This window comes from Setaria viridis, chromosome 2 (assembly GCF_005286985.2).
Source record: "Setaria viridis chromosome 2, Setaria_viridis_v4.0, whole genome shotgun sequence".
Classification (NCBI taxonomy): Eukaryota; Viridiplantae; Streptophyta; class Magnoliopsida; order Poales; family Poaceae; genus Setaria; species Setaria viridis.
In genome coordinates, this window is record NC_048264.2 from 39111177 (window position 1) to 39180396 (window position 69220).

The 69220-nt window shown below is 44.5% G+C and overlaps 7 protein-coding genes and 1 pseudogene across 9 annotated transcripts; 3 read left to right on the forward strand and 5 right to left on the reverse strand.

Moving 5' to 3' along the window:
- Positions 1-23081: 23081 nt before the first annotated feature.
- Positions 23082-26513, reverse strand: LOC140221942 (uncharacterized; annotated as a pseudogene).
- A 2144-nt stretch (positions 26514-28657) lies between these two features.
- LOC117843643 (NEP1-interacting protein-like 1) lies at positions 28658-31774 on the forward strand. The gene is made up of 5 exons (XM_034724294.2): positions 28658-29134; positions 29721-29899; positions 30165-30248; positions 31148-31315; positions 31413-31774. Exons 1-5 carry the CDS (start codon positions 28972-28974, stop codon positions 31554-31556), a joined length of 738 nt encoding a protein of 245 aa, XP_034580185.1. The 5' UTR covers positions 28658-28971; the 3' UTR covers positions 31557-31774.
- A 2299-nt stretch (positions 31775-34073) lies between these two features.
- LOC117843645 (mannose-P-dolichol utilization defect 1 protein homolog 2) lies at positions 34074-37726 on the forward strand. Its single transcript, XM_034724295.2, has 8 exons — positions 34074-34335; positions 35635-35788; positions 35915-35987; positions 36148-36214; positions 36306-36365; positions 36644-36704; positions 36882-36923; positions 37302-37726. Exons 1-8 carry the CDS (start codon positions 34174-34176, stop codon positions 37403-37405), a joined length of 723 nt encoding a protein of 240 aa, XP_034580186.1. The 5' UTR covers positions 34074-34173; the 3' UTR covers positions 37406-37726.
- A 470-nt stretch (positions 37727-38196) lies between these two features.
- On the reverse strand, positions 38197-41953 carry LOC117843640 (serine carboxypeptidase-like). The gene is made up of 9 exons (XM_034724291.2): positions 41515-41953; positions 41228-41396; positions 40963-41082; positions 40408-40551; positions 40161-40311; positions 39839-39927; positions 39503-39761; positions 38854-38987; positions 38197-38570 (listed from the first exon to the last, which is right to left on the reverse strand). The coding sequence occupies exons 1-9, from the start codon at positions 41886-41888 to the stop codon at positions 38448-38450; spliced, it is 1563 nt and encodes a 520-aa protein (XP_034580182.1). The 5' UTR covers positions 41889-41953; the 3' UTR covers positions 38197-38447.
- A 2058-nt stretch (positions 41954-44011) lies between these two features.
- On the reverse strand, positions 44012-47706 carry LOC117843646 (vacuolar protein sorting-associated protein 24 homolog 1). Its single transcript, XM_034724296.2, has 6 exons — positions 47439-47706; positions 47035-47111; positions 45689-45791; positions 44927-45048; positions 44602-44793; positions 44012-44338 (listed from the first exon to the last, which is right to left on the reverse strand). The coding sequence occupies exons 1-6, from the start codon at positions 47548-47550 to the stop codon at positions 44255-44257; spliced, it is 690 nt and encodes a 229-aa protein (XP_034580187.1). The 5' UTR covers positions 47551-47706; the 3' UTR covers positions 44012-44254.
- A 766-nt stretch (positions 47707-48472) lies between these two features.
- LOC117843647 (uncharacterized) lies at positions 48473-52052 on the reverse strand. 3 transcript variants are annotated; one of them, XM_072291542.1, is made up of 6 exons: positions 51862-52052; positions 50448-50570; positions 50103-50353; positions 49516-49603; positions 48962-49028; positions 48473-48886 (listed from the first exon to the last, which is right to left on the reverse strand). In XM_072291542.1, exons 2-6 carry the CDS (start codon positions 50450-50452, stop codon positions 48833-48835), a joined length of 465 nt encoding a protein of 154 aa, XP_072147643.1. In that variant the 5' UTR covers positions 50453-50570; positions 51862-52052; the 3' UTR covers positions 48473-48832. The 3 variants fall into 3 exon arrangements, with proteins under 3 accessions (XP_072147643.1, XP_034580188.1, XP_034580189.1); XM_034724297.2 differs by having other exon boundaries at positions 50103-50358; positions 51862-52050; XM_034724298.2 differs by lacking the exon at positions 51862-52052 and adding an exon at positions 51592-51774 and having other exon boundaries at positions 50103-50358.
- Positions 52053-53083: 1031 nt separating this feature from the next.
- LOC117843641 (probable amidase At4g34880) lies at positions 53084-55684 on the reverse strand. The gene is made up of 5 exons (XM_034724292.2): positions 55043-55684; positions 54720-54934; positions 54400-54636; positions 53734-53923; positions 53084-53615 (listed from the first exon to the last, which is right to left on the reverse strand). The coding sequence occupies exons 1-5, from the start codon at positions 55571-55573 to the stop codon at positions 53259-53261; spliced, it is 1530 nt and encodes a 509-aa protein (XP_034580183.1). The 5' UTR covers positions 55574-55684; the 3' UTR covers positions 53084-53258.
- A 4717-nt stretch (positions 55685-60401) lies between these two features.
- Positions 60402-63085, forward strand: LOC117843642 (probable amidase At4g34880). Its single transcript, XM_034724293.2, has 5 exons — positions 60402-61106; positions 61214-61428; positions 61509-61745; positions 62034-62223; positions 62400-63085. The coding sequence occupies exons 1-5, from the start codon at positions 60597-60599 to the stop codon at positions 62754-62756; spliced, it is 1509 nt and encodes a 502-aa protein (XP_034580184.1). The 5' UTR covers positions 60402-60596; the 3' UTR covers positions 62757-63085.
- The last annotated feature ends 6135 nt before the right edge of the window (positions 63086-69220 follow it).

Here is a 69220-nt window from a genome sequence, read left to right on the forward strand (position 1 = left end):
CCCTAGCCCCTCGTGTGTTGCCAGCGGCGGCTAGGACAGGGGGCAAGGGTCACGCGCGGCGCATGTGAGCAGTGGTGGCGGCGGCGGGCGGCGCACGAGGCGCAGGCGACCGGAGGCGGCGCGCAGGATGCAGCACAGAGCGGCAGTGCGTGCAGGCGGCAACAAGGCAGCGGCTCAGGCGGCAACGATAACGCGGATCAGGGGCGCGGGCCACGGTGATGGACGGCGTCCGGGCTAGGGGCACGGGCGGCGGTGGTGCGGTGCACGAGGCGCGAAGGGGTGGGCTGGCGGCGCGGCCAGGCGAGGGCGGCCGAGCGAGCAGAGAGCTCGGGCGGGCGGTGAGCCTGCCATGAACAGGAGAGAGAAAGAGAGGGGAAAAGAAGGGATGGAAAGGTTGATGCCGTGCTGCGGGCTGGCACGAGCATGGCGAGCCCATTAAGGCCCGCCTAAGAAGGCAGCGGGCTGTGCTTGGGCTGCTCCTTCGGCATGTGGATCGGCCCAGCCCGCACGATTACTGTGCGGGCCTAACCGTGCCGGGCCGAACTGTGCTCGTGCTAGGTCGGGCTGGGCCGCCTGTTTGGCCATTTATACCCCAATCTACTATGTGCTTAGGGTTTTGCATGTTGGATCCCCTGACCATGTGATAGATCTGCACAGAATTGTGCTGGCCCGTGCAGCTATAGCATCGATTTGTACTTTAATATGAGGTAGGATGGGGTTCTGACGCCGCCGGATGATTCTCGACAATGACGCTGAGTGAGCCTAACTAGCACCAGCGCGTGTGTGTGTGAAGCATGGAACACACACCGACACACAACAAGTTTTCATTAAATCAGGCAACCCACACAATGTCCGACACACAAAAAGTTTTCTCTAAATCATGCAACCTACACAATGTTTACTCTAAACCATGGAAAACAAAGTTTACTCTAAATCATTGAAGCTGGAAGGAAATTTGTCAATTTTTAGATGCACTCCTAATTTCCTACAAGTTGCAATAGCGGCAGAATATTTGAAATCCAGGATTTACAGTTCTGGTAAAAAAAATTTGTTGGACCTCACCGGTAAACACGAAATATAAAAAATTCTGAAATATCAGATCAACTTCGAACATTTTTGTTTTTTAGAAAAATTAGCATAATTTCACTAGAAATTATCTCGAAGCCATCATACATCACAATGGAGTATAACAACAAAGAAATAAGTCTGCATATCACAAGTTATAGCACCCATTAGATAGACCTTAATAGTGTCATCCTAAATTCAGAGTCCCAAATATTGCAAGTCCATAGTTTAGCAAAATAATAAACTATCCTAAACATTACATGTTTGAACCACATAGGAGTACTTGTAAAATTTGGGAAAACATAGGTGCCAAACGAACATCAAATACATTTCAAAGCATAGAAGTGCACTAGAAATCAACAAAATAGTGCAACAAGCACATGCACCAATAGAGTGCCACTCCACATCTTCTCCTTGGAGGCTTGCATAACTAGCAATAGGATGCCACTTCCACATTATTCAAGCAAAGCATCCATATGCTGCAAGTTCACAATTAATTCAAGAATTAGAATAACTGAAAAGGAATGCAATCAAAATTTTGTGTTAAATTGGCATATTCCGTGTGAAACCAACACCTATTTTGCATGTGCAACAGCTAAAATCTGAGCAACTATAGCAGCTAGGAGCAATGCAATTATATAATCTGAGCAAGTGCTCCTGAACATATTTTGCATGTAGAAGTACATCAAAATTAAAGCTAGGATTGTTTAAAACAGAAATTCGGACAGGAACTTAATAGCTCGTAAATGTAAACAATACCATGTTAAAGTGCATGAGCAAGTGCAACATCCAAATTTCGGGTTTAACTGGGAAATTTCACCAATTTTTCCTTCCCTATCACATGCAATATATCCAACATGACAAATGGGAATCTTAAAACTTTAGTTATCTAAACAAACATATATAGGAGCAGAAAAAACATTGCTAATGCAGTAACTGTATATAATATTATATAAAAATTCAAACCCACATGGTTTGAATTCTAATATATATAGGAGCAGAAAAAACATTGCTAATGCAAATAATGAGTTTCAGTACACCGCTACTGAGAATTAAGATAAACAATACGTCATACCTATAAGAATCACTTTTGTGGTGCTTGTCCATGAGGATCCTCCTCCACGTCCGCTGACACGGAGGGCAGAGGAGCATACAACCAGCACCTAAGGTTCGGCTGCTGCAAGGTAGCTTGGCTAGGGTTATCCTCTCTTTTTCTTTGAGAGCTTCGAAAACCATCTCGTAAAACATCCCTTTCTCACGTGGCTTGCTACTGGTAGCTCTTGGAGCCACCACGCTGGTTCTCGGTTTAAGGGTTATGCCACCTCCTTTGGAATCCATTGCATTGTTTTGCGGTTTGCCATCTTCTCCCGGGCCTCCTTCATGAGCAGTCTTTCCCCTCTTCTTTGCTTTCAGGCCATGAATTGGCAAAAGGTCTGTGCCTGATGGTAGGTTCTCCTGGTCCTGGCACACAACTGCAACCGCATGTAGTAGATTTTCTGGTGCATCGCTATCTCTTGTATTGGATACGGATTCCGATTCTGCAGCGAAGGACTCACCTCCTCGCAGCAGCTTCAGCTTTTGCAAGTACTGCTTCAGCGTGAGTGTGTCGTTAGGATCCACGTTTGTGCTGTCTGCCTTGATCTCCCCGTTCTTGCGCTTGATGCTTGCCTGATCGTCGTCACCTGAAACAGTGCGGTCGACGTCGCGCCAGCTGATGTCATCAGGATCCACATTAGCGCTGCTGTCCTCCTCGGATGCAGCCGCAGGTCCTTGTGATGCGCCGAGCTCAGGTCCAACCTCCCCAACAGCGCAGTCACGCCCGCTCGCATGGATAATTCATTATTTGTGTCGGCTCATTTTTGACTTGGTACGGATAACTTATTCGTACCGGCTCATTTGTGCCCGTCACATATGAGCTGATACGAATGAGGGTTTCTCTAGTAGTGTCACACACACGCACGCGAGCGCGCCCACAGAGAGAGATAGATTACTCTAAATCATGGAACATACACTAACACACAAAAAGTTCACTCTAAATCATGCAACACACACAAAGTTTACCCTAAACCATGGTAAAAACAAAGTTTACTCTAAATCATGGAACACACACAAAGTTTTTACTATCATGGAATACAGATACACAAAGTTTTCCCTAAATCATGGCTCACATTTAGACATGCTCCTATGGAGCTTGAAATGAGCCAATAGGGTCTGCAGCTAGCAGATATGTGAGCTGAGGTCAGGCTCACATGGGAGGGTGATGTCCGGAGCACTGCCGCTGGCTCGGATGCACAAGCTGTGGATGTGCAAGCCATGGCCATACGATCCAGAAGCCATGCTCTCGCAGTAGAGATCCGCACGGAGAGAAGCCTACTCGAACCCTAGTATGCAGGCAGTGAGTACGAGCATAGGGAATGGAGTCCGCTAGGGTCGAATGGCCGAACAGAATGGAAGACTGCGCTGGATTGGGATAGGGACCTAAGACCGAGCTAGGATTTTGTCTAGTGTGGCAGCCTAGGGGTTTGGGGCAGGTGCAGAAGCGCAAGAGCAGAAATTGAGGCAGCAAGTGAGAGATGTCGTGCTAAGTTTCATCTTTTTGCTACACCTTTCGACCTGTGCAAGGATTTGGGGAACCAAGAACATGATGGCAGCCATGGCACCCTCTCGTGGAGCATGAGCAGCATGGTGAGGAGGAGAAATGTTCGCGACTGGGGAGGCCCCTCATGGCCTAAATCCCCTGCCAAGGAGAGTCTAGAGCATCCCGACTCAGCAACCCGTAGCCAATGCTCGAACAACCTCATCGTGTCCCGGCAAGCATCGGGTAGCTCAGGGTACATCGGGTACCCGAGGAATAGCTCTAGCACTTGCTACGCCCTCCAATAAGGTGATCTAGGTTGGCAGAGAAGATGGATAGAGAAGAAATAGAAAGAATAAACCGAGACTAAATGGGGTTTCCATGTGTGCACTTCCTCATACACGACGCATCGAAAGTGCCTCATCTGTGTCGACCTATAGCACATCGGTGCCGAAGATCCATCCACGTCAACCTGATAGCCTACATGGGGATAGAATAGAAACACTAACATGAATGTGCAGTATCTGTGCTAGTCTTATTAAATGTCGGCACAAATCCTCTGCTTTTGTGCACGTCGGGAACATAGATGCCCCATTTTGCACAGAGCAAGCAACTTTTCTATGGAGAATACATAGAGCAGCAGATCATAGCTGGGAGGATTGATGTGAACCATGGCGCAAGCCTTGGACCTTGAAGCCAATTAGATTGTGCTCTCACAGCTTGACTTCTACAATGACAACCAGTACATAATATTGGCGGCCATTGTTATCGACTACCATGACTTGCATTAATTGCTGGTACACAACAGCGGACACCACAACTTCTGATCAGCAAGTGACAACATGTCTAGTTTTTCCTCTTGTTCCAACGATCGTCTCCATGGCCAAATATAGCGGTGGTGGAATGAGGATGTCACCTTTCGTCATGTGTTTTTCGTTCACCACTGAGGAGAACATGCTCCAACAGAAGGCCCTCAACAATCCCAGAGGATTTGGTAGCCCTTAATTTGATCATGATCTTTTGTAATACCTTGCATTGTCATCCTCCATCTTCATATGGATCATCGAAGAGTACCAAATATAGTAATACTTTGCACCTATTTTTAATTCAGTGATTTGGTTACAATATAGTGCTGTTTACTGTTAATGGTGGCAATTTATTCTTTTGTTCTGAATTTTTTTTTAATTTGGTTATTCTTGCCGGTGTGTTCCTGGCCGGCAAGAAATAGTGTCAATCCGTGCTGGTCTTTATTTGAGCTGGCACGAAAAGTTCTATATAAGAAAGGCCGGCCAGCCTTATCCTCGTACTACTTGTCGCACTCTCTAACCCTACCTCATCCACCGCTCCGCGATCTAAACAGTTTTACAGAATCCCTTCGCCTCCGATACCTATGGTACGAATGAACAAGCAACTCCCAGCCATGGATCGGAGAATTTCAGTGCCTTGAGATGCCACGGAACCGTTGCTGCTCAACACCTCCACTAAGATTAGAGTCGGCAATGAGAAGAAAGTGAAGCTTTGGCGCCATAGGTGGCTTGACAGTGAGCCTAGCAGCCACAACGTAGCACCGCTTCTCTACGAGCTTGCCCGCCAGAAGAACAAAACAGTAATATATGCAATATGTCATCCAGAAGGATTTTAAGCAACACCATCAACCATCTTTGCAAACGCATAAAAGGTAAATAAAAACAGAGTCATTACCATATTGCTTCTAAAACATAGATAACAAAATCCCACAGTGCCGGAGGACCCCGCAGACTAATTAGTTTCAAGAGCAGCAGGCTTACCACAAAGGTAAGTTGTAGTTTCTTTATTACTGTCAGGGGAAGCAGGAAATACCTTACTCCTAGTTTGTTCCAGCAACTTTCGAACAACAGTTGACGGCATCATGTTTCCCCACAGTTGCTAAGCAGTCCTTTTCAACAGTCCAGGACGATTACCATCCAAATAATTTTCCATCAACTGATCTGCCCAAAATTGAAGCAAACATTATCAAATGATTATAGACATCTAGTGCACATATAATACTGTATTACAATGACATTGGAAAAGACATCAATAATAGCTTAAACAAGTTTACATTTTCTACAAAAATGAACATTCATAATAGGAAAAGTAGCAACTGCAGATAATTCTTCTTAATATAAAGAGACGCATGCTAGTACTGCTTTGTACAATGCCATAAAGTTAATCATATATTTATGTGGGATTAGATGTCCTGATATACTTCTGGGTAAGTTGTAAGCTGCAGAAGGGAAATGCAATCATACACATGCAAATTGTTTGTTCACCTCATAGTTTACGACGTTAAATCCATTTCAGTCACTGGAAAAAAAAATGATATTACTGTATCCAGCCATGTCTTACTTTTATTTCTGCCAAGATCTCCACATGTTACACTGTGTATGCAGTAGTATTGCTACTAATTAAGGGTGTCAAAAATCTTCTCTTGATTCTCAGAGATAGACCCAATAAAATATGTCTAAGAAGGCAAAAATAATTTGTGGGAGTATTACCTACACATCAATATTAAATGTGTGTCAAAGAATTTATACTAATAATTTACGTGACAAGGAATATACAAAATAATGTCCGACAAAATACAATTTGATCACACAAATCCCTTTTACAGTTCATGGATATGACAGATTGCACTAATTCTATGATTTCCATTCTTCATAAAAGTCAAAAAAAAACATTTGGTTACCCCCAAAAAAAACATTTGGTTTAAATTCTAAATATATATGAGAAAAACAGTGCTGATGCAAATGGTTTGCTGTAAGCCACATCTGTGAACTAAACACAAACAATATGACATACCAACATTACCACTGTTGCGGTGCGCCCTTGACATCATCAGGACCCTCCTCCACGGCCACCGGCTCGATCTTCAGGCAGAGGCGCGTGCAGCCAGCACCTGAGGTTCGGCTGCGAGGCACTGGCAAGAGTTGCCTGCCTCTCTTTCTCCTTGAGCGCCTTGAAAACCATCTTGTAAATCATCCCCTTCTTCCGGAGTGACCCATTTCCGGCTATCTCAGTCATTTTGCTTTCTTCCCTTGCTTCAGGTTCAGGGACTACACCTCTACTTGCTTCCACGCCATCATCGTTCGGTGGCAGATCATTGCCTGGAGTCACAACAGCAAGGGCAACCGGGTTTTCAGGTTCATGTTCAAATCTCTCCGGCTCACCTCCCATTTTATCCTCAGGCTGGTCATGCTCACCAACTCCCTGCTTGGTTTCTGTTTCCTCCAGAGCATCTTGCAGGTCATACCCTCCAGGTATAATTGCAAGCGCATCTTCATCTTCCTCCCACGCCGGCCACGGATCTTCAGCTTCGCCTTCATCTGTGGTATCGGCTTCCGATTCCGGTACTGCATTTGAGCAACTACTACCTCCCCATGCCCACAGCTTGAGCTTCTTCAAGAGCTTGCCCGGAGACGAAGCCACGGCCTCCTTCCTCTTGCCGGAGGCAACCTGCAAAGGCGCCTCCTCTTCCTCCGCCTGTGTCTCCTCTTCTTCGTCGTCGGTGAGTGCGGAGTCAGCAGTCCACTTCAGCGACCACCGCGACGGAGGCGCGATGTCGCGGTGGTCGTGCCCGCCGGCGTAGGCCTGGAGGCGCGCCTCGGCCTCGGTGGCCCTGCGCTGCGACGCGCGGATCTCGGCCTGGAGCCGCTCCTCCGCCGCGGCGGCGAGGCGGCGGGTCAGGTCCTGCGCCTCGGCGGCGCGGCGCTCCCGCGCCGCCATCTCGCCCCGCAGGCGCGCCGCGGCCTCCTCGGCCGCGCGGGCCCGGGCCTCGGCCTCGGCGAGCCTGCGCTCGCGCGCGGTGAGCACGAGAGCCACGTCGACGAAGTCGGACGCGCGGCGGTTGCGGCGGATGAGGTAGCCCACGAGGTCCGCGGCCGGCAGGTTCGCGAGCCGGCGGGCGCCGTGGAAGGCTGCGTCCGGAGACGGAGCGGCGGCGCCGCCGGATGGGGCCCCGCCGTGGGCGCTCGAGCCGTGGCCGCTGGATCCGGAGGCCATGCTGCTCAGCTGCTCTCGCGCCGACGCGGCGAGGGGACGGAACGGAACCCTAGCTACGTACCCTGGGCGGCCGGCGGACAGAGACGGCGAGCACGTAGATCCAGGCGAACCACAGCTCTGACTCTGTCTGAGAACCTGGCGGCGTAGGGCTTGTTTGGTGGTGGTGGGCGGCTGGGGATTTGGGCCGGCGAGCGGTGGGAGCGCGGAATGGAGGCGGCGCGACAGGCCTGCGGCCGCGGTGACGTCAGGAGTGAACTGAAGGCAAAGGCAGTCTTGCTGTAAGCGTGATCGGTGGGGCCCGCAGGCTGACCTGTGTTTGACAGCCGTTTTCCCTGTCTGGTGGTCTGGACTGCGTGGCCGAGTGAGCTGTCCCGGCCAGGTGTTACGTGAGTGCGACCAACTGTTTTCCTTCTTCTTTGGTTTTTCCTTACTCCTGTTTTGTTTTGAACGGGTATATGGGTCAGATCTTCGCCTAGTTCAGTTACTAACTTGTCTATTCGACTATTCTCATTTTTCCATGGATCATTATATTGTCATGTTTGAATTTTAGATTTTCTTTTTTGAAACGTTTGTCATGTTTGAAATAGTTTGCTATAACTAGTTCTGCCTGAAAATTTCTATTGTAACAACAATAGACAATATTCAAGTTGATAGTCGAATTTCACATGCTGAATTTTGTTGATTTGCTCCATTGGGGCGGAAGTTATAGACTCACAGTTCGAAAGCTTGATCTTAGGAGCGCGTGGAAGACGTGGAGCTAACATGAGAGCCAATACAAATATGCTATACACTTTAGTTTCGTACTAAATCAAACTTTTCTCCTTTATCAAATTTATAGACAAAAATATAACTACATCCACAATACCCAAAAATCTACTATCAAGACATATTTCATTCTGGACTCAGTGAAAGTAATTTGATGTTTATAGATGTTGATGTTTTTCCTACACATTTGATCAATGTCAAAAAAATAACTTAAGATAAAATTAAAATGAACTATAATTGAAAACAGATGGAGTGCTAATCACGTGTTCAGGGTGAGATCATGGTGCGCGCCAGGTGCAAAAAGCGACTCGGCCGGATCATCCCTACGGCTTAAGAGTTCAGGGAAAGCTTCGATCTTTTCTTGAGCTTGGTCCATCTGAGCTTCATATTTTAGTCTCTCTACATATTTTTTGAAAAAAACTCACTTGTGTATTAATACAAGCCTGTCAGGATTGTTACTGATCAGAGACTACACTAGAAATCAGCTATCACTATACGTGTTGATTAGGGGCGAAAATGGAATGCATGGTGAAACTATCATTTCAATGAAAATAAAAAAATCGCTCGAAATCTAGATCCAAATCACATTACTCTTGGAATCGGCGTTGTGAATAATTTTTGGCTTGCGTTAACCATTATGTCCTCCCAGAATCAGCAGCCAAAATAATTTCAGGCTTTCACGGGGACTGTTTCCTCGTTTATTTCGGAATAATCCATGTTTATTGCCAGCCCAGAATTATGAAGCCAAACGGCCCACAAAGCCTAGCAGCCTGCGGGCGGGGGGGTGGTGCTTTGCCGATTGGGCCGATATGACAGCAGAAGCCCAGTGACCAGACACACCCTGTTTTTTGCTAGGCGAGGCCCACCTTGGCTGTTTCTTGTTTGTATTGCAGAAGAATTGAATTATGTTTTGTTTGCTAAAGTTAAAATCGAACTAGCAGAAATATATATGTTTTTTATAATTAATCTATGGCGTTCCATGTATGCTAGTCCCTCCGTCCCAAATTGGAGGTCGTTTTGGTATTTCTAGATTTATAATTCTTTACTATGGATCTAGATATAAGTGTATATTTAGATGCATAGAAAAAATCTATGCACCTATAAATATCAAAAATGACCTACAGTTTGGAACGGAAGGAGTAATGTATTCCTTTTGCATATGCATGTTTTTTCTTCAACCATGCACGATTAGGCAGCACTTCAATCATGTGCTTGACGGCTTGAGGCCGTACCGGATGCTCACTTGTGTTTGTGACTTTGTGTGGCCTGTTGGGGGAAGGTAGGTAATTGGCATATCAATGCAACCATTTAAGCAAGCACGGCTCTTGTCTTGTATAGATAGACGTGTCTTTCCCAGAATCGATAATCGAAGGAGAAATTGATACATGTCGCACATTGCAAATTGATGCAACGCTCGTATTCATACTGGTCCTGCCCGGTCGGCCTAATCAAGTCATCTTGCATTCAATACATCCGCTGTGTGTATATGCTTGCATTCCCTCCCTCATGTGTTCATATAATCCGATCCTGAACAAACATTATGCATCTGTTCTGTTGAGAAAGATAATAGTACATTCAACCTTCAATTTTTTGTATTGAAAACGCAGGAATTTCTGGTGTTCTAAACTCCTAATTTAGCGTGAGTTTAGTTTGTTTGGACGTCTTTTTAGTTGCTGCGCGCGTTTGTCCTTTTGAAGTTCCTATGAGAAAGTAATAGCATCAGCCTTTGCCCCGCGTGTGTATAGTAAGATAAGAGAAAGAACTTGAGCGCAGACATGTTTTCGAAAGAGAGATATGTGAAAATTTCAAGCATAAAAGATATATAAAAACAAATGCTGGGTAAACTGATGAGGAATATTTAATGAGAAGTTTTAATATATTTCCTGTTCAAAGCATGTATTGCACGGCCAGAATTTATTTGTCGTCATAAACAGTTACACGTCACGCGTCCGTGTAGCTAGGAACTCTGCCCTGTGCCATGCGGCCAAGCCCTCTGAACCCTGATGGGCTCTCTGCTTGTTGATGTGTACATGTTCCGTTCCTCTGCAGCCGAACTGGGAGATTCTTAACGCTGATGGTTGGGCTTCAATTGACCTACTAGTTGCCATCATCGATCGCTTTGGAAAATCTGATCGACTGCTACAATAACGAATGAGAGCTTATTACCTTGCCCGTGTTCAACGACTCACACGTTCTTGTCTCTCCTCGGCCTTTTTCAGGACAGGGTTTTGACATGTATGTTGGTCGACAATATAAGATGAGTCATCAGCGAGATGAGATTTTCAGACATGTCAAAGTTACATATGTGAATTTGCTTTTTTTTTACTTGGAACAATGTTGAAATGCAAATGCCCATTCAAATCTTTGCGTTACTCGCTAAAATCAAAGCGTACATGCACTGTACGGCACGAGTACTATGCATGCACTGAATGCTGATTTGCACCCAACATCCGAAGCATCGATCGTCAAATTGGCCTGGACCAGCTAAACAAAAGTCACTCAAGATTGGTCGCTCTTCGTAGCCTAGCTAGCCACTACTGTTGCCTGATGACAACACGGCTATTGATAGATGTGGTCATCAGCTGGTAGGTGATTTGAATGTTAACGGGCCGGGAAATGCAATCCGTGCTTAAAAGTTGAAAGAAGAAATCAGCTAGGAACTCGGTGCTTTCACTGGATCGTCCATAGTCCACGTCTTCCAGCAAAGGATCCTTTCTGGCCGTGCGCAGCAATTAGCTAATACATGACCACAGCATGATCAAACGGCCGGAATTTAATTACTACTACAACTCTTTTTTTATTATCATTAATTGGAAGCATAAGACAAACGCTTATTGACTAAGGTTTCTCCAGGAGATCGGCCACGATGGTGTCATGCTAAGCAAAGGCTTGAATGCTCAACTGCACGACTTCACTGTCACGTCGAGCTCAAATCTTTAGTGCAGGGTACGCGGATCGGCGGATCGATGTGCCATCTTTGATTACACATCCACACGTATGTGGTGTAATAAGCTAAGCTCCGAGTTGCCGCATGACAGAAGCAGATGCACGGTTGGCAAAATTTGCTTCCCGGCCAAGGTCTCTTGAGGAGAACGACAATAATGCCAACGGTTCTGTACTAAGCAAAGGGCACTTGAATGAATGAATGCCAACTGCTGAACTGCAGGGCTTCATTTTCACTTAATGGATCAGACGATCAGTCGGTATGCATGTCCAAGTCTCCAACTCAATGTGTCACAGGTATTCCTCAAGTTTCTTGGTTGTTTTATGGTGCCGGTTCAACATCATGAGAGAAGACATAGCTTCAGATATTCTTGCATGCAATGGGCCTTCATAAACCATGCATGTTGCTAGACAACATTTCGGCGTATATGGAAAGTAGTTGCCCATCTCCATCCACATCATCATTGTGGCTCTCTGCATCTAAAGCTCTAGACATTACACCAATGCAAAATCGGGTGATTTTTTTTTTAAAAAAAGGCCTTATTGACCTAGAAAGTAGTGCCTGTAGGCTCCTATATAATTCCAGAGCCTTGCAATGAGCAGCGTAGATGGACCGCCGGGCAGGGCTGCTTTCCTCTGCGGGCAGTTGGGTTGTTCGACGTTCCTTTCAGCTGGCAGCCCTTGAAACCAAGCAGGTAGCTGTGGTCCTAAACAGTACCCGTGATTACTCAGGAGGATTACTTAAGTATCTGCTCGATCGGGACCCCACTTAAAAATTTAATGCTTACAAACATGTTGTCTGAATACTTTGATGACCTTGATATGCTTGCGACTGTTATTAGGAAATGTTTATGATTAAGAAATGTTGTCAAATACTACGGCTTTGTAATTTCTCCTAAATATATGAGAGGAAAACAATTCACTATATACATTTTCAAGGTGCGGTCGCTTTCAAATCATTTTCGTATGCCTTTTAAATGGTCAGTAAACGGTAGGCTATATCTAAGCATGAGAAATTTAGCGTATATGTAGCTAGCCAACCAGTAGAAACAATAAGACTGACTGCATGCCAACAACTACTGCTCTGCATCACAAACAGTTGTTTCTGGAATTGCCTTCCGCGGCTGCTCAAAATCTTGGATATCGTGATGATGACAGAACTGATGATTGTTCCGATGATATCATGCACAGTGATGGATTCAGAAACGTCTGGCAGATTCGTTAGAAGAAGCTACCTGATGTACGGGTTCCATCATCCATGGATCCCACAGAAGATTTGGTCTTCACTTTTTCCCATTTTTTATTCTTTTCAGGTCAACAAACGATCCAATAACCGAGCTACCTGCCTTCCGAGCAATCCCCTCCAGACCTCCTTGCCTCTCTGATTAAACCTCAGGGTAATTAAACTCCAGCTGATTGACCTGTGAGCGTTACCTGTAAATTCTGACGTATTCATTATGAAAAAATCATTCGAGAACTGCTCCTTTTTAATTTCTTGCAAGCATCTTAAAGAAGCCCACCATTTAATTAATAATTTTCTTAATTGATTTTCATCTGCTCCTGGATGGACTTGGCCCTATCCTCGCCCAGCCCATGCCCGCCCACCCTATGGTTATCATCCCGGGCGATCTGCATTCAGCGTTGTTCCTTCTCCCGATCCCCTCTGTTCGGATGTTCCATTTCCCGTCGAGTCGTCAGCTGCGGTCCGCGTCTTTCTGCCCGGATGAGATCACGCTCTCTGCGCTCCTCAAGCCACTCGCGGCGTCCAGGCCGAGCCTGTCCACACTCATCGACAGGGAGTTCCACGCCGTTGCGATCCTGCGCGACTTCAGGGCCGATCTGTTCGTGTCCAATGGGGTCATCAGTCATCACTGCCTATGCCAACGCCGAAGACACGCGATCTGCTCGGCTGCTCGCGCGGTGTTTGATGAAATTCCATGGGTTCCGGCATGCTACCCAATTCAGCCACATTTTCAATCATCGTTCCTTCAGTTCCTTTGTTCTCCACTCTGCAGGGAGTTACGCAAGCTCATGGGTATGCTATCAGTAACAACTGTAATCAGAGTATCAGTGTTGCGAGTGTGTTGATCGATGCTTTTTACTCAAAGGCTGAATTTTTTATGGGGCCCTGAAGGTGTTTGAATTGGCTGGTGATAGAAGCACCACGCATTGACAGTGATGAGCTCCCGAAGCCACGCAGGATCATGACGTCGTGGAGCTCCCCGGCAACGAGTGCGGACATCTCCGGCTCGGACGCGGCAAGTGACTTGAGGACCGCGGCGCGGAAGGCTCAGGCAGATGGTAAGAATGGGCTTGTCGCCGCCTCGATTCGCTGGTGGCGCCGTCGCCGTCTTTGAGCACCGCTGCACCCTCGCTCGGAGGAGCTCCTCAGTCCTCACGCGGCATACAAAATACAACGTCCGAAGAAAGGGGATCGAGACTCGGAAGAACATGTCGGTGAATGTGGAGCGGGTGGGCATGGACCGGAGGTCCAGATAAAAAATAATTAAAAAAACTTTTCCTTTAATTAAATGGTGGGCTACTTTAAAATTCGTGCAAGAAATTAAAAAGAGGAGTACCAGAGCACTTCTCAAATCATTTTTACACTCCGACTGCTGGCAATGTAGTCAATGATGTTTCTGAATATTCAGCTCTGGATAGTTCGCTCAGGATTAAATTCAGATTCGAATTAAACTATGGTTGGAGTAGCCAGATGAGGAAACGTACTGTTTGCCACTGTAATCAACCTACTGTGTGTATACGAAAGTGATGAAATATGCATGCACTCTAAAAGAAATGAGATAGGTACAACTGTTGAGGATTAGATGCAAACTATCCAACCAGACAGTATTTTGTTATAGAAACAAACCGTGCTCAAAGCGTTGGAGAATAGCTTTCGTAGAAACTCAAATACGCTATAGATTGACCAAACGACAAAGAAACTGAAGAATTCCAGTTAGCTATTATTCAGTCCATACTCTTAACCTTTTAGCAAACATAAAGCTATATATGTACTTGTAGCATATTATATATAATACTGTATTATCAAATTAGTGGTTGTTAATTACTGTGCCTAAAATCACAATCCAAGACATGTCAAAACAGAAGGGCGCACCTGTTCGCTGTGTATGTTGCTAGGAGAAATGGGCAAGCTCCATGAGCTACAATTTGAAGGGACCAAATGCTCATTCTGCCATTTTTTCTTTTCGTCAGATGTCCAATCGTGTCGCAGCATGACACCAACTGCACTGGGTTCGAGGAGTTCCCTGATTGGATGATGTAAATTAGATAAGAATTCACTTGCCATCTCCTGAGTGCTGACATTGTCTGATTATCCCTTTCCAAGAGCACTCTGCTGGATCTGTCCAGACGCACACGCCTATAATAAAGAATGCCGCTTCTATAATCTTCGGTTCCAGGAAGAATCTGAGCCGTGCACTGTGCTGATACAGTGAACTCGCAAATTCTTCAGGCTTCCTCATTCGTTGACCATTCATCATTGCACGCCCTCAAACTTTGTGCATCGTCCGAGACCTGTGTAGAAAGAAATCGACCGATATGCGTCATGGACGACGGGCGTCGGCGGCGTGTGGTTTCGGCAGGCTTAGCAGCCGCCGGAAGAACAGAGACGCTGTAGCCGGGGACCCTGCTCCCGTATCCTGCTACAGGCCAAGGCTAGAAGCCTAGAATAACGGACAGCAGAGCAGAGACTGCAGCTACGTGGGCCGTCCGATCAGAGATACATCCGACGGATGCTTGTTTGGGGATGGTTGGTCATCGCTTGATCACGCACACGCAGTCCAGGGAGAGACGGGTTTGCTGCTGTTTCAGGGATGGTGACTGAACGATGATGAATGGAGCAGTACTTCCTCGGCCATTTGATAGGACGCCGTGCCTTGACCAAGTATCGCTCTCGTACGCACGAGAGGCCTAGGCTAGGTAGCAAGATATCAGACCATGCGAAAGTTTGTACGTATCTGAGTATATCTACGTCTGCAGTGCCGCGGGCGCCACGTACGGTGGTGAGCCATCGATCTGATCGCCGCCGGCGATGGATCGCCATGTCCTTTTCGTGTGACTGTATAAGGCCCATCAATTTGGACTTTGGATGGAAAATTCCGTAGCAAGCACTTCAGTTCTTGTGCTAACCATACATTGATACTTGAATAATAATGATGATGGTATCTGAATCGGCTCATACTAGGTCTTTAGATAAGAATCTTGTAGTAATGACTCCTAACTAAAATCAGAGCTGTGCTCCTTTGTTTCTTCGTTCCTTGATGTATGCATGGCTAGGTTAAAGGGGGAGTTCTTTTTTATACATACTGTAAGAGAGAGAGAAAAATGGATAAAGTAGATATAAACTCTAGCAAAAAAATTTCACTTAAAAGAAGTAAGTAGTGGTGCTCAACCACACCATGTACTGGTATGTTAAGCCGTGCCGTAGATCCTTAGATAGATAGCAAACCCTGACACGCCCGCTCCTCTGTGGCTGTGGCGGATATACAGTACACTACAGGAAGTCTCCGGTTCCCTAGGAGATGAGGTTGGCGGGCGCATGACTGCTGTTGCCTGTTGGGTTGCATTTGCATCCTGGCGTATACGGAGTACTACTCCTACTATATGCGTACGTCGGGCGGCGGCGTTCCAATGATGCTGCGTGCAGTGCGCTAGGTAGATACGTACCTCTAGATGACGCGCGCGCGGGGCCAAACCAACCAAATCCGTTGCCGAGAGGACAGAGGACAGGAGCGCGCGTGAAGGCACGTGCGCCTGTTCCCAGCTCGCATCAGTTTTGCATGCTCGGATCCGACGAAGACCGCCGTATGCTATCCACATCCGGCGCATCAGCTAGCTAGTACTCCCTCACTGCATCAGCTTGCATGCTCCGACGAAGACCGCCATATGCACCACATCCGGCACGTCAGCTAGCTAGTACTCCCTCCTAAATTACTACTTGTTTTGATTTTTCTAGGTACATATCTTTTAATATACACCTAGATATACACCTAGATATATACTATGTCTATATATATAACAAAAATGATGTATATAAAAAATCAAAACGAATAGTAATTTGAGACTGAGGGAGTAGAATAGATGACCACTCTAGACCGCAGCCGGCCGGCCTCACGCTGATCATGCTTCTAACTACGGATTGCACGTTATCCAGCTGCAAGAGCACGACGACGGTCCCATTGCACGAGAGGCTGCCAACGTCCTTACGCACGGAGCGATGGAGTACTGTTTTGGGTCATCGCGTGAGAGCACAAATGCTTCCCTATTTGAGCCGTCAAAGTCTGAATCATATAGATTGAAAAAAGGAAAAAAGTGGAGAGAGAAGGGAGGGGAGATTGACAAATTAAGAAATCAAAGTCATGAGCCGCGAACAATTATTCTAGAGAGTACGTGTTTCGAAAAATCTGTGGATTGAGAAGAAAAAAACGTGGAGGGACAAGGGGTGCGCTACCAGAATCCATCTAATTCCTCACACAATAACCGTGACCTGGAAACTATTTTTTCCCAGATATAAACAATTGTTTTACAAGTTTAAATGTTGCATCTTGTAGGCGACAAAACATTAGTGATCGCACGAACGGCATATAATTTTTCCCCGCTTTTTATGCTTTGCATGACCATCTCGTCAATGATTCGGTACAGAAGTAAAAACATCGAGGAATATAATATGCATTGTAATATTTTAAGAAATCTCACGAGTATAATCTTATTTGTTAAAACAAATGTACTCTTAATTAAATCCTCGCTCCAAGTGAAAACATCAATGATCTCTTATTACTACAACTTACGTATAGGAATGCAGTAGTACTGATCATATACTTTCATGTTTCGTTGCATAATATGAAATCCTGCCACGCTATCACTTTTGCAGCGTCTGCCATTATATCAGCAGTGGAGTTTATTTACGTAACAGCTAACGATGATGACAGGCAAGGAGGCTCAATTTTCTGAAATAATAAGGCAAACACTGATGGACGATCTCCTTTCGTACCGGTCAGTAATCCCGTTAGTACCGAGTGCCTAATATCCCTTAGTACCGAGTGCCTGATCGGTACTATTTATTCGGTACTAAATGGTCATATTTAGTACAGGTCAAAATGCCCAAATTACCAATTAGTACATGAGCCACGTCGCGCTGTTGCGGATGGTAGTTTAAGTACCGGTTGGTTTTACCAACTGGTACTAAATAATTATTCTTTTTCTATTTTCCTTTTGTTTTAATTCGTGGGTTGGTTAGTATTCGTATTAGTGTACACTATCCATTTGCGTAGAGTAATAATATTACGCTAATATATATATATATATGTACTGATCTAGCATATAGTAAAGGCTACGTATATTATATTTATACAATTTATATACACTTCAAATATTACAAGTTTTCCGAATATGCATTACGCGTCGTCATCCAAGTCCCTGATTGGATGAAGTTGACCCACACTTGTTCCATCGTAATAGAATTCTGCCTTTGGATTTACGACCTCCTTCAAAAGGAATCCACATAGTTGTTCTTGAATTACCCTGAGTTATTTTGGGGCAATGAGATCTTCTCCCATTTCAGCAATCTGTCATGTGCAAATTAACATCATCATTTTAAACCAATATATGTGCAAATTGAAAAATATTGAATTGATATGAATTGTGTTTACATACATGGTGTTGATGGTCCCTGCCTTGCTTGGGACCTACAATGTCGTGGATGAATTCACAACAGTAGTATCCATATAAGTTGTTTCCATCCTCATACCTCAAACAATAAATATGGAAAAGGAGTTATGAAATATTCAAGCAGTCATGATTTTTAAGAAATGACATGCACTAGATGTCCAAATTGAAATCATACCGGAAAGTTATCCCTGATAGTAAGTTGTTCCTTGAACAGTCATGTGTGTTTTTTTATGAAGCGAGCCCATACCCTATTAAGCGCATTTACGAGGCTTTGGTACTCTGCTTTTGGTTTTCTCTTCGGGTCCAGCACTGTGACGTGGCTTCAATTAATCTCGATAACAAGTAGTATCCAGTGGAACCTGTTCATATACATATACACACGCAATGTTAGATATACTTATTATTAACTTGAACGGATGATGAAAAAAGGGATGAATGACTCACTAAAAGTTGTACGGCAAAAGTATGTATTGCATGTGATGTTGTTTATCCAGGAAGTTGAAAATAGTTTTCATGGTCCGATTTGGCCATTGCATTAAGCATTCCTCATTTATAACATGTGGGTCCATGAAGCCGACATGATAGTATTGTTTTCTCCGGCAATGTTGAATCTCCATTCTGCATGATACAAAATAAAAGAGGGGATGAGACCGTGCACAATTAATGTAGGAGCTACGATGTAGATATTAGATCAAACACTTACAGAACCCATGCACTAATGAGGGACTTGTCAAGGGCGTCTTGACGATACAAGTACCATAGACTTTCAAACTCAATCCATATGTCATCTGGCCCTCAAAAGTAATCACGATCTTGAACCCGAGCAGCGAACATGATCCGTCCAGCTGCAGTTGCCTCCATGTACCATTTATGAAATGCATACATTTTCGTTGGCAGGTGAGGCACCAACTGTGGCCGCACAAGAGGTTCCCCCATCTTAAACTCCCATTTACCAGCACTTGGGTGAATTTCAATATCGTCCCCCCCCCCTTGGAGTTGTTCTTTTGTGAGATTGGTCTTAGCAATCCATTGAGCTATAATCTCATCTTCTTTTGAAAGCACTTTGAGCGGATCGATCGATTGTTAAGATTGTTCTCCGAGCTGGGGAATGGTGGACCATGATTTTTTTCTTCTCAAATGCCTTTGTGATTGAGCAATCATAGTCCGAGATGGGTTCTTTCACCACTTTTTTAACCACCAAAGATTTAAAGTATTTCTTTGTTGCTTCATCAATTGGTGGTGCCTCGGGCTTCTTCTTTGGACCGAAGTGAGCAGCAACCTCAACCATAGATATCGCATGACTTTCCTCCATAGTTCATTCATATGGAAGCTTCAGAGGTGGAGGCTTTGCTTTTTTAGGAGGTGGGTTCTTCTTTTGCTTCGGAGGTGGCGGGACCGAAGCCTTCGAGTTTTTCTTCTTGCAATGTGGAGGCTGAGGTAACGGTAGACTCATGCTTTGGTCCCTTGTAGCTGGTGGGGACGATGGACTCATGCTTTGGTCCCTTGGAGCAGGTACATTTCTGGATGGTGATGTTGGTGATCTATGCCTTGAGCTCTGAGGGGATGATGCGAGAACTGTGGCTGAAACCTTATGTAGCACTTGGCCCAACAAATCCAGGTGTGGATGGTGGGTCCCAATTCTGTTTCACCATCGACTCCAGGGATCTCGAGGTCCAGGTCTTCCCATCATGTTTCCACTCAGTCAACCTGGACTCTAGCATATCCTTCAGGAATCTGCACGCCATGAGTTGTCCCGTCCGGTACCGGTACTTTAGCAATACTGTGAGCCACTACTTTGACCGTTTTCCTCACCGGAGTAAGAAGCTCACATGGGGTCTTCACAGTGATGTCGTCCATAGGGTAGTGTTCGTTGTTGCCCACAACCATGTTAGATGATTCTTCTACTGGTTGGAACTCCATGGAAGCGACACTGCTACGACGTTGGGAAGCGGGGCTTATTATATCCACATTAGCACCTGATGCAGCTCCTTCTTGGCTAAGTGCTAACGCCTCTTGAAGCCGATCCATTCTTTCATTAGTTGAGGCTACTTGTTCTTCTAGGACACACAACTTCTCTTCTGCTACGGTCTTGCTTTTCTTCGACTTTTGTAAGACTCAATATCTTCACCGAAGCCTTTCTTCCATGGAACTACACCCATACCTCGGACATGTCCAGTGTGTTCCGGATTCCCAAGTGCATAAGTCAGCTTGTCTTTCTCTCTAACAGGCTTGAAATTTCCTTGCCGTGTAGCCTTTAGTGCAGCTTGCAACCTGGTGAATTCTGCTTTTAATGAATCAGTAGTAATAAACGATCCATCTTCCCTATTTAGTGTGCCACCATGAGTGTAGACAAAGTTCTTTGCTCGCAATGGCCAATCGAGAGTTGCTGGCACGATTCCTCTTCCTATTAGGTCATCTTCCATCCTCTACCATTTCGACATCGCCGTCTTATAACCTTCTTAGCCAAGACGATAATAATATTTCTTTTTGCTCGCATTATCTTTAGCTTGTACAGCTCGCTTTTTGGCATCTTTTGACAACTTGTATTGCTTGAATGCTTCCCAATAAGGTGCTAGCTTCTGGAACTTGTTCTCCAAATCTGGTTCGATGCCCTTCTTGATAAAGTCTTTGTGCAAGTTTTTCTTGTACGTCTGAAAAGCAATTGCCATCTTCCTAAAGGCAAATTCCTTCGGTTCTTTTGCTTTCGCTTCTAGATATGTGAAGTGCAGTATCAAATTTGCTAACACAATTCCTTCTCTCGCTCACGGATGAGGTCTTCAGGTGTATCGGTAAGTGCGGTTGCTCTCCATCTTTAATGCTTATGGGGATGTTTTCCCGAACAACATACCCACATTGATTGGCAAATGTTGTTAACGCACCGGGGGGAGCAATTGGTGCACCTTCCTCACCCACTTCTGTGATGATGGTACGCCCCCTCCAACTTTTTCTTCCTGCCTCGTTTCTGTTTAGGCCTCGACAAGGATGCAGATGGCTACAAAAAAGATACATTAATTATAACTATTGTTGATAGGTAGAGAATTGAAATCATGTACATGTATATAGTGATTCATATACCTCGGCAATTTCTTCCTCCTCTTCAACTAGAGCATCATTACCACCATCACCAGTCTTCATCTACTTCTGCGTTGTAGTTGCTGTCTTCATTAATAATATTTTGAATGAACTCCTCTTCGTCCTTTGCTCCTATTTTAACTAGTACAAGAAAAAAAAATAAGGTATTTAGAAAGTAACTCTAAATAAATGATTTCTCAATGATTTCTTCCAATTTCCTATATTTTGTAATAGTTTTCTATATTGTTATCTTCCATATTAACAATTAATTCTAACCATTACTAAAATAAATAATTAAAAAAGTAATTGTAAATAGAATGAAACTAAATTCAATAAAATAAATAATTATAGGCATCATGTAAGTAAGTTTTCATGCCATTTTCCAGTAATCTCAATGATTTTTACCAATTTCCTATATTTTGTAATAGTTTCCTCTATTTTTATCTTCAATATTAACAAGTAATTCTAACCATTACTAAAAGAAATAATTAAGAAAGTAATTGTAAATTGAATGAAACTAAAATCAACAAAATAAAGAATTCTAGGCATCATGTAAGTAAGTTTCCATGCCATTTTCCAATAATTTCAATGATTTCTACAAATTCATTATTTATTTTCTAATTTCTAGTTGCTGACATCATCATGTGGCTTGCTGACGTCAGCGATTGGGGTAGGGGTTGGGGGCTTACATACGCAGACGAAGGACTGAGGGTGCAGTGGCGGGGGCGAAGGCCGGAGCGCGGGGTTCTAGCGGCAGCTGGCGAAGGCGGTTGGGCCGGGGACGGCCGGCGCACGGTGAGGACGAGGCGAAATGCGGCGAAGCATGGTGAGCACGGGGGGCGACCGACCGGGGCGGAGCGGCGGTCGGCGTCGGGGAGCTCGGAATCCTGCAGGGCAGAGTGCACCGCGGTGCTGGGGGAGCTCCAGGTGCGGCCGGACGTCGAGGATGTCAAGGAGGAGCTGGGGCCGTGGCCGGTGAGAAAGGGGGCCGGTTGGCTGGGGCGGCGGGCGGCGCGGACGTCAAGGAGGAGTGTGGGGTGTGGCATGGTGGAGTGCACCACGTGCGGTCAGACGTCTAGGAAGTCGAGGAGGAGCCGTCACGGCGGCTGGCGGTGAACGGGGGCGGTTGGCTGGGACGGTGGATGTCGAGGAGGAGCGCTACGTGCGGGGGGGGGGGGGGGAGGGCGGAGTGCGCCGCGATGCCGCGGAGCGCCGGGCCTCGGCCGGACGTCAAGGAGGAGTCGGGGCAGCGGGCGACGGTGCACGACAACGGTGGGGACGACAGAGTGGCGGCAGGATCAGGAGAGGAACAAGTGAGCGGCTAAGTGTTGGAGAAGACGAGGGGTGGGATTTTTGTAGGTTAGACCAGATTAGTACCAGGCGGAGACCTTGAATGGTACAAAATGGCTTTTAGTACCAGGCAAAGCTAATACCCGGTACTAAATTGTATCATTTAGTACCGGGCAAGGCCACCGCCCGGTACTAATGTGGCCAAAAAGGTGGGAGGCGAAACTGGAGAAATTTAATACTAGGCAAATCCTCCGCCTGGTACTAATCTTCCCCCAGTGTTTCGTTTCCTGCCAACACTCTATTTTCTTTTCTTATTTCTAAAATTGCAGTTATATTAGTTTTATACTTAATAAATGAAGTAAACTTAGGAAAAATAATTGAAAAACGTTTCATACCTTACTGTTGATTATCTCTACACCATACTACAATTTATTTATATAGTAAAATTAGAAGTTTTTAATTACTAATAGGATATGAATGTTTCCATAATGCTGGTAATCCATAAAAAAGGAAAACACTACTCTTTTGAACATGCAAAAATATTAAGAAATATTAGCTATAATAAATTTGACAATTATGCCATCAGTATGCAATGTACTTGTATAATTGCCTCTAATTTAATGTTTTTAGACTTTTGATGAGCCAAAATAGTATTGTTAATCGAGAGATATACCACATAATTATTCAAATTGTACAAAATACATTATATAGTTCATCACATAACCACATAATACCACATAATATTAAAGTTCTAAGGTGACTCATCATTATTCAATGGAACATTGAATAATCTTCTCCTTGATAAACGTCCCTTGGTCATGATCGCGGCGTAAGTACAGGGCGTCTTCTTTGGATAATAAGACGTTGGGGTCAACCTGAAGTGAGACTAGAGGAAGGTCATCAAACTAATCAAAATATTCTGACTTGTCCGAAATGTCCTCAACTCCAATGATTTTTATTTTCGTTGGCAGAACTATGTGGCGTTTTAGCTCATCTTCTGACTTTTTACCAACCTTCATCTTGGATTTGCTTGACATGTCCTTTACATAGAGAACCTGACTCACATCCTTGGCTAGGACGAATGGTTCATTTCTATATCCAATCTTGTTGAGATCCACTATTGTCATCCTATAACGGTCTTTTGTTATGTCTCCTCCAGCAACCCATTGGCAGCGAAACAGAGGGACCTTCAAAGATCCATAATCAAGTTCCCAAATCTCCTCTATGACACCATAGTAACTGTCCTTATTCCCATTATTGTCTATTGCAACTATACAGACACCACTATTTTGGTTGGTACTCTTTTGATCTTGTGCTCTCGTATAAAATGTATACCCATTTATCTCGTACCCTTGGTATTGCAATATCAAGACAGATGGTCCCCTAGCCAATCATTGAAGTTGTTCATCAATCGTCTCATTACCCATGAGGTGTCATCGGATCCATGTTGCGAAAGTATCTATGTGATGCCGTGTAATCCATGCCTCAGACTTTCCCGGATTTTCGGACCGTACAATATCCTTGTGCTCCTCCATATATGGAGCCACCAAGGATGAATTCTACAGCACTGTGAAGTTTGCTTTGCAGATTTCAGTATCATGTATGTTCATATTAGTTTTGTTCCCGTGTGTACCCTTTCCCTTCACGTGGCCCTCATGTCATGACACGAGGACCCCTATCTGACTAAGTCCATCAATAAAGTCAACACAAAACTCAATGATCTCCTCTGTTCCATATCCCTTGGTGATGCTTCCTTCTGGACGGGCACGAATGCGAACGTACTTCTTTAGGACCGACATGAACCTCTTGAAAGGTCACATATTGTGCAAGTATACTGGACCCAGAATGGTTATCTTTTTAAGAAGGTGAACCAAGATATGAGTCATAATATTAAAGAAGGAAGGTGGAAAGACTATCTAAAAGCTAACAAGACATTGGACCACGTCATTCTGTAGCTTTATTAGATTGCTTGGATCGATTGCCTTCTGCGAAATTTCATTAAGGAATGCACATAGCTTTACAATTGTCAATCTCACATTTTCTGGGAGAATACCCCTTAGTACAACTAGAAGCAATTGTGTCATCCAGATGTGGCAGTCATGTTACTTTAGATTTGTGAATTTCTTCCCTTTCATATTTATTATTCCCGGTATATTAGAGGAGAACGTGGACGGGACCTTCATACTATTCAAGCAAACAAACATGCTTTGTTTCTCCTCTTTGCTGAGATTGTAACTGGCAGGATGTAAGTAGTGTTGTCTATTCTCTCTTTTCCGGATGTAGATCCTCTCGTTGTTCCGTACATTTCAAGTCCTGCCTTGCTTCCAATGTATCCTTTGATGCCCCATAAACACCGAGGAAGACTAGCAGGTTCACGCAAAGATTCTTCGTCAGGTGCATCACGTCAATTGTGTTGCAGATCTCTAGAACTTCCCAATAAGGTAGCTCACATAATATAGACGTCTTCTTCCACATGGCTGCACGTCCGTTATCATTGTTTGGAACATGTTGGCTACCGTAACCTTTACCAAAGACTATCTTCACATCCTTTATCATAGAAAATACATGTTTTCTATTATGGTACAAAGGCTTAGCACGAGTGTCGGGCTCCCCATTTAAAATGTTTTCCTTTCTTTCTTAAAGGGTAATTCGCAGGAAGAAATCGACGATGGATCATATACACCACCTTCCGACAGTGTTTCAAATACATGCTATCGGTTCAATCTAGACAGTAGGTGCACACCCGATATCCCTTGTTCGTCTGTCCCGATAGGTTACTAAGTGCAGGCCAATCATTGATGGTTACAAAAAGCAATGCTCTGAGAATGAAAGTCTCATGTTTGTCCTTATCTCACACAGGTACACCTTCTTCCTTCCATAGCAGTAAAAGTTCATCAACCAACAGTCTTAGGTACACATCAATATCGTTGCCAGGTTGTTTGGGGCCTTGGATAAGGACTGACATCATGATGAACTTGCGCTTTATGCACAACCAAGAAGGAAGGTTGAAGATACATAGGGTCACAGGCCATGTACTATGAGTACTACCGAACTCACCAAATGGATTCATTCCATCAGTGCTTAAACCAAACCTTATATTCCTTGTGTCCTTCTCAAAGTCTGAAAATTCTCTATCAACGTTTCTCCACTGGAAACCCTCTGTGGGGTGTCTCAGCTTCTCATCTTGCTTACATTCTTCTTTGTGCCATCGTATCAACTTAGCGTGTGCCTTGTTTCTGAACAAGCGCGTCAAACGTGGTATTATAGGAAAATACCACATCACCTTTGATGTAACTCTCTTCTTGATAGTTGCCCCTCAACATCACCAGGATCATCTCGCCTAATCTTATACCTCAATGCCTCGCAAATAGGACAAGCATCCAATTTCTCATATTCCTCGCTGAGATAAAGAATACAATCATTAGGACATGCGTGTATCTTCTGTACATCCAATCCTAGAGGGAAAACAAACATTTTTGCTTCATATGTTGTTGAGGGCAGTTCGTTACCCTCGGGAAGCGTGTTCTTTGCGATTCTCAATAGCTCCCCAAATCCCTTATCGGTTAGACCATTTGCTACCTTCCACTGCATCAATTCCAGTATGATACCCAACTTTTTGTGGCCCTGATTGCAATCAGGGTACATCAACTTTTTATGATCCTCCAACATCTTCTCAAATTTCTTTGTCTCTTTTGCATTTTCGGAGTCTTTCTTTGCATCTAGCAACACCTAACCTAGTTCGTCAGCTGGTTCATCTTCTGCAAAATCTTCTTCAGTCTCGCCCATTTCAAAATCTGTAAAGGCACCACCTTCAGCCCAGTTAGCTGGAATGTTGTTATCATCATCATCTTCTTCACCATCTTCCATTACAACTCCTCTTTCGCCATGCTTGGCCCAAAGAATATAGTTATCCATGAAACCCCAACGAAATATGTGGCTGTGTAGAGTTTTTCTATTAGAGTAATCCTTGTTATTTTTGCACATTCTGCATGGACAGCACATGAAATCCTTCGGTGACTTAATGGCCTCTGCCGCTTAGAGAAAAGTCTTTAGGCCATTAATGAACGGTATGGAGCACCGGTCGCCATACATCCATTGTCGGTCAATCTGCAAAATATTTTTAATTTACTTCTCCATTTGTAAAGCAATAAATGTAAAAAAAACTTTTTGAAAAATATTGCTGACCTTTTATATATGGACCACTTTTGATGAGAAAATTCAATCCCTACAAATTTTGTGGAGAATTTCGGCAGCTCAACTATGTTATTTATGTAAAACAACAAAATTAGTTGATTATTTTTGTTTCAATATTATACTTATGTTATTTATGCAAAGCAACAAAAGTAATTAACACAACACATATTTGTCAACATCCAATACGAATTTCTTAATATTGAACAGACTTTCATAAGTAAAAATTCTACATTCTACATGCATGTATAAATTGAAAAACTCTCCGTTCATCTTCACTCTAAAAAAGCACAAATTTCTCTAGCTACAAAGCATAAAACATAGAATACTATTATGAGAGGAGGGAGGATGAAGTTTCTAACCTTTAGAATAGTTGGAAGAGTGAAATCCCCCTCCCCCCAAATCGTGAGAAAAATGGGTAGCACCTCCCCTAGGTCGCCATGGGAGTGAAGAAGCCCGAGCTCTCGGTCAAATGGTTGAGCTCGGGCTCGGGGAGGAAGAAGAAACTTATTTTATAGTTTGTATGTTAGTACCGGTTGGTGGCTCTAGCCGGTACTAAATTGTGACATTTAGTACCGGCTGAAGCTAACAGTCGGTACACACGTGTGTGAACACCATTTAGTACCGGTTGAAGCTACCAGTCGGTACTAAATGGCTTCCAAGGGAATCTAGCCGTTGACCTCCCGGTCCCATGCCGCCATTTAGTACCGGTTGAGGCTCCAAACCGGTACTACAGGGGCTCCGGTGTTACTGTGCGTGACGACCGGTACTCCGGTACTAACGCGTTGAACGAATGCTTAGTTTTCCAGTAGTGAAAATAGTTAATTTGATCCCTAAACTTTGCACCGTGGGTCAAGTTCATCCCTCAACTTTCAGAATGGCCAATCTAGTTCCTCAACTTTTGTTTTTGATCAAACATGTTAGCATCATTGTGAATGAATGAATAATAAAGGTGGGAAAAGGGATTCATGATAATGAATGAAATCGTGAGAAAAGATTGGAATGATATAGAAAAACTCGCCCCATGCACAGCGCAGGCGTAGTCGTAGAGAAAAATCTTCGATGGATGTTCAATTCAAACAAACCATGCTAGCTGATGACTGACTTGTGCGGAGCCATATTTTGTTTAGTATTTGACTTGTTCTTTACAAGCTTTTTCAGTCGCGTCAAAACTACTTGACCGAAGAAAATGAGTACGTGCTTTCAGCCTCATTGCGAAGCTTTGTAGCCTTAAATGGCCACAATCGATTGTACTCACTTTCTCTGTATATTCAGCCTAGCTCCATTGCACTTTGAACGAAAGTACAATAACAACATTGAGGCACACTTTAAGCCCCCATTTTCTTGTTAGTATGTAGAGGAAGCGTGGCAGCTAATGCATCAACCACGGCAATTATTGATGCACAGCTAGTGGAGTCATTCTATCACACACACCCCTTTTATTGGCGTGCATGAGCCTAGATACACTTGTATTTGAAGCTGGGGGGCAATGGATCAGAGATTTAAAACTAATTGAATTAACAAAAATGACTTGCTTGCGATTCAAGCACAGCAAGGAAGAACCACCTCATTTTTCTCTCTTTTTTTAAGCGCGAATCACCTCATTTCATCTGGAGTTGCAGTAGAGTTCAAGTGCATACTTATTGTTGGGTGATGTCCTAATAAAACCATTGACATGTTTCTATTCATAAAGTTTTCTGTTTTTTACCATGTTTATGTGCATAATTCATTGATTTCTGACATTAGCTTCTTAACTACCTTCCTAGCTAGTGCTGACCATCCATTTTTGCCATAACTGAAGATTCAAAATCACTTATTTAGCTCCACCAACTAACAAGACTATTTTACAGTACTATCCTATGTAGTTGAGTCACTGACATATATGGACATATGGACCACGTAGCTGCAGACGCCTTCCCGCACGGCCGGATCAACCCCCAGCTCCGTCGTCCCCCCACGAGCAGGAGGGCCAGGAGCGGGTCCGGCACGGAGGCCCTGACCCAGCCCACCCGTTACAGTATTCCCCTCTCCGCGTCGAACCCGGCAGCGAGTCCACGCGCCTCAGGAAACGGCGGCCCGCTCCTCCGTCTCCGCCTGCTTTCCCGTGACGACGCCCTTCCTTTCCCCCTCGCATTAATGGCCGCCTCCCCTCCCTATCCCCTTCGTCGTCGCGCCCCAGGACTCTCCCCTCCTCCTCCTGCTCCTGCTGCTTGACCCACAAGGCTTCTCCCTCCTCCTCCTCCCCTTGGGGCTGGGCGCCTGCTGCTGCTGCTATATATACGCGCGCGCGCGACCCCGATCAATTCGTAGTCGTAGCATGCTCGTTCCCGCTCTCGGATTGACCGAGCACGGACGCCGTCGCGATGGATTCGGGGCCTTCTTCCTCCTCTCCCTGGGCCTCCGCCGCCGGCACTCCCTGCTGCCGTTTTGACGCGCTGCGGAGGGCCTGCGCCAGGCACGCCGCCGTCGCCGCGGGGGCCGCCGGCTGGGCGCTCGCCGCGCTGCTCACCTGCGTCTTCGCCGTCGGTACGTGCCCAAGCCGCCTCTGTTTTTTTTCTTTCTTGGCCATTGGGGGGCTGTTCCGTATAATCAAATTGGGGATGAATCCTCCCCTGATGCCTGCTTCCCGGGGCCGGTGTCGGCGTGCTTCTTGATCGAATTCGGCGGTTGATCGAATCCGTGGTCAATCGAGTAGCTTTAATTTCAGGCCTGTTGTGAGGTTGAGGGCTGCCGTATTGTTCCGTGCTGCCCAGACCCGCCGCGCACGCCTTCTTCTGCTCCCTGGGCCTCCTGCCCTGTTCCTCCCGTTTCCTCAAATTGGGAAGGAATTCAATCTTGCAAGCCAAAATCTTGGAGGCCCTTTGCCACTTGCGTCTTGCACGGGGCATGCCTGTCTTGCAAGCAAGCTCGTGCCGTACTGTACCTCTTTGTTGCTCAAGGTTCCATCGAGTTTACTGGCTCCAGTGTTTCATCCTTTTCTCCTGCCTCTGTTTCACGGGACTGTTCTGTCAAGAGCAATCATCTTCTATGGGCGACTTGCTAGAATTCTATTACAAATGATGAATTCCAGTTTGATCCTGTTGTGATTTTCCTCCGTTTGTGCTTACTGCAGTGGGCTCACTCGTCGGGATCTTCATTGGCGCATTCATGGGGATGTCCACGGAAAGCGGCATGCTCCGCGGGGCTGGAGTCGGAGCAGTCTCCGGTGCAGTATTCTCCATCGAGGCTGTTGAATCCTGCATCGAGATTTGGAGGTCCAGCCATTCAGGAAAATACAGCATTCTCTTTGTGGTGAGTGGAAGAATCCAGTACCTGCTTTCTCTTGTTCACATTGCAAGGGAGGTGAAAGATCATTTTCATGTACCTACTCGAGCATGCTGCATATTTCCCTGTTTGTCGGCTGGCATAAACTCAGATGAGCATGTGAACACAGTAGCAACTTTTTCTGCTCAACCAAATTATGCCTTCTGCTAAGTTAGCTGTGTTTGTCTAGTGTGTACACTAAAGTTTATTTCACCAGAATTTGTTCTGATTTTTTCTGCTTTGGTTCTTTCAGCTGGACATCATATCTAGCCTCTTCAGTGGAAGAATTGTGTGGGAAAAAGTCAGTCCAGCACTGCAGCGTGCAGTACAAAGCCAGGTACAGAGCTCTTCTTATCTCTGGCAAGTTGTCATGCTCTGAAATGGGTGTAGTAGTTTACAATGTTTGCTACCGTTATGCACCGTCACTCTCCTTTGTACCTCAAGTTGTAGGTACCCCACCAGTATTGTTCCTTTAGGAAAATAATCTAGCGAACAATTAATGCAAGAAACATTTTCGGACCGTAGGATTAATGGGGTATGGGTTTCTCAGCATTAAATGGTTATGTGAATAATAATGTGGCTCATGGCCCCCATACACCTGCTAGAAGAAGTTTCTGGTGACAGAAATATCTAGATCTGCATCTTTGTGCTTGAGATCAACCCCAGAAACATTTTTTATCGCAGCACCTAAATGTGGATGTGTAAATCTGGGGAGTAGTATCTGAAAACAATGTCTGCATACTGTCAGATTTTTATGTACTAGTCTGCTGATTCTCAGGTTTAATTAGACACCACATAACTTCATGTTGGAGGAGATCTTGCAAAATACTATTACTAACTTTCAATATTTTAAAATTTTGAACTGAAGTAACAAAAAAACATATTGTTGGACTTTTATGCATTTAAAAGAACGCTTGGGAGCTGATATTTTCCAAATTGGTATAATTTAAGTTAAACTGTTTCTTTTAAGAAAAAGGATGCACAGCTGTACTATTATTTTATATTACATGCAAGTAGTTGCACGCAAACTATATGTTTCTGTAGGACCAGACAGCGTTTCTTTTGGTGCACTCTCTCTTATGAGATTTCATAGAACTAGATAATATTTTTCTTGTGCACATACTCCACCATAAATACATTTCATATTGATTTGCAGGGTTGCAAGGTTATATGCGATTGCAACTCGAGATACTTACGCTAGCGCTAGGTCTGATCAGTGTGGTTTGTCTTATGCAGATGAGTCTACTGAGCACACCATTCATGGACAACAATGACCTTTTCGAAACTGGCAGCACAGGAGGCATGTCAAGGGAATTGATTGACAGGATCCCAAAGATGAGGTTTGTTGCTGCAAGCAATTGCAATCAGGAAACTGATAGCAGCTGCTGTTCAGTCTGCCTTCAGGTTTGTGTGATTTCGACATGCTGTATTCCATCTATCTGTAACATAAGAGTATTAGCTCCTTGTCTTGTACTGATAACATGGTAAATTAATGTACCAGGATTTTGGAGCGCAACAATTTGTGAGGGCCCTGCCTCAGTGCCAACACGTATTCCATGTACGTTGCATCGACAATTGGCTCCTTAGACAGGCATCTTGCCCACTATGTCGGTCCGGTGTTCATATAGACGATATACATATGTAAATAAACTCGCAGAGTGGCACCTGGTGTATTTTCATAGTGAATACCCGTGCTCCTGTTTGATATCATAAATATAGTTGTATACATAGGTTTTCTCTTTTTTGTTACTTCTGCAGTCGTATGTGGTGCTATGCTTTCAGCTGCACGTTTTTGTCAAAGTAATAACATGATATGTACATCTCGAAAATGGACCGACTAACAAGCTCCCTGAATTATGCCCTTGTCCGGTTGTGCCTCAAGAACTCTCTGTTTCTGCTCTTGTTAACTGCTGATGATGACCTGCTAATGCAATTGTTTGCTACTTGGCAACTAATGCCAGTACCATCGGAGTCTAACCTTGCAACTACAGGTTGCTGCTCATGGTTGAATTTGAGATGCCGAACAGTTTGCTATTTGTTCAGAGAGCAGAGATTTTCAACCGACTCCTGCTGCACCATTGATTTTCAGATGGCGAAGTTCTTGTGAGAAATCAAAGGGGCAAGAGCTTCTCTCTGAAGTTTTGTTTGGGAAAGACGTGAGGCAACACCGCAGGCCCTGTCACGTTGGATGGCGAGTTGCAACACACAGGCAGCTGCTGAGGCAATCATAATAATTCAGATTAAAGGCCATTCAGACCAACTAAAGGTCCACAGGATAATTGATTCTGAGAGATTAGGGTAACTAATGGACCTTCACCCGGGAAGCTCATTAGTGTGCTCTATAAATATGAGGGATGGGGCTAAGCAAGGGCGGATCCAGGATGTGTGGATAGGGGGTGCTCACTTTCTTCTTCCTTCTCTTCTTTTCTTCTTCTTCCTCATTTCCTTCTTCCTTCTCTTCACCCATGGCTGAAAATTGGGGGTGGGGAGCGCGCGCACACACCAAGCCCCCACGCTGGATCCGTCCCTGGGGCTAGGGGCGCATAATCCCACCACGCCACAACCCTAGCCACCACTTCCTCTCGGCCTGAGCCCGAGACCCTTGCCACGCGTGCGGTGCTAGCACACCAGTGCACAACGTTCCTTCCCCGTACGTGTGGACTCCGTGGAGGCACTGCTGCTGTGCTGATCGGCTACTGCAGCTGCTGAGGCGAGGATGAGGAGAAGACGATCGTGATCAATTACTTCCTCTACACCAACACGCATCTACGTTGGACCGGCTGCTCCAACTCTTCTGCTGCGCTGTGCGTCTATCGTAAGTTTTCTAGACGATGCGGTAGATATTTTGCTAGAGTAGTCTGTCCGTTTCCCTACAGCAGCAGGGGCGAGCTATGGACCAACTATAAGTTCATCTCACACTTTCTCCATCATGCTGTTTGTAGAGAAAGGGACTTGTCTTCTTACAGAAGGATGGAAGATGCAACCTGAGCCTGACTGATGGATACGAGACAGCTACATTGCTACCACCATTAACTTTTAATAAGTACCTTAATGGGTGTCCTCAGGGGTATAAACAGACCACACCAAGCTGTAAGACCCGTAGCAACTCATGCTTTGTGTAAAAAGGTTAACGACGAAGCATCGTACCAATAAGAAAAGCGCAAGGTTGAAGTCAATATGCAAAATTATACAGAGTCCCACAATTGCAGTGATATTTTATCAATTCATTTATATTCTCTGTAATTGCAACTGGATGTTCTAAGACACGTCCTGAGACGGCAATATAGACATTGTGTTGAGCGTTCAGCAATTGACAAGTTTGCTGTTTTGGCCATAGTTTTATGATTTTTGCCCCGTAGGGTTGAATTGGGGGTGATTGCGGAATCCGTTCCCTGCGAAAATGTGTGCACCAGGCTTTCTCCATCGGGTTGTTCCCGTAGAAATGGACATCCCTGCTTACCCGGCCGGAAGAGTCGAAGGAGCAACACGTTTGATGGACACAAGATAGCTAAAATCATTGAGTGCACAATAAGTACGTTTATGGATGCTGTTGGAGCCTTGGAGGGGTCCTAGGCCTCACCAAACTACAAATTAGCACATTCTTTGAGACTATCACAGCCTAACTACTCTTGCCCCCATGCAAAAGGGTTAACCATTGTTGACTAATTTAAGTACCTACAAATCTCTGGATTGGTACTACACGGTCAAAGGACATATTCTGGATGGAAAATAGGTGAGGCAAACATTGTACTGCTATACATACCTAACATTCAAAATATTCAAGTACAGTTCTCATAAATCATCAATATAAACGAGGGCCATTGTTGATAGACCGTACATGCAGACAACATTCATAGCCTAATTTAAAAGAAAAAAAGAGCCCAAGAATGAAATATGGCACGTAGTACTACGCAAGTACGAACCATTTTTTTATGTGCAGGATCAGTCTAGCATTTACTCTCATTTATTTAAAATATATGTTGTTTCAAGATTTTTGCCCGCTAAACCTTTTAACTTTTAACTGGAATACGCAAAGGCCCAAAACGGAAACCTCTTATTCTTCAGGCCCACACGGTACGAATAGCGACGAATTCCCCGCGTCGGCCCATCAACACGCGCATCTCATTGAGATACGCGGCCCAGCTCGCTGAGGAATCGTGCTGGTTCGCGTGGCGTGTGGGCTTCTTCGCTGTTCGTCGTCTTCTCCATCACCGTCGGGGTCGACGCCGCGGCAAACACCTGCGCGACCACAGGAGACGGCCATGGTGGCGATGGAGCTGGAGATTCTGGGCATGAACTTCGGGTGCGTCCTAGCGGCGCTGAGCGACGCCAAGATCCCCGACAAGGGATGCCTCCTCCCGCTCATCTCCAAGCTGCTCGGCTACGCCATCGTCGCCGCATCCACCACCGTCAAGCTCCCCCAGGTTCCCCCGCCTTCTTCCTGCCACTAGATAAAGGTTCTTGTGTACGTATAAATATGCATGCCTCTATGGGTCTCGATCTGCGGCGAGCTCGCCTGGTGGATGTGAGAGGGGATCTCAAATCTCATGTTCTTTGCGTGAGCATCGCGTGCGGAATTTTGCATAAAGGGTCCTTTGTTGGTAGCTTTGCTGTGAGCTTGGCGCGGCGCGGTAAAAGAGCAGAGAAATCAAGGGGGGAGCCGCCGGAATTCTTTGTTCTTTTGTGGGATGGTGGTGGATCGGCGTGACACTTTCTTGTGCTTTGAGTGCACAGCAAAAACTCTTGCAGTTACTTCCTCTCTCAAGAGCTTCCCCTGCTCAGAAACATCAGTAATTTGAACTTCTCAGTTCTGGAAGTTTAGAAATTGATCGACGAATATGATCCCAGCACTCCCCGTGCTCTGCTCTGGGATCACCGTTGGCACATTGCAGTCCCAGTCAGTCCACCAAATAAAATCCTCTAAAAGCCCCACATCCAACTCCTTCAAACTATCAAGGGAGCCTTCGTCCTTGATGATTTGTAGCCCACAAAGGCCTGCAATTAGAATCCAGTCACTGTCAGGTCACCAAAATTTGAAGGCCTTGGAGATGAGGAAAGGGAAGAGGCCAGCCTTAGGGATGCAGCTGGATAGGATGGGCATGAACATAGGATGCTTCCTATTGTTTCCATTGGATGCAAACATCCTGGTTCCATTATTGTCTAAGGTCCTCGGGTATTCCATCATTGCTGCATCCACCATTGCCAAGCTCCCTCAGGTGCTTGCATCTAGTGTTATATTAATTAAGAATCAAGAACGTTGTTGAACATAAGAATTAGGAATTAGTTCGACAGTTATGGAGGACTTTGCTTCTTCACTGGTATCTAGATATGCATGCAACTTTTATATTATGTAGTATTGGGTAGCCTTATTTGCCTTTGGTATGGGTTGCAAAAGTTGTGAAAGGAATGTTGAAGCAGATAATTTCTTACCTGCATGGACTAGCACTCATAATAGAGATTATAAACCTGCAGACTCTTGTCTGCATTAGAAAGAGGTCGTTTGTTATTAAGAATAAGGAAGAAGTTAATCCATGATCAGACATGGCTTTTGATTTAGTTACTTTGTAATTCCTAGTATAATATTTGTTTATATGCATATTAGAAAAAGGACATAATCCAGCCCCAAGATTTTTGTATTGATCATGTGCCCAGAATCTTTCTTGTACTTCAATTACCTTCTCATTTTGACTTTCCGCCATAATTACAAATATTTCCTGCTGCAGATACTAAAAATTTTGAAGCATGGAAGTGTTAGAGGACTTAGTGTAGCATCCTTTGAACTTGAGGTCGTTGGCTACACAATTGCTTTGGCATATTGTATTCATAAAGGACTTCCTTTTTCAGCTTATGGGGAGCTAGCTTTTCTGTTAATCCAAGGTTTGTTTTTGGGTTCATGTCTTGAGTGGACAGCTTATGTTTATCTAAGCCTTCCTTTTCTACCGGGAAGGCTGCTGTAGTTCTCTTTGTTGATTTTTTTTAACTGATGAAATATCTGATATGCAGCAATTATCTTGGTGGCAATCATTTACTATTACTCCCCGCCAATGGGAGCCAAAACATGGATGAAAGCTTTATTGTATCCTTCATTTTCCTGTTGTTTATTCTAACTTCACTTTGATGCTGGCAATAAAGATGTGCGAAAACCCATTGACAAGTTCACTGAAGATCACCAAACTTTATTAATATTTTGTCTGATTAAAATGTTTGACTTGCTTTCCTAAACGGTGGTCATTTAGATATTGTGGACTGGCTCCAACTGTTTTGGCTGGAAAAATTGATCCTGCTCTTTTTGAAGTCCTTTATGTAAGTAGTAAGTAATATTTGTTGTGTTACACATGATGTAGGTGTATATGCTCGACCTCGTGACTTGTTTATTGTCTAATATTCCGTGCAGGCTTCACAGCATGCCATCTTCTTTTTTGCCAGAGTTCCACAGATATGGAAGAATTTTTCGGTATGATGTTACATTTTTGTTACACCTTATTACACAATTTATACATCTCAAACAATATCCATTTGTGCTTTCTCTATCTTGGACAGCAATCTGCTTGAGTCGCGTAGGCTTTTAAGTATTGTCTACTAGTTGCAGTATTCTGGATTTGAACTACTTGAATTAGATGTTTTATGGCACTTTCTCAGAACATTCTCTGTTGAGTACTATTTCAGAACCTGGTTCATGTCAAGTGATTATTTCAAATATAAAATGGCTGTTGTCTTGTCCGTACTTTGCAGAATAAGGGCACTGGCGAGCTCAGCTTCCTTACCTGTTTTATGAACTTTGCTGGTTCTATTGGTAAGTTTTAAGCACATGCCAAATATAAACCATTACATTTTTAACTTCTGGCTCATCTTGTTTCTCTTCACAACACCATTTTTTAAGTTAAACAGTACATGCATCTTTTGCTGACATCATTAAACTCTTCAATCAGTGCTGAAAGCTTGCTAATCTCTGATACCTCTTGTCTTGCAGTAAGAGTTTTTACCAGCATCCAGGAGAAGACTCCCTTAAGTGGTATCCTTGATTCTGATTACGGCTCATTACAACATACTGATGGATTTTGTTTACTGTTATCATGTTGCATTCTAGTTCTAGATGTGTGGCAATCAAGTTCTAAATGTGCCCAACTGCCCATTATGTAGGTAGTTAATAGAACCCAAAACTTGGTAGAATAACTATACATGCCCAAACTGTATTAGGTCATTGTCCTCTGGTTAAAGTTTGATTTTGTATCTGCTTATCTCAATATGCTTCCCAAAAATATGGTGAAAATGAGCTGCAAAAATGCCGATAAATGATTTACAGCTCTGCTAGTATCGAATTTTCCTACAACCTCACTTTCTATGTCACTTTATTATCATTTATACTTGGTGACCCTTAACTATTGGAAAGTGATCATGGGCTCTGCAATTGGCATTGTCATGAATGGTACAATCTTGGGTCAGATACTACTGTACCAGAAGCCCGCTCCGAAGAAACAGAAGAAAGAAGATTAAGCAACGCGCAAGAGAGACAGCAGAAAGTTCTTCATGGTTGTTTATTAGGATTCTGTTTCAGCACTCTTCGTCTGACCAAAAGGCACCGGTATACGAACTTGTTGGCAACTTGGTTTTATGAGGAAAAACAACAGGCAGGATACAGTCTTGCTATGTAAGGACATTTTTGTGCTGTTGTTTTTAGCACATCGCAGTGTACCATGACTGATATAGTTGATGCAACTATCGTTAGTTTGTGACTGTAAACTGCTGTTGTTCCATAGATTCGGTTGGCATGTATGGGTTTTGCTTTCTCTTATGCCATTCTGTATTTGAATTTCATTCAACGTTTTCGTCCGCTGCTTAGCTGCAGGAAGATTGATAAACGGGAGCAGACTGTTCTTATAAAAGATTATAAAGATGCTAGCCGAGAGAAGCAACCTCTGAATCATCATGACGTCCGACTCTCCTTATTTTGGGAAAGTCTAAAATGTTTTTCCCCCAAGTTCGCATGAGGTCGCTGAGAGATTAAACTGAGTGTTCTATTTACTAGTTCCAAAGGATATTTGTGCAAATTTCTGTCGAAATTTTGCAGGGACATGCAGTTCCTTCGAAATCCTCTATTATAAATGGGCAACAAAAACGAAGAAATTTGATTGTACCTCGCGCCTCTTTCCAACCAGTAGTTGGTTTGTTGGATGCACGTTATAACATATTAAACGTCGACGCTTCACTTCTCAGGGCACAACTCATCACGAACCATACTTCTCAAGCTTCTCAAGGCCAAGTCATCACGAAGACACGAACCATAATTCTCAGGCAATTCTCTGAAAACTTTATTAAATACTATTCGAGTTTTAAGACCACGTCTCATCAGCACGCGGAGCGCCCGTACAAGGAAAATAACATCTGTACGGTCGCGTCTCGCAAGGTGAGCTTTTCAGAGCCTACGATCATCCTGAAGTACACGGTAGATTACATGCGGCAGTCTGAGGAGACAAGTGCAGGGCAGCGACCCTCGAAACAGCATCAGGTTGCACACCATGGAGAAACAGCCTGTCGGTTACATGTCGAAATCAAGCTTCTGGGAGATCGGTTCCGAAAGGTTTCCGGAAGTCCACCTCTTCAGCATCTCCAGAGCAGCCTTCGGTTGATCCATCGGTACCATGTGACCAGCATCGTGGACCTGTTGCACAAAGCACCTTTAGTAAGTTTTCGAAGAGAGTGCACATCACTAAGGTAATGGCTCGACATCCAATGATCCTTCAACTTTAGTCCAAACTGCACAAACCAATTGTCACACTCATTCTGTTTCTTGCATATTTTTTAATGGTTTCCATGAAAATTTGTGAATATAGGCATATATGTCTACCAATTACTGTGTGGCTACTTCTGCTCAAGAATAAAGATTGTTGGTCATATAGAGCCTAGAGGGAGCTACGTTTTTGTGCATAGTATATAGATCTAACCTTCAAGAAACTCAAAGGACCATGGCTCTTTAGAAGGCCAGCTTCTTTTCCATCAACCTTGAAGGGCTTCTCAGATGATGAGACAAAAGCTTCCTTTCCAGACCATTCCATAGAGTTTACCCATCTCGAGTTCCCTGCCCAGATCAGGGTAAGATTACATACACACCCGGCAAAGCAAGAATGCAATAGTAAAAAACACAGCAATGGAAAAGGAAAGAATAGGTCTTCAGCACTGTTGCCTTCCTATTATTAGCCATTGGTACCTTTCATCATTATGTACCAAAAACAAAACCAGTGTGCATTATTGTGCTTCTCTGAGATTAGGAAAATTTATACAATACCAGGTAACTTATGTCTTACTTAAATGAGCTGCAGCAAGTCCCAAAGCTATGCTTTCAGCATTCACCACAACTTTTCATACTACCAACCAAACAAAGATTTAATATCTTTATAACACATACATCTGCCACTAATTTCCTAGTACAGAACTTGAATAAAACCTAATCATGAAGGAGCAACTCACAAGTCTCAGATGACAAAAGGTTATAGTTAATTCATCATAATCCGTGTCGAGTGAGATTCAGTGTTGTGCAGAACAGCAAGCACAGGGTTACCAATGTTTATTAATAATAAGTTGCAAGATACTCACCAAGCCAATTGCATATGAGATCATACTCTCCAGCATAAATCAACACTTTGATGTCATTCTCAAGGAGTTCAGGGATTCCAACTTCAAGGTTCCTCATCCAATCTAATAACATGGCCTGATAGACACTTGGGCTGCATGAAACAAACTCTATGTCTCCAACTCCTAGGCTCTCTCTAACAGATTTTTTATTGAGAAATTTCTCCAAATTTGAGAAATCATAGCACAGGCTTCCAACACATGGCTTCCTGATGTCATAGTACTGAAAAGACAAGATGAACATTGTTAAAAGGTTCCAAAACATGGGGCCAAAAATAGAGCTTGTGTTTTGCACCCTACATTTTTACTCCCTATGATTGTCCTGATGGCAGTGAATATTGTATTGCAAACAAAGTACGCGGCAAGGCAAGATACAGTGCCAGAGGTACCTGCAAAAGAAGGAATTAAGTTTTATCAACTCATGCTACATGGCATCAGGGAAGGTGTGGAAGTTTTTCTTTGAAAAGAACCAACTGGCACCAACGTGCTAATATGCAACGATGCTATGAACCAAGTGCTGAAGAAATGTTGAATACTGTTGATAATGCTGCAAGGCCAAGACCCAAGAGGCAAACTTTACAAATACTAGCATTGACCTACACACAACCAAAGCAGGACTTACCACAGAGCTTGATAGTAAATTCACAAGTGGGAACTATTTTGTTGATCCTGTTAAATTGTGATTTTGTGATCAACCCCATATCCAATGCATAATCAGGGTATGCCTTGTACTGTATTGCTGGATCTGTTAGCCCATTGCCAATCGCGAAACCCTAAAAATCATTTAAAGTGATGATTACATCATGATAATAATGTCTTTAACAAAAAAAAGAGGCATAGATACTTCAAGAAAGAGAAAAACTAGAAACCTTCAAATTAATGTGAATGCCCTCATTGTTCTTGTTTCCACGGTACACGCGACTTGCAAAGGCAGGAATGTAGTGCCCAGCATATGACTCCCCAGTTATGAAGAAATCATTTTTAGCATACTTTGGGTGCTCAGCGAAAAAGGCCTGCCAGTATCACATAGTTAGAAGCATGAAACCAAATTCATGATAGAAATGCAAAAACAAACATTTCCTTCTAGATTGCTGCCAAAGTTAAGGATTGACACTCTAGCTCAGATAAACTCCATGCCTTATTTCTATAAACTCTACTGTATTTATGGTCTAGGCACATAGCATATCTGAAAGGTACTGTTGTAATTCATGTCACTAATATCCTACTAGAAATTGACTAGCTTACTATAGTTAGCCATATAACTAAGCAAATATGGCAGTGGGTGCAAGTGTTAATGTGTTATATCATAAATGATGTGTACCCTGAAGGTTCCCCTTAAATCAGGCTACAACATACCATGAAATTCCACTTCCACATATAACTGAACGCATCGTGTCCACAAAAAAGAAAAGGATAGCCACTACCTGCAGGAAGTCATATAAATCGTTGCTGATGGAAGCTTCATTGTGGCGAGTGTCCCGTGAGTCCGAGCTGTAGCTGAACCCAGTTCCAGTGGGCTGATCAACATAGATAAGGTTGGATGCCTGTGAAAGACAACAGAAGCAAGATTACACAGAGTTTCCAATCAAGAGATAATCAGGAACACATCAGAAAGTAAGAAGCCATGAAAAAACAAAACCGAAACTCCATCTGCTAGATCGGTAAGCGCAGGAGCAGCAGAATATGTACCTTGTCCCAGCCAAAGTCATTCCAGACGAGCGACAAGTTGTCCGCTATGTGGAAGGGCCCGTTCTCGTAGAAGAGCGCGAGCTCGCTGCTGCAGCCGGGCCCGCCCGTGAGCCAGATCACCACGGGGTCGTCCTTGTGCCCCCTCGACTCGAAGAAGAAGTAGAACATCCTGCGCAGCACGATCGGGCCCCGAGCGAGCGACATGGTCCGGGTGTGTGAATAACAGAACGCGCATATGTGAGTGGGAAAGTGAAGAGACGGAGGAGGTAGAAGATGGAGGAGCTCACCTGGCATCGTGGGTGTTGGGGAGGCGGTAATACCCGGCGTGGTGCCCGAGGTCCTTCACCGACGTGCCCTCGCTGGCCACGCCGCCCCCGGCCGCGAGGGACGCGAGGCGGATGGGCCTCTCGACGAGGGTCCCCGCGGGGGCGGGGGCGGCGCCGGCGGTGGCGGGACGCGGGGAGGCGTCGGCGGGGTGGAGGTTGAGGGCGCGGATCAGGTCGACGGCGGCGGAGCGGGGGAGCCGCGGGGCCAGGTGGCGCGGCGCGGAGGAGGGGAGGCGGAGGAAGCTCCCGCCATCCGGCGAGCCGCGGGCGGGGGAGGCGGCGAGCAGGAGGATGCCGACGAGCACGAGGGCGGGGCTCCGAGCGACGGGCCCCATGGCCGGTCCGGCGGTGGGCGGTTGCGGTGGCGAATCGGCGGGATCAAAAGTGGGGTGGGAGAGAAGAGTGGGGGCAGAAAGACGACGACTCGAGTGGGGGGGACTGGGAGAAGTTAGCTTGAAGAGTCAACCAGATTTTTGCGGCATGGTGGGGCTCACCTGTCAGAGACGGGATGCGGTGCAGATATTGTGAGATAGAGAGATACGTGGCACACGTGTGCCACGAGTGGCCCAAGTGGCGGAAAGCAGGGACTAGCGTGGAGGCGATCTGAACCTCGAGTCTTTTTCTTTTTTGTAATGGGACAAAAAAAAAATTCTCACGTTATATTTTCGTGCGGGACTGTGGAAGTGGAACCCGTCGAAGCGTGCTCTTCGATCGGATCTCTCGTACTAGTGCCCCGATCATCTTTCGTCTTACCAAGGTTGGTTAGCATAGATTGGGTATAATTGTGAGTTAAACTATTTGCAGTAATGTAGTATTACATGCCATCTCCTGTGAATCTAAGGTATGGGAAATACATCGGATCGGAACGACGGAGCTGTTAAAGTTTAACACCTATCACATCGGATGTTTGGATGCTAATTAGGAGTATTAAACATAGGCTAATTACAAAACTAATTGCACAGATGGAGTATAATTCGTGAGACGAATCTATTAAGCCTAATTAGTCCATGATTTGACAATGTGGTGCTACAGTGACCATTTGCTAATGATGGATTAATTAGGCTTAATAGATTCGTCTCGCGAATTAGCACAAGGTTCTGCAATTAGTTTTATAATTAGCTCATGTTTAGTCCTCTAAATTAACATCCGAACATCCGATGTGACACTGTTAAAGTTTAGCACCTCGTATCCAAACACGCCCTGAGCAACGGGATGATAAAAATTGAGAGCGATGTGCGGTAGAGTTTTCTCCAGCTCGCTCGTATGCTGCGTGTCCTCTTCTTCCTGTGACCTCGCCACTAGAACTTTTTAGAATGAAGGAATCTTAAAATGTAGGAATAGGAGAAACATAGAATGGAGTTGCATGACATTTCCAATTCTATAGGAATTGAGAATGTAGGAAAGTTTGTAATTATGTGTTTGGTTGCAACATAGGAAAAATAAAAGGAATAAGAAGAGAGAGGCACAAAGGAAAGATTCCAAAAGGTTGGACCACATGTTAGGCCTTGTTTGGTTCACATGACTTAGTCCCTGTCACATCGAATGTTTACATACTAATTAGAACTATTAAACATAGACTAATTCCAAAACCAATTGCATAGATGGAGGTTAATTCGCGAGACAAATCTATTAAGCCTAATTAGTCCATGATTTGATAATGTACTGCTACAGTAACCGTTTGCTAATGATAGATTAATTAGGCTTAATAGATTCGTCTCGCGAATTAGCCTCCATCTATGTAATTAGTTTTATAATTAACTCATGTTTAGTCCTCCTAATTAGCCTCCGAAGATTCAATGTGACACAGATTAAACTTTAGCTAAGGATCCAAACACCTCCTTAGATTTCCTCCAAAATTTCTATGGATTTAGCCATTCCATATGAATTTGGAAGAATTGGAGGATGGCCACGTAGGAAAATATTCTATAGGATCAAATCCTACAAAATTCCTATGTTCCAAAGGGGCCTAACTTTGATGTTTTGGTCCACGTAGATTAAGCATCATGTTGTGCGGCTAAACGACATTTTGGGTCAAGCCGCTGACACGTCTTTTGCAGCGAGATATTATGAATGGAGATGACATGAGTCCGTCCAGCGAATTCTTCCATCAAAGGCCTAGCAAAAATCTAAGCATCAGATTTACGATCTGTAATTTAAAACGGAGGGAGTAACTCGCACGGAGATGACATGACAGATGACACGCACGCACACAAGAATTCACAGAACGACTCATCCTCCGGAAGCAAAGACAAGTCGAATACAGCATCTCGGCATCTTGCAGAGAAGCTTGCCGTGTCAAGAAGCATATGCTCTTCTGTAGGAGACCACACCCGAATACTGTGACGGTTAACAGCACATCGCAACCATGCCCTATGCAAAAGGCAGTAGATCGAAACATTGTCAGCTCGTTGCTGTGGGCGTGGTTTCTGAACACGTGAGCACGTGGCATTCTGAAGAGTACACAAACCATTATTCAGTTTTTTTCTGTGCTATAAATCTTGAATCGCAGATCAAATCAGCGACGACAGTCGGCAAGTCGCTGTCCACATCACATTGCTTACTGTACAACAATACCTTGCCGGGTCAAGTGAGGGGGGAACAACCATCATCACTCATCAACCCAATTTCCATACAACGGTTTGGCTGTCATTTATCGTAGAACAAGGACTCCGCCAAGTTAGACGCCTCAGGGATGCATGGTTTACGACCTCACTTTGGCAAGCCGGGCCCTGATCTCTTCTAGGTCCTCCTCATCGTCATCAACACCCTCAGCAACAGCTTGTCGCTGCAAAACGTGCCCAACCAGAGTCATCAAATTCATAACTAAGATCGCATCCTTAGTACATAGTGCAGTTTAGTAGCATAATATGGTGAACAATACCAGAGTACCAGTAACTTAATTATTTTGATCCCAAAACTAACTCTACAATGCTGCAATGGACAATTTAACTCCTCTAAAGCAATTTTCCTTACAATACCTCTCTGCACACTTCAATGTTCATATAGAAGATATTAGCATGCAAAGAAACTGCAAGGCAGAGCACTTACCTCTTCTGGAACCTTGCTAGTTGAAGCTTGCTGTATCTTCTGTGTCCTGACGGCATCTGGTAGCTGGGATGCAGTCTCCCCTGCTACTGAAGCAAGAACCTTGTCGACCTCCTCCTCAATTTCCTCCTCCATGTCCTCCGAGTCCAAAGCTGAATCAACTGCGTCATTCACCATCTCTTCCATGACACCAGCCTAGAGTCAGAACGCTAAAATGTCAGCTAATGTGTAAAGGTTTGAAGTCTTCAAACAGGGCACATAAAATGGAAGCAACTTCTTTATATTTGGGACAACACACACAACTACTGATAATTTACTAGTATATTACCTTTGTCATTTCTTTGCTAAATTCTTGCATCGTGGCAGCCAACTCTGGAGCTTTCATTAGATTATTAACAATTTTCATCACTTCAGCGCTCTTGGACAGGTGGCCCACAGTTCTTGCAGTTGCTGAAAAATTGCATCCACTGCAATTACTTGTATGTATTGTAAAAGGAAAAAATACTAGACATAAGCTGAGAGAACTACTACCTTTACAAAAATAAAGGTGAATGAAACAGGATAAAGTTCAATGCATATTCAATGCAAGTGTGGAACATGGACCAATATGTTGCCAACTGTGATTTTGCTAAACTTACAGGTCCTGATTTGAATCTGTATGTTCACTGGCTATTGCCTAAACTAAACTTACAGAGGGATGCACCCAAATTCAAATAACATACTAGTATGTGATTTTGATTTTGTGAAGTGCTGCAATCACAGAAAGAACTATTATAAAACATCTGGAATGAGATACCTAGAGGCAAATAACAAAGGGGCAACACTTTTAGAGGCATATACAAATTTTGGCGTGCAAAACATGTCAATGCTTTCCAGTATTAGTGCCAAAAGACACATTGTGCACAAAGTTTTCATTTGTGATATTGATACTAGATACTACAGCAATTGTCCATAACAAGGGTGTGCCGTTGAAAATTAACTAACAGAATCACTCTTCCATAAGTTCAAGGGCATAGCTTTAATGGACGATATAAGACACTGAACAAACAAAAAACTCAAAAAAGCAAAAAAAAAAAAAGAAGGACCATACCAACAATTTCTCCGAGGTGCATAGATACTGAGTTCAGTTGAGCCTTGTTTTCATAAAGGCGGTTAACAGCACGTCTTGATCTTACAAGTTCCTTAGCAAGCGCCTGACGTGAAAAACAAATCATAACATCAATAGCACGTCAAACAGTTGATCTTATTCTGACAGATAAGGTCAGCCATGAAACTTTGACCTGTACTATCTGTTGAAACTAGAAACATTATATGTGAAGGACAAACACATAGAAGAGCTGGTACATGCAAATGAAGTGTGTGATTTCAGGAACTAATGTAGTAATGTGTTCTCTGTAATATAACAACAAAGATTCAAGGACAGCGCTCAAGATAACTGCATGTACTGGTGACCTTCAGTGGATAATATTCAGCTTTTGCCCATGTCCCCCAGAATGATGTTGCTACTGATGACAACAATATTCCTGAAAACTGGGATGATGGCGTTGCTGGTGGGAAATACTTATCTAACTCTTTGGAGAATATTTTCTTCTTTCTTCTAAATCTACTATCCTGGAAACAACCAACACCAACATGATAATTTCGTAAACAAGCAATCTTCCCCATTTTCATGTTTGGCACCCATTTTTCTATCAACCCCAAACTACTTTCAATCTCAAGTACTCAACTCAAATGGCATGAGCATGCTTCTTTGTTATCTGCTAGACTGCTACTGTAACCCCCCAACTCCCACACTGTTGTTGATCATGACGACGTTCTTTAGAACAAGGATGAAAAGGTCCTTATGCAACCACCAGTAGGAATGAGTGACCACTATTTAGGGACAGGAAAATAACCGGAACTTGTGATTTAACATAAACAACAATTCATACAGTAGTTTCCATTTCCTTCTGATAATGAATCAATCAAAGATCAAGAAGAAATTAATGACTTTTGGAAGATAATTCTGCCGCAACAATGCAGAGTTTAGAGATGAATTTAATCATATATGGATGCAAAGGTTATGGTATTATTTCTTTCAGTCCAAGCATTCCTGCTACCATGAGCAATACTCCTATGCTAAGATCTAAAGCAAAGCTATTTGAGAAAAAGGCACATCATGTAGCTCAAATAACTAAATAAAACAACATGAAAGTTTGCTTTCATTGACGAATAGCACACAACAGTCAACATAGAGGAATTGAAGAAACTGAATATCAATTCATAAATCTTGTCGGTATAGTGCCAGGAGATTAATTTGGTTTGTGTTTGTACTTTGTATTGCTCCTACATCGGCACTGAAAATCTGTTCTACTCTCAGCAACCCAACAATCATACTACAAGCGAGAAAGAATAAAGGGAAGCGTACATAAAACAACAAGATTAAACTGGTCACACCTTTGCAGATCCCATGTCGTTGCGCTTGGCAGCCTCTCTGATGGCTTTCTCCACATTCTTCTCCTCCCTCTGCACATCTGCGAAAACAAGGCAACGACTAGTAAGAACAAATGATACCCAAAACTGTATTACCCAGAACGATCGCCAAAACCAGAAAAAACGCAATGGATATGGGTTAAAGGGCCCCAACCACAACGATCGCAGGAAGGGCGTGGCTAATCACGTCACAGCCAATTTCTGAGGCAAACCTAGGGCAGGCACTAAGCAACACACAGCGATGAACGTGAGAAGCCCCCTTACCATTCCCAATTGGATCGCGCGTCCCCTAGGGGCCCCTGGGAAGGAGAAGTGGGGGGGATAGAAGGTAAGGGAGGAGAGGCGGGCGAGTGTAGGGGGAGTAGGACCTCGGATCTGGCGGTCGAGGACGCGGCACTCGTTGCGGAGGCGGCGCTGCCACTCGCGCAGCTGCTGCTGCGGCGTCGGCCGCGGCTTCAGCAGGCTCTTCACCTTTTCCATCGGCGCCGCCGGCGGGGGAACGGATCGAAGGCCCCTCACGAAATCGGCTCGTAAGCTTCACGCGGGCTGGGCTGATTCCCTCGCCGGAGAAGAGGGCAGGGAGAAAGCGAGAGCCGCGTCGCTGCGGTCGGCGGGCGAGTAAACCGTAAATCGGCGTCGACTTCCAACCGTGTTCCGACTTTCGACTAGGGGGTTCCTACGCGTGCTCCTATCGGCGAAGGCAACTTTGCTGTTCATTTGTATTTTTTTTTCAAAAACAATTTCTTTGATTTTTTAAAATAAGATTTTTTTTGGCTTTTTTATGGTTTATAGAAAACAAAACGTTCGATTTATAGGAAAGCCATTCTCCATTAGATGTCCAATGTGAAATGCGAAGGTTTTGTCCCAAATTAAAAAAAAGAAGAAGAAAACTTCAGTCATAAGAAAACATGTCTAAATTATACACATCATTCATGTAACGTGATATAGACTTACCCTAAAGAAACATGATAGACAATTGATTGATATATTTGACAAAAAAAAGTTTTTACAAATGACAACATTTGGATTAAAAAAAACTATGCATAAAAAATTGTATAAAATTCCTATTAAAGAGCAACATGGCTTAATTCAACAAATTCCTGAAGTTTAGGCAACACCAACAAATATATCTGCAGCCTGTCTAATTTGAGCGAGCTTTAGCAACAGAATATCGATTATTTAATGTTAATATCTACACTCTCTCTTTTGTTTAACTGGCCAATAAGAGAGTGTATTTTACTCCATAAAACCTTTAGATATCCAATTCAACTAATACTGCAATGAAGCCTCTCCTTACAAGCGCACAACATAGCGAATCGGCTATTTTATTTCTACTAGTACATTTGCAAGTATGCCCCCCAAAAATTTGGCTAGTCAATAGTAATATCGCAAAACGTTAAAGTAGATGACCAACGTTAAACTCGTCAATAACATCACAATGATAGTATTACAGAAAATTACAATTATCCTTCCCTTTCTATCCGTAAACAACAATTCATTTTGGTACGACAAACCATCGACCAACTGTACCAACCAACAATTCATTCAGCAAGAAGCGACAAAGCTGACAGCTAATCTCCTGATGTCAGAAATTATACCAACCAACTGTAGTACCTTTTAAATTAACAGTTTTCCAATTCCAAATGTTGGGACTAATTAAGAAACAACTCCGTATCTAGCTTCTTCTGGAGATTACATCTTTTGTGGGGAGGAAGGTGATGAGATTTTCTAACAGCAAGTCCAAAAGAAAGCCAGGGATCAGCTAATCATAGAGTCCTTCTTCATGCCATATGTCGACCAAAAAATCAACCATCTCCTACAAGAATTCTGCAAGTCAGAAGCTGATAACATGATCCACAGATGAAAAAGAGCTTACGCTCAGTGATCTTACAGATAGTGGGATTGGCTGTGGAAAACGTTCGCTTGTCGACAAGAGATCATCATATGTTGTGCACCAACTGCGACGAAAACGACACAGTAGAGTTGAGACTTATGAATCCAGCAAGATGCATTCGGATTGATTTCTTACAAGTATTAGCTTACAGCCTACCAATAGTCCAATACCATTAATCAAGAATTTATCTAACTAGATGAAGCAACAACTATAAGCTTTCTCCAGTGTAAACTAACACCGCTAATCTGCTAGATGCTACTGACAGCTTGTTAAGTATTTTTCACCAGAACAAGTACATCTGACACTCATCACATCAACTAGCTAGGATATTAGCTATATACCTCTTTTCTAACTTTGGTTTAAAAAACCATAGTAAATCAATGTGTTTATTTGCAGGTGTGCTTATGAAACCATTAGAAATTTCACAGAACCTTTAAACTAGCAATTTACCAATACCTGCCCCATCCAATGAGACTAATAATCTAGAGATTCTTGGAACATCGTGTCCGACAGAAAATTATGATTCAGGCAAATGAATGAGGACCAAAAACCTTATTACTGGCTCTCGAGGTGCCTTTTTTGGAACTTCTGCCTGGTGTCCAACCCATTGCCTTCTCATCTCAGCCCATGCTACAGCAGCTGCAGAAACAAAATTTATAATCAGTCTGTAAACGACTTTCCAGTATCAACTCTAATTTATTCATCCATACCCCCCAGAAAAGGTAGGTGACTAGGCTATATAAAAATATATTATTATCTGGATATATAAAAAGTAAACAATAAGCTTTCCCTCGCAAAAAGTAAATTGATTTGATGCTACAACACTACTGAATGAACCCCTTTACATCATGTGGTTTGCATATCATTCAAAAAAAAACAAGCCTATATATACAGTTCTCATTCAAAGAGTCATACAATTTGGGCACAGCTTTTGTGTTTGTAAAAGCACAGTTAACCATTTGATTTCACCAGACTGCAATCAGGGATGTACAATCTAACTGATGAAACAATTACAGACATATTTACCTCACAATCAAGCTACCTTTCTCAATCTACTTATGTGGTAAGCATCCAAACACAGACAAAATTTATTAAACAGAACAACTCAAGATACTAAGATCACAAAATAAAATCATACCATGGTTTATAAATGATGTATCTAACCCGTTGTCCGTTGACATTTTAGAATCGTTGATTATTGAGTTGGGAATAGACGAGATATTCCCCTCAAGAGAAACTGATATGCTGACGTTGTTCTCCATTGCTTCTAGACCCGGTTGCCATCGTCTTCTGTTTCCAATAGAAGAATTCCGAGACCTCTTTCTTAAAGATCCTTTCAGTTTAGAATCTTGAAGTGACTGGGATTTGCTTAAATTACCAATACAGCCACTGTTCTGCATAAATTAAACATCAGACATGCTTGGAATTGCTCAAAAGATAGCATTCATAGTAAATTTCTTAGGTATAAATGAGGAGCACCTACCCCATATAAGCTCAAAGAGGATGTCATGCAAACACCTCAGCCATCAGTGTGCTAACAAAACCATTTAACATAGATGGTATATCTTTTCATGCTTCAGACATCTATTGCACAGCACATTTATTTCTGAAAAGAAAAGAGAGAATGTTAAAAACTCTAGCTTAAATTATAATCCTGAAGAAAAAAGAAGTCAATACACAATAAACCTGATGAGAGTTCTACTGTGAGATGACATTCTCAACATTTTTGTATGGAAAAGCATGTAGGGCAGACTATGCTCGATAACAATTTTGCCAACAATTCATGATAATAATTTTGTCAACAATTCATGAGATTGATAAATCTAGGTGAGCTGCTTAGCATTCACATGGACACCATCCACAAGACGTTGATAAAAAGTTTGTTGGGGTGTTTCAGTAGATAAATATGCCATGTTGCATTGTCTTTCCCACTTCCAAATACGTAATAGTAAAGTAAGAGTAAGCTGTTGAGTACATAGCTAAAGTGATTAACCCTGATAAGATGGGTGCATCGATTGTCAGAATATTAACCTTGTTTTTTCCCCTTCAATGCCCACCTAGTTAAATAGGCATAACAAAGGAGGCAAACCATTGTAAGAAGGGAGGAAGATAGAGGTCTCTCTCATTAGTTCTTGGTGAATAGGATAAAACTTTTTAATCCGTGCTATTTCAATTACTCCTCTCTCTTATTCATAAGCGAACCAAAAGGAGAAATGACAGAATCAGCGCAGCCATCTATATATTTTTATTATCTAATTTTCCGAGATTCGCTCAGGAAACAAATTCTATCATCTAGAATCCAAACTTCCTGTCCTGTCCTACTATTAATCACTAGTCACTGTTTACATTGAAGTCAGCACAAGTATGGAGACAAAACTACTTACGAAATACAAAGGCATAGTTGTAATCTGCACTCTCGGAGAATGGCCGATGAACTCTAAGAAAAAACCATTCCCAATTCGCGATAATAATATTGGCCATTGACCCACTGCCATGCGTTACTGAAACCCCACTACCCGTTTCCTCCCATTTGATAAATTTCACGGTCCCATCCATCCTCCTCTAATCCTTCTTCTCCATCCAGGACATAACCAATCCACCAGCGGTTAACGTGTCTGTCCACTCACCTCCGATTGTACCGAACCTAGCAGCAGGTTACCATCAGGATTAGAACGGCTCAAACACGCGCCACACCGGAGATGAGCCAAGCGCAACCGCGGGCACCCCTCTTCGAGCCGGAGCCCCCACCAGGATTTCCAAGCAACCCGCCCACGGATCAGAACCCAGTAACGACCCACCCACCAAACCACCCAATTCAGCAATCGCAGAAGAAGAAGAAAAGACATTAAAATTGAAATGCATTCAGGAACGGAGAAGATTGGGAGCGTCGATCGAACCTCGCGATCAATCCGGAACGGGAGAAGGAGCCAAGTTCCTTTTCCTCGCCCGCTTTCCTTTTTCTCCTTGGTTGCTCCGGTTTTGTCAAGGGAGAGAATGGAATCGCGCGGGGGAGGAGAGAGAATGGGAGGAATTTGGTCGCATCCGGCCGCCGCCAGGAAGGGTGAAAGGAAGGTGGAAGGAATGTGGTAGGTCGGGCCGTCCGTGGACCGCGTCCACGGACCTAACTCCACCGGCCGGCGCCCGCGGCTCTACTCCGAGATCGCCGCGGCGGTAAGGATGCCGCCGGGTGCGTGGACTGGGTGTACGCGCACCGGAATGGCAGGGAGGGGCAGGGGAGGCTGGAGCGGGGGTAAAAGCGGAAAGGAAGGAAGGTTTGACCAAATCGTGCAGCGCGTGGCTGTTTTCCAAATTTCCGACTCCACGAGACCACGACGACCACAGGTCCACGCCACGACTACCGGAAGGGTGTGGTCGTCAAACCAGCGAGTACGAGTCCACACGCCAAGTCGGGACTACGAGCAGTCCCAGCAGCGCGCCTAGCCTTCCATTTCCTTTTTACAACCTTTCGAGGAGTGAATGGAGAGATGTTTAAGGTAAAATTTACAATAACCATCCTTTAAGTTATGTAGAGTTTGAGACATCTACTATAGTCCATTTTATTGCAAATGGGCCCTCCGTAATGATTTTGTTGAACGGCGCTGCGAGCGCTCGGACGTCCGATAGAAAAATTTCCATCGGATACTTCGATGAAACATTAAAAATTACCTACTGCAACATGAAAAATAATGTGTAAAAATTACGTCGTTCGACTCTGGGATAGAAAATTCCCACCGCAACATGAACATTATATTTCATGCAACATTCACTATGAAATATGTAGAAACAATAGTTGCAATATCGATTATTAACTATTAGAACATATATCGGAGCGTCCAATTTTTTTAAGATTCCGGACGTATGTTCTGTAGCATTATTGAAAAAAACACCCTACCACACCGCATGGCTATTAACCGACTAAGCTTGTTTTTATCCGGGAGCACTGTTCACAACTATACAGTCTTTTCATGAACTTAGATGGAAGAATATAATCTCCACGCTCTTTTTGAGATTCCACAAAATTCGGGCATGACCTTTAAGTTTTATTCAACTAATCCAGTATAAGTTGGTGTTTGATCAAGTGTAACTGTGTAGTAAGCACATCACTCCAAGAAATAGGTGTTGGTGGTTCGATATGTTGATTATGAGATAGATGTATTTTAGATGAGAACCCATAATTCTTAGTGAAAAGTAACCACGTAACGATATTGAAGTTACGAGGTGATTATTTCCATGGAGTTCATAATGTTACAAAATTGCTTGTAATGCGCCGTCAAGCTAATCAGTTACTAGCTACCTAGCGCTTGAAAGTAGGTGGCCTTCTGACTTTGGTAGCCTGCTCGAACGCGTAGGCCATCTCGATCAACCTCGGCTCGTAGCCCCTGAGCCCGCCGAAGCTTATCGCGAAGGGGACCCCCTCCTTGTCGTACCCCGCCGGCACGGCGATGCCCGGATACCCGCCGACGGCGAGGACAGAGGAGGCGTCGCTGTTGGGCGCCACGATCGCGTCCAGCTGGTGCTCCTTCATCAGCTTCTCCAACCCGTTGGCGGATATCTCCTTGAGCCGCCGGATCGCAGCTCTCTCCCTGGCGCCAATGCCGTTGGTTTCCTCGGCCGCGATGAGGTCCGGCTGCCCGAAATCTTTGAGCCTCTCCTGCAACGAACCAAGATCATCATCATCATCTCATCGATGGTGCTTAGCAGCTTAGGCACAAAGTATCTTGTTGATCATCAGCAGTTCGAAGATGAAAGATTATTCAGTTTGTTATTACCTCTACAGGGTGTGCGTTGTTGAACGCAATGACATCTGAAAGGGAGCGGACCGGGGAGCGCAGTAGGTCTGACAGGTATGCATTCAGGCTTATCTTGAACTCTGCGATCATCAGGAGCGTCTCTTGGGCATTTAGATCGGTAAAATTTGTCGCGATGTCGAGATCCTTGATCACAGTAGCGCCGTGTTCCCTACCATGAGGAGCAGAAATTAAACAATTGGCTCGGAGATTTGTGTGCAACTAAAATTATTTGTATGTAGCCTGAGGAGGTTACCACGCATCAAAAATTACTCCTTCCGTCCCAAATTACTGTTCGTTTTGATTTTTCTAGACACATAGTTCTTTCTGTATATATATTTTCTATATATTTTCTCTCCATGTCAAAATACTTGACATTTCTGACATCTTTGAAAAAATTAAGGAATAGTAAAAGCTATGTACTCGGAATAGTCAGAGCGAATTGTAATTTGGGACGGAAGGCGTATTGTTTTATCTCAAATTTTCACGTTCTAGTGGGAAAAAGAAAATCTGCAGCAGTCGAATGCTATACTGAATGTCTCTAGCAAACCTTGACGGATTTTCTTCTAAGATAATATTTTAATTATAGATATTAGGTATGAACAAGCTAAAGCTTAATGTGATTTAATTAGTGGACCAAGCTAGTACCTCATTGTGTTGAGATGCTTCTCATACACCGCCGTCTGGAAGTCATTGTACCCTTGGAAAAATACAGCAGGGGCACCGATTCTCTTGCCCCTCAATCCATCCATCTTCAGGAACTGCGTGTAACCCCCACGTGGGATGAACTTGGAAGCTGCTCCGGTAGCTTCAGCGTCGAGCTTATCGTAGCCGACAATGGCGTCCAGCACATGGACGGCGTCGGATACCGTACGACACATTGGCCTGCCAGGACGAACAGGAATTCAGTTACCCATCTGAAGTTTCAGAGTGAATTACAGCCAGGACTTGGGAGGCTTGCAGCTTACCCTATGGTGTCTTGCCTCGGCGTGATTGGGATGACGCCTGACCGGCTGGACAGCCCAACTGTTGGCTTGATCCCAACCACGGAGTTCGACGACGACGGGCAGAGTATTGAGCCGTCGGTCTCCGATCCCAGCGTCACGGCGGCCATGTTCGCCGCAGCGGCCACACCCGGCCCGGCGCTCGACCCGCACGGCGAAGCCGACAGAACATACGGATTCTTCACGAGTTCACAAAACATTCGCGACCTCATGTTTTTTAGATTGTGATCTCATAAAAAACATTGTGCACTCGTGACCGGAAGAAGTGAAGTGGTGAGATTGTTTACCAGCGTCTGGCCGCCGCGGGCGCTCCAGCCGGACTCGACGGGGCGGAAGTTGGACCACTCGGAGGGGTTGGCCTTGCCGAGGATGACGGCGCCGGCGCGGCGGAGGCGGGCGACCACGCCGGCGTCGCGCGGGACCACGGAGCCGAGCAGCGCGAGGGACCCCGCCGTGGTGTTGAGCCGGTCGCGCGTGGCGATGTTGTCCTTGAGGAGGACGGGGACGCCGTGCAGCCCGGCGGCGCAGCGGCCTCCCGAGGCCTGGCGCTCGGCGTCGGCGCGCGCCGCCTGCGCGAGCGCGTCCGGGTTCACCTCGATGACGGCGCGGAGCAGCGGGTTGAGGCGCGCGATCTGGTCCAGGTAGAACCGGACCAGCGCCGTCGAGGTGAGGCTGCCGTTCCTGAAGCCCAGCTGGATGGCGTCCACGGTGGCCTCCTGGAACTCGAACCGGCCGCTGGAGCTGGTGCCGGCGGCGGCGGCGGTCGCGAGGGCCATGCCCATGACGGCGGCGACGACCTGGACGCGCAGGTCAACCATAGCTAGGTGCTGTCGCCGACTGGCAGGTATAGCTTTGTGCGGTGCAACAATCCAGTGTGCGTACACACTCCAGTTGTGTTCTTGCTCTTATTGGAGTAGTATTTGATGCTTCCTTTTGCCTTCATGGATAGATGCTTGATGAGTGGCAGGCCACCAGGAGCGCAGGACCAGAGTCAAAATCAACACATTTGCCAGGGGACCGCCACATGATTTGCACTTCGTGTGGCAACGGGATCCGATACGAGCAGGCATCGAGATGTGTGTCATGTTGGGCTACACGAAGGACTTGTTTTGATACTGTCTTAAAGTTTAACGAGTGTTAAAATTTTAATACTCTTAAATGAAGTGCTAAAATTTAACATATTGGGATGTTTGGATGGTGTGTTAAACTTTAACAACTTTGGTAGGAAATGATTCCATTACCCCCTCATTTATGGCCGGCGGAGAGAGAGGGGGGAGAGAGAAAGGGACAATGGTGGGAAAAAGTGGAGAGGGGGACCACTTTTAAGTTTAACAACTTTTAACACCCCTTGAGGTGTTTATAAAATTGGGGGTGTTAAACTTTAACACATCCCTTTTAACGCATGTGTTTAGGAGATAATGTGATAAAAAAATATTAAAAGTGGGGTATTAAACTTTAACACCCCTTATCAACAGGACCGAAATTATAATTGCTAGCATCATGTCATGCATGAGCCCAAAATATGGCAGCGAGATCTGGCGAGCTTTTGACGGAAGGGAAACGCAAATTCTTTACTTGGCTACTCCCAAGGAACGAGCTAACAATAGCTCCAAACTAATAAAATTAGAGTTGAATATTGTGCGGTGAGAGGAGAGTATATTGGAAATGAGTGAGATTATCTCTTTACTTATAGCTAGTCTCTTATCTTTTGCACTGTTTAATGAATAAACAATTAGTTCTACTAGTTTAGAGCTGATTGTTGGAGACACCCCTAGGTTGTGTTTGATTGCCTGACTAAACCTCTAGCCAAACCCCTAGCCAGTCCAGCCTAACTAGCTAGTTTTTTTCCAACATTTTTTTATCATTTTTTTCATATCCAAAAATAGATTCAAATTATTTTGTTTAGTCATGTCATTGTAATTGTTTTGTCCGAATGGTCTGGATCAAGCTATCATCTATGTCTTTTTTTAACATCATATTTTTGTTGTTATCAGATTTAGTAACCCGACAGTTCACCAGGGTTACCGAAATGGTTGATTTGTAGGTAGAGAGGATTGCGAGACCAAAAACTCAAGGTAATCACTAGAACACGGGGGTTTAGACAGCTTCGGGTCTCCGAAGAGTAATACCCTACGTCCTGTATTTTGGTGACTTGTATTGCTTTGCGCTGGTGCGTGGTTTATATATTGGATTGGATTGCCCTCGGAAGGCTCCCTTGGCCGTCTTATATAGGCTGACGACGTAGGGTTACAAGTCGGTTTGAATCTATTCTACACGGTAGTTACATGGAAGATAATCTGAGTCGGATTGCAATACGTATCTGGCAATATCCGGGCTGATTTGAATCGCTCGGTCTCCTTGGTGTGTACTCTAATTATCTTCATATCCTTGGCCCGCACGCCCTGGTCAGGCGGGCCCACTTGTCAGGCCCGGTTAGTATCCTGGTCGGTGAGGACCATGGGGTACCCATATCCCTCATATGTATTTTGTTCAACATGAATTCAAGAGAAAAGCAAATACTTTATATACATTTTTTTATTTACTACGAATAATATAAAGAATTGTACATTTTTAACTTGAATCTAATTTTTAACTTTTGGCATGGCGATCTACTTTGTTGCTTGAGAGTTTTAGTTATGGTGCATGATTAATTAATTATCCCTATATTTTTAGAAGAACTATAGGTGAGTGGTTTAATGCTCCTTTCTTTTTTGTGTTCTCCAATCTTAGTTTGCTATTGCCACCATACATACATGCTTCCGTTTGTCTTTCCACACCCTGTTCTTTATGCCCATCCCCCTTCTTTCCTACTTCTGATCTCAAGGAGTTTTGTCGGTTATACCACGATTATCGAAGATACATCTCTAATGGTGAGTGGCGTTCTCTGATGGTGCTAGATCACATCGGCACTCCGCCGTGACTGCATCATCTACCTTTTCGTTCTCCTAAACTTTAACCTCTTAGCCGTCTATGATCATAATGGTGCATAGCAAATACATCGTGATATTGTTTATGCCACTACCATATCTCTATTTCATGCTGTTCTCTTATGCCAATCGATTGATCAGAAACATGCGAGCCTACTGGGCGGAGCTGGGCTGGACCAACACCTAGGGCCACTAGTGAGCTGATGGGCTTAGGGGGTGTTTGGATACGAGGTGCTAAACTTTAGCAGAGTCACATCGGATGTTCGGATACTAATAAGGAGGACTAAACATGAGCTAATTACAAAACTAATTGCACATATGGAGTCTAATTCACGAGATGAATCTATGAAGGCTAATTAATCCATCATTAGCAAATGGTTAATGTAGTACCACATTGTCAAATCATGGGCTAATTAGGCTTAATAGATTCGTCTCGCGAATTAGACTCCATCTGTGCAATTAGTTTTATAATTAAACTATATTTAATACTCCTAATTAGTATCAAATATCCGATGTGATAGGTGCTAAAGTTTAGCAGAGGGTATCCCAACACCCTCTCACTGTAATCCTCTTTTGTGCTATATATAGTGCGTTAGTACGGAGAAAATAGGCCCAACACCTAGGGCTCATGCCCCTAGTGGACCTAGGTTTGAATCCGCCACTTTGCAACGGCCATACGTGGATTATATGTTTAGGGGATGTTTGGATACTAGGTGCTAAATTTTAGCAGTGTCACATCGGATGTTCAATTCGGATGCTAATTAGGAGGACTAAACATGAGCTAATTATAAAACTAATTGCAGAACCCTGTGCTAATTCGCGAGATGAACCTATTAAGCCTAATTAATCCATCGTTAGCAAATGATTAGCAAATGGTTATTGTAGCACCACATTCTCAAATCATGGACTAATTAGGCTTAATAGATTCGTCTCGCGAATTAGACTCCATCTATGCAATTAGTTTTTTAATTAACCTATATTTATTACTCCTAATTAGCATCCAAATATTTGATGTGACAGGTGCTAAACTTTATCACGAGGTATCCAAATGGGCGGGTCTGTAGCGTATGCATGTGGATAATATCAGCTCAGCTAGTGCTGACAAACCCAACACACGACTCTGCGTTCTCCTAGTACATGTGCAAGCCGCCACCAAAGCAGACAGGGAAGGGGCAACACCGCAACAAAAGAAAACGACAATTTGTGCCTCCCCTTCCCTGTGGCAATTTGTGCTCTCTTATGCCAGTCAATCAATCATTTACCACTCTAGAATGTGTGGAGGAGGTTAACTGGTTTGGAACGAGGGCGAACCCAACCTGTACGTAGCCAGCATTCACGGTGTGGTCTGGTCTGGTTCCACGGGTTAGCTACATTAGTTATGCTAGTATCTTTGTGATTCAAGTTTGCTAAATGCACCCTCTGTTATGCTGTGGTGTGTGGTGACTTGTCTAATTGTTTTGCTGCTACTATACTTGTCTTTTACTTCCCTTCACATAAGAGTCTTATAAATTTCCAGGACTTTCCACCAGATGCAAAACGGGACTTGATGCAACAAATTGCCCAACTTCCTAAATTTTCTGTTTTGAGGCTACAGTTGGTAACATGGGGACATGTTTTTGGAGCGATGATGTTGAATCTACTTGGGACTTGTACTGGCATACAAAGTCTTAAGTTGGTCATAAAACGATTTAAGGTAATTCTTCACTTGAACTGGCTGGTATATACATCTTGAGAAATATGTGTAACTGCATTCAGCATTTTTTATATTGGAATAGTTGTAATTAAATTATTCTGAACACAATCATTCTTTCAGCGTGAAGCATGCCCCCCAAATTGTACTTGTGATGAACTGCAAGACTGGAGAAATCAGAATATTTCCTTGATGGCTCTTGACAAAGTAGCAATTAAAAATCTGGAAGGAAGTGGACATGAAATTGATCGGCAAGGCTGATGGACAGAGACATCAAGCGAATCTGTGTAGGATGCTTCAGCAGAGATGGAGCATGGCAGACTATGGTGGAGTTGACATCGAAGGTGGAACGCAGTGGTGGTGAACTGGTGATGGGTCTGGTGGATGATGCAGGTCGAGGTAGCGTTTTCTGCAAACATCGATCAAAATCTTCTGGCGAATGATGCGAGCCGAGGTCAGTCAGGTGAAATGTTTCTGGCTTTTGCTTTGGTGCCCCTATTTAGCACGCAGAAATGGATTCTTAAGGCTGTCCGAACCGTCCGCTCTGCTCTGCGGATTAGTGAGCGAGCTGTATTTTCATTTCATGAGTTTTCCCGGTTTTATTTAAGAGGAAATAGGTCTTGCTTTATCTTTATGTCATGTCTTGGGTGGTGGCCGTTCTTGTTCACGCCTTCCCTGCCCGGCACCACTCTCTTCGTGACTTCGTCTATCATGATGATTCATGTCAGAGCAGAGCATCCATTTGCACAAAGAGAATGCATGGCCCAGATGCACACTACTGTGACCTCACATGCCGTCCGATGAATCCCACGACCAGCCATTCCTGGTGCGGTCACTATCTGCACGGCATCCATGAAGCATCTGGGCAATGCAGTGGCTACATCATGCCTATTGCCTATTGGCAATATTGGAATTGGAGCAAATACAACACTGATTCCTCAGCACGTACCAAAAGTAGACGTCCTAAAAACCTCTGGTCCTCTGCCGCGCACTGCCACCAGCACGCGTGATGGTCTTCCTCTGCCCGACACGAAGCATCCCAGTGCAAAAATGGAGCCCGTAGCCAAGCCACAAGCAGGACGTAATCATCAGCATTCAGCAAGCACGATTCACACGAGCGAGCCATCCCACTATTATATGTGCACTTCGGCATTCAATTGCCAAGCCACAAGTGAGGGGGGGCAGCACTAAAGCTAAGCTACGTAGACATTTCCATCATCCAGCATGGCTGCGCCGCGCCTCCGAGTGCTCGCCGCCGTCGTGGCCCTCGCGGCGGCCGGCTGCGGCGCGTTCGAGTTCCAGGAGGCCACCGTGGAGGCCATCCAGCTGGGCTTTAGGAACGGCAGCCTCACCTCGGCGGCGCTCGTCCGGTTCTACCTGGGCCGGATCGCGCGCCTCAACCCGCTGCTCCGCGCCGTCATCGAGGTCAACCCGGACGCGCTGGCGCAGGCGGCGCGCGCCGACGCCGAGCGCCGGGCCTCGGGGGGCCGCCTCTGCGCCGGCGGGCTGCACGGCGTCCCCGTCCTGCTCAAGGACAACATCGCCACCCGCGACCGCCTCAACACCACGGCGGGGTCCCTCGCGCTGCTGGGCTCCGTGGTCCCGCGCGACGCCGGCGTGGTGGCCCGCCTCCGCCGCGCCGGCGCCGTCATCCTCGGCAAGGCCAACCCATCCGAGTGGTCCAACTTCCGCGGAGTCAAGGAAGGCTGGAGCGCCCGCGGCGGCCAGACGATGGTAAGTAATCTCATCACCTCTTCCAGTCACGAATGCGCAATGTTTTGGATGAGATGATCATCACAATCTAAGACACGCGACCGTGAATGTTTTGTGAACTCGTGAAGAATCCTTATGTTCTCTCGGCCACGCCATGCGGGTCGAGCTCCGGGCCGGGTGTGGCCGCGGCAGCTAACATGGCCGCCGTGACGCTGGGATCGGAGACCGACGGCTCAATCCTCTGCCCGTCGTCGTTCAACTCCGTGGTTGGGATCAAGCCAACACTCGGGCTGACCAGCCGGTCAGGCGTCATCCCAATCACGCCGAGGCAAGACACCATAGGGTAAGCTGCAAGCCTTCCAAGTCCTGGCTGTAATTCACGAAACTTCTGATGGGTAACTGAATTCTTGTTCGTCCTGGCAGGCCAATGTGTCGTACGGTATCCGACGCCGTCCATGTACTGGACGCCATTGTCGGCTACGATAAGCTCGACGCTGAAGCTACTGGAGCAGCTTCCAGGTACATCCCGCGTGGGGGTTACACACAGTTCCTCAGGGCCGATGGATTAAGGGGCAAAAGAATCGGTGTCTGCAATGTGTTTTTTGTTGGGAACGATAAAGAGCATTTGGATGTGTACTCGAAGCATCTTGATACAATGAGGTAATAGCTTAGTCCACTAAATCAAAATTCTACGTCTATAGACTCCAAAATTCTACGTCTATTATCTTCAAAAAAAAAAATCCGTTGATGGTTTGCTCGAGACACTCAGTATTACATTTTAATGTGTGGTAACCTAGCTCAGGCTACAGACTAATATGTATACTCTTTCGAAAATAAAAAGAAGACTAATGTGTGGTAATAACTATGTTTACTACTCCTTTTGCAATAAAATTTTCTAGAAAAACTGACAAGGTAATGCGAATGTCTAATTTCTGCTCTTCATGGTAGTCAACATGGCGCTATCCTGATCGGGGATCTCGACATCGCAACAAATTTTAGTGATCTAAGCGACAAAGAGATGCTTCTGATGAAAGCAGAGTTCAAGTTAAGCCTGAATGCTTACTTGTCCGACCTTCTGCACTCACCGGTCCGCTCCCTTTCAGATGTCATAGCGTTCAACAACGCACACCCTGTGGAGGTAACAAGCTGAATAATCTTCCTATTTCCGAACTGCATGCATAATCAACAAATAAAACAGTGGTTGCAGTTACTAATTCTCAAGACGATACTTGTGGCTAATATAACAAGCATTATTGACGCTTGCTGAATCAAGCACGAGATAATCAAGATGCTGACGATCTTTGTCCGTTGCAGGAGAGGCTCAAAGATTTTGGACAGAACGACCTCCTGGATGCAGAGGAAACCAACGGCATTGGCGCCAGGGAGAGAGCTGCGATCCGGCGGCTCAAGGAGATATCCGCCAACGGGTTGGAGAAGCTGATGAAGGAGCACCAGCTGGACGCGATCGTGGCGCTCAAATGGGCCGCCTCCTCTGTCCTCGCCGTCGGCGGGTATCCGGGCATCGCCGTGCCGGCGGGGTACGACAAGGAGGGGGTCCCCTTCGCGATAAGCTTCGGCGGGCTCAGGGGCTACGAGCCGAGGTTGATCGAGATGGCCTACGCGTTCGAGCAGGCTACCAAAGTCAGAAGGCCGCCGACTTTCAAGCACTAGCCAGTTCAGTAGTGGCATGCTGCAAGAAATTGCAATAATAATTGGTATTCTGCATGGTAATAATCGGACACATTTGGGAGGTGAAGACCTTCTGCGAAGAGGTCTTTTACGGTGGACAATACTACCCTGTTCGAAAAGGACTCGTATTGAAGGATCCAACGGTAGAGATTAATTGTATACTACTAAAACCTTTAGCTGTAGTATAGGTAGTATGCATGAGTAGTATGGGTAGTATAAGGGTATTATTAAAAAGATGTAAAATGGCAATGTTGTAATAGATCAAATGAAATATTTGTTAATTATAATCTTATTTCTTTTTTTCCTCCTCATTTCCAATTAGTCGGAGGTTGCGACTGCGCCTCCTCATTTCCAATCAGTCGCAGGCTCCTGTAGGGTTGCAACGGGGTGGCGGCGCCGACTCCCCGGCGGCGGTCGGCGAAGACTCCGGCGGTCGGCGGCGACTCCGCAGTTCAGGAGATGCGCGCCACACTGCTGCTCCATGGTACCTAGGGTTGAAATGGGGCGGCGGCGGCGACTCCGTGGCGGCGGGCGGCGGAGACTCCAACGGTCGGCGGCGACTAAGCGGCGGGCGGCGGCGACTACGCGGCTTAGGATATGCGCGCCGCCTCCGGCTTTTCCCGCATGCACGCCGCCTCCGGCTTTTCCACGCCGCCTCCCGCCGCCAGCGCTGCCTCCGGATTTTCCAGGCCGCAGGCCGCCTCCCATCGCTCAGCCGCCGCCGCCTCCCGCACGCCGCCCGCCGTCTGGACGCCTCCCGTCGCTCTCGCTTGGGCCACCGCCGCCGCCAGCTCTTTCAGGTCCGCCGCCGCCTCTTTCCAGTCCGCCGCCGCCTCCTCCTCGTCCTCCTCCTCCTCCCTCCTTTCCATGTTTGGAAAGATGGTAAACTGCCGCTGCCTGCTGCCTTCTACCCTTCCTGTCTGCTGCAAGATTGACAAGCCAGAGAAGGTCAGAGATGTCCGTGTCAACCAAGATTGTTGTCCGTGTGAAGCAAAATTGTTTTTGTTATCTCACGTCAAGTGTTAGTTTAAATTAGGTGTCAAGTGTTAGTTTAAATTAGGTGCTATGATATCCAAATCGTGAAGAGTTAGTTTAAATTAGATGCTGTGATATCCTCATGTGAAGAGTTAGTTTAAATTACGTGCTGTCCTCGTATAGCAGGCCCTTTCCTAATTAAAATATATTACCGGCCGGTTGTGCCTTGGAATCGGCAAAGGTGGTGGCCAGCTCCCCATGTGATGCTACGTGAATGAAGACGGCAGTCAGGTGGTCTTGATTCAAGGCGCCGTACGTGACCTCGTACTGGCGACGGCGAGATAATATATTCTGCTGCGGGGAGATGCTGTTCCTCTTCCGATCCTCGGGAGGCAAACGTACGCGTCCATGAGGTAGGAACCTTATTGGTGGGTGTGGCCGGCGTGAACCAGCCGGTGGATGAGCTAGCAACGGCTGAAGGCCAACGAGAACGGTGGGTCCATCCTCCACGACGCTACTGAAGCAGCTTATTGTTGTGAAGGTTCCCAAAGCAGCGTGGCAGCATTACATTCCGCTAACATTCAAATCGAAATTAAGATCCTATGAACAGTCGAATTTGAAAAAAAAGATCATATGAAAGTGTGAACCGGCCGCGAGAGCAGGATTGCACATTTACACTCCTCCAAAGTTTGGTCATAGATGATGGTAATCGACGAACGACATGCTACAACATGGGCCGGATGAAGGGTACAAATAAATTTATTAATGCACATGTAATTAATGTACTCTAGTATCCCAGTGGATTAGGCAGTGGGTTTTGGCTTATAAGGGCATGTGTTCGGTCTCCTTGACGAATTTTTTTAAGTCTTTTTTAACTTTTTTTATTTTGCAATATTTATCCTTACTTTAGTATATAAACACTCAATAATTTTGCATAGCCAAAATCATTAGTAATTTTTTGGAATATTACCATTTTTTTTTGTAAATTCATGTAATTTCAAAATTATGAGCTTAAGTTTGTATATAGGTTTTCCAAGGTGGCATGTACCACATTTGCTCCCGACAGCTACTTGACATGTCACTATGTCAGTCAAAATTGTTTGGCACCTTTGGCCTGTCATTCATTTGCCTATGTCCCATGTTCCTCTACAGGTAGTACGCAATACCACTACTAAAAGTGAGATTAGACCAGTAGCACCTTGTTAGCCCATTTGACTTGCCATGCAATTGTCTGTGTACCATGTTCCCCTACATGGCCATACATGTACTCTTGAAGACCACAAGTCACAAAGCACGCGCCTTCATCTAACACGAACATAATGACACAAACTACATGGATTATGAAACTTATCATTGTTTTTGAATTATGACACAAACTATAAGGTCATCAATAAAGTTTTCATGTAAGTTTAAAAATTGAAACAAAGTATATCATTGTTTTTGAATTATGAAACTTAAATTGTCACAAACTATTTTCTTTTTTATATTATCATAAATTATAAACTTTATAGATGGTGTTACATGCAATAATATAGTTGTCAGTGCATTTCGCCCGTACTAGGCCGAATTTGCGAAACGGCCTGGCCCAACAACACCTCATGACTATACGAACCCTACGATCCCTTCCGCCCGACTCATTCCGCCCTCACCCCCTCATTCGCGCCGCCCCCGTTCCATTCTGGATCGCGCCGCACCCGCGCACCGCCCCCGTTCAGTCGCTTCACGCTGGGGAAGGGCTCGCGCCGCTCTCCCTCGACTCGCTCGCCTGGGAAACCGACCCCAAGCAGCTGCAGCAGCTCTGCCGCCGGCGCCGACCAGGCAGACGACCTCAGGCGGCTCCGCACCAGCGGCCAGGACTCTACGGGCAAGGCCAAGTACGCACCCTTCCCAGCTTGCCCCCCCTTCTGTGAGTTATCCCCTCCCCTCCCCGCCCCCACCGCATTGCTAAATCTGATGCACCTCCCCCTAACCCTAGGGACAAGGTCAGGATGTTTAATGTGTGTTTCGTGAATTCTTTGTTTGCAGACTTGTTTGCGATAATGAGCATGTAACACACTGAATAGCAGTACACTTAAATTGTAGGAACTAAAACTGAAGATAACTTTTTAAATTGTAAGAGTCGAACTAGATCTCAGGGGATCCCTTCATAGTCTGCTCCTCATTGAAGACCGAGTTCACCAGTATAGTTGCAAGCTTAGATCTGAACTCATCAATAAGGTTCTGTGTGCAGCCTTTTTGTAGTCTGTAACCATTCCAGTGCTCCATGTACTTGAGCATGAATAGGCCGGAATAGGCCGGATGATGTCCTGTCCTCCTATTGCGGTAATCCACCGAGCATGTCGATGTCCCAGGTCTTGACATTAAAATCCTTCCACTGATGGTAGTCCTCCTTCTCGTCGTTTTGAATGATCTCCAAATAACAGTGCAAGCCTTCAACCTAATTCATATAATGTTATTTCATAATGTGCAATCAAAATGGAACAGTACAAAGCATACTTAAACCTCACCATATTCCTGACTTGTTGCACTATATTTTCAACGAATTGTTTGTCGGAGTTCAATACTTGTACAGTCCGCAAAAAAGCGTTCACTACCACCAAGAACCAGTGTGTCTGCACACGCATTGGGAGAAATACCTACAAATGTTGTAGTCAGTATTGAACGCATGAAAGTATTGACTAGCAGTTAATTAAATATGTCCTACCATTTCATGACTGACGTATTTAAATGCAACTGCACGCATGTGCATCGTTTCTTCTTCACATAGCTCAGCCCCATGTCTCTGTGTGTACTGGAACCTTGCAGGCATGTGCGTGTTCTCCAGGTAAACATTGGTGAACATCCGTTTGTCGTCCAGGATCTTCCCCTGCATGTCATGTATGCGTGCATCTACTATCTGCACGATACAATAATTATCTGCATGAGCTTGCTTATCTAATTACTAATTAAAGTTTTGATGCATCATTATTTTATTGCAGCTGGGGGTGCCAACTGACATAGAGCAATATAATACAGAAGCAACAGAACCATTCATTGATCAGGACAGTAAGAACAAGGTACTTAAATGACACTCCACTTCACATCTTAATGTTGGTATCTTAAACAACAAGTAAATGAACAATGTTTAAGGACAGACCTTGTCATCTAAATATTTGTTGAAAGAGCCGTAGTCATACTTTATAGTCAAAGTGTGAATCTCCTTTCTTGTTAATACAATACCCTTTATTTTGATAATGATATCATCATCATTGCCTCTGTTTATATTCATAACTTGAAGAAATTCATCCCTGAAAGAGCTGAACTCTGCAATCACATCATCACATAGTATCAGTTACCGATATGAATTAATGTCAAATGTTAGATTGGATACACTTTATATTACCTTTCTTTACATCAGGTTTATCCGACTCGCCTCGCCTCCTTTTTGTGCTATCATAGGAACTTGGTTTAGTATCATGATCATAGAACTTACTTACTTTTTCATCAATTGGCCTAGGTGCCTCTCCGGCTGTGCTTGAAATCAGTCGCCCTTGTGCTACATTCTGTTGTGCCAAACCAAATTCGTCGATCTGCTCTTCAGGCTACAAGGTTGTGAGTAGGCAAGTCAAACTCACATGTAGGGTTCAAAATTCATCAGTACGTACCTGGTTGTAGCACTTAATGTCAATCAGTGAACGTTGAATTGTGTGAAAGGCGCTAGTAATTTCTTTTACTTCCTGACAGATTGAATCCTGTGCAGTTTTTAGGTAGTTGTAGTCTCTGTATTCCCGGGTATCCAAAGCGTATAATTTGGCCATTATGTCACCATAGGCCTTTGACACCTATAAATTGTGATTAATTAAATCATAACAGTTTAAAATATGATGATGGCAACAAAAAGAGCAGAAAAAAATTGTACTGGCTTCCTTCCTATCTTGGGTGGATAGGTGAATGGGTCCTCAGTAAAGCTAACGATAGGGTCTTCATAATCTGATTCGTCATCAGTGTTATCCTCCAAGTGATAATTATAGATGGCCTGTACCCCATTGTTTCCCTGGGATGAATGGATCTGATTAAAAAATTAGGACAAATATAATTTTTTTCCATGTCATGTTGTATTGGTAAACTGACATCTGTATTGTTGCGTATTGTTGCAGGCAAGATTGAACTTACTGGATAGGATTGCGCAGGTGTAATTGGATCAAGTCGCGCAGGTGGGGCATGCTCCTTGTGTTGTGCGTCAGGTGTATGGTTCTACTCCATGTTGAAATAATTCAATAGTGTGAAACGAACTCACCATTTAACTTGGATTAAAAATGCCCCTCATTTCAAAATCACATTTTAAGGTTATGTATCGATCAAACTCTCTACAATATATGAAGATTTCATTTTCAACTTTAGTGTCTCCTTTAGGCACCTGTTTCACCCTCAAGGCTAGTTCAATCAACCCATTAGGCATGCGATTCTCGATCAACCAAAGGACCAGCCTCCTCGATGACCTTAGGGACCCAAGCCATTGGCCTTGACACCACCTCAACCTCCGTGGCACCATGTAGTTATAGGCCTGCACTTAACAAGATAAAGTTAATATAGATGGATATTGTTACTACTTAGTGCACTATTTTGACTCTTGGTTAACTATTGGGTCACTTGTACAAGGATGGGCCAATGGCCTACACATACCTCCATGTTAATGTAAAAATTTAGTCACAATGCAATGAGCTAGTAAAATGACCGCAGGAATTGCCCATCTGTGTGCCCAACAATTACCCGTCGTTTTATTCACCTGAGTTGCTGTTAAGGTTGAGTTTAAAGAGGCATTGCAGTCTGTCCTGAATAAATTATACCAGTAGAAGTTGAACTAACCTTGTTTTCTTTCTCACAATGTATCTTTTAAAACTTGATCTCCAGTTTCAGCACGATCACCTGACAGATGGAAAGCATCCCATTGGCACCAAATAAATTACAAATGAATTTGATAAAGACCTGTCCATAGGCAAAAACGCAGCTGTTGTATCCAGCCATTCAGTTTTCAACCATAGGTAAACCAGCAACTCGGAAGAGCACTTCCTGCAAATGCAAACTCAGCAGTTAACCACAGTGCAACAACAATACCTGGATCACAAGTCAAATTGGAATCAAGCTAACCTGATACAGGTAACAAATAATGCAATGCACATTTCGGCTGATGTAAGCTAACAGCCCACCTGAGAGGAACTTGAGAGTTCTTCGATTTCATCTTCCTCCACCTGTAACAGAAATGAAAAGGCCAAAGGTCCTCAATCTCGCAAATAGGCATTTATAAGACCAAACAATGAGCAATATTTGAATCAAGACCCCTGCTCAACTCATTCATATTAGGCCTTTCATCTCATCTACCAAGGATAACCAAACATTGAACTTCTAGAAAACAGTACCTTTTGTGTTTGCTTTCTTCGAGTTCCACTAGCTGCATTCAGCGAAGCACAAGGGTCAATGTCCTCTATATCAAT

Excerpts from the sequence above, each read along its gene's own strand:
- LOC117843643 (XM_034724294.2), top strand. The coding sequence starts at position 28,972 with ATGGATTCGGGGCCTTCTTCCTCCTCTCCCTGGGCCTCCGCCGCCGGC. Across the intron at positions 29,135-29,720 it reads CACCTGCGTCTTCGCCGTCG|TGGGCTCACTCGTCGGGATC; the intron begins GTACGTGCCCAA and ends TGCTTACTGCAG. Across the intron at positions 30,249-31,147 it reads AGCGTGCAGTACAAAGCCAG|ATGAGTCTACTGAGCACACC; the intron begins GTACAGAGCTCT and ends TGTCTTATGCAG.
- LOC117843645 (XM_034724295.2), top strand. The coding sequence starts at position 34,174 with ATGGTGGCGATGGAGCTGGAGATTCTGGGCATGAACTTCGGGTGCGTC. Across the intron at positions 35,988-36,147 it reads ACATGGATGAAAGCTTTATT|ATATTGTGGACTGGCTCCAA; the intron begins GTATCCTTCATT and ends GTGGTCATTTAG. Across the intron at positions 36,215-36,305 it reads CTCTTTTTGAAGTCCTTTAT|GCTTCACAGCATGCCATCTT; the intron begins GTAAGTAGTAAG and ends TATTCCGTGCAG.
- LOC117843640 (XM_034724291.2), bottom strand. The coding sequence starts at position 41,888 with ATGGGGCCCGTCGCTCGGAGCCCCGCCCTCGTGCTCGTCGGCATCCTC. Across the intron at positions 39,762-39,838 it reads CAATCATAGGGAGTAAAAAT|TACTATGACATCAGGAAGCC; the intron begins GTAGGGTGCAAA and ends TTGTCTTTTCAG. Across the intron at positions 38,571-38,853 it reads GTCCTTTGAGTTTCTTGAAG|GTCCACGATGCTGGTCACAT; the intron begins GTTAGATCTATA and ends TTTGTGCAACAG.
- LOC117843646 (XM_034724296.2), bottom strand. The coding sequence starts at position 47,550 with ATGGAAAAGGTGAAGAGCCTGCTGAAGCCGCGGCCGACGCCGCAGCAG. Across the intron at positions 47,112-47,438 it reads CCTCGACCGCCAGATCCGAG|ATGTGCAGAGGGAGGAGAAG; the intron begins GTCCTACTCCCC and ends TTGTTTTCGCAG. Across the intron at positions 44,794-44,926 it reads TTAGCAAAGAAATGACAAAG|GCTGGTGTCATGGAAGAGAT; the intron begins GTAATATACTAG and ends TTCTGACTCTAG.
- LOC117843647 (XM_034724297.2), bottom strand. The coding sequence starts at position 50,474 with ATGACATCCTCTTTGAGCTTATATGGG. Across the intron at positions 49,029-49,515 it reads CCTCGAGAGCCAGTAATAAG|TTGGTGCACAACATATGATG; the intron begins GTTTTTGGTCCT and ends TTTTCGTCGCAG. Across the intron at positions 48,887-48,961 it reads CACAGCCAATCCCACTATCT|GAGATGGTTGATTTTTTGGT; the intron begins GTAAGATCACTG and ends GAATTCTTGTAG.
- LOC117843641 (XM_034724292.2), bottom strand. The coding sequence starts at position 55,573 with ATGGTTGACCTGCGCGTCCAGGTCGTCGCCGCCGTCATGGGCATGGCC. Across the intron at positions 54,935-55,042 it reads CCCGCGGCGGCCAGACGCTG|AATCCGTATGTTCTGTCGGC; the intron begins GTAAACAATCTC and ends GAACTCGTGAAG. Across the intron at positions 53,924-54,399 it reads AAGCATCTCAACACAATGAG|GGAACACGGCGCTACTGTGA; the intron begins GTACTAGCTTGG and ends TCCTCATGGTAG.
- LOC117843642 (XM_034724293.2), top strand. The coding sequence starts at position 60,597 with ATGGCTGCGCCGCGCCTCCGAGTGCTCGCCGCCGTCGTGGCCCTCGCG. Across the intron at positions 61,107-61,213 it reads CCCGCGGCGGCCAGACGATG|AATCCTTATGTTCTCTCGGC; the intron begins GTAAGTAATCTC and ends GAACTCGTGAAG. Across the intron at positions 61,429-61,508 it reads CCGAGGCAAGACACCATAGG|GCCAATGTGTCGTACGGTAT; the intron begins GTAAGCTGCAAG and ends TCGTCCTGGCAG.